The following is a 72,089-nucleotide window of genomic DNA, read 5'->3' on the forward strand; positions in this document are numbered from 1 at the left end:
TAATAATGGGGGAATACACTAGTATTATAGGGACCTAACATGCCCCTCTTCTTCAAAAAAGTGTTTTCCACAACACTTGAGTAGTTCTAGATGCCTCTGTATAAAATTTGCATCCTCCCATGTGGAATCTTTAGCGGGTAAGTTCTTCCACTTGATAAGATATTCTGAAATTGATCGAATTTGTAGCTTTAGATTTCTTATTTTTGTGACTGCTTCAGGTTCCAATATGATTTTTCCTTCCTCGTCAAGTTCTGGAAATATTGTTTGAACTGGGAGCTTATCACCTATAACCTTCTTTAAGCATGAAACATGGAAAACTAGGTGCAATCAGGAAGATGTAGGAAGCTCCAATTTGTATGCCATAGTACCAATCTTTTGCAACACTTTGTACGGACCATAATACTTCAGTGATAATTTAGTTTCCTTCTTAGCTTACTTAAGGGACATTTTTTTGTATGGTTGTAGTCGTAGCAATACCAAGTCACCTACATCAAAGCTTATTTCATTTCAATATTGATTTGCCTGTTGTTCATTCTATTTTGCACCAAAGTGAGGTTATCCTTTAAGATTTGAAGAACTTGTTGTTGATGCTCAATGTGATATTCCACTGCTTGAACCTTAGAATTTTCTCTTAAAGATGATGTGGAGGAGGGTGGATGATATCCATAAAGTGTCATAAATGGGGTCATTTTTGCTACAATATGGAAGGAAGTTGTACACCACCATTTAGCCAAAGGCAATCACTTGACCCATTATGTTTGTTTATCAGTTACAAAGAAAGGAACATATCCTTCCAAAAATTTGTTCACTATCTTAGATTTCCCATTAGATTGAGGATGATAAGATGAGCTATGAGCTAACTAATTACCCAAACAAGAAAATAATATCATCCAAAAATTTCCATTTAAAATAGGATCTCTGTCATTTACAATAATTTTTAGGTTTCCATGTAGATTTTGTATTGTTTGCATAAATGTAGTAGCAACTGTACTGACTTCAAATGGATGAGATCATGCACAAAAGTGTGCATACTTGGTAAGTCTATCAACTACCACCATGATGACACTCTTTCCTTTAGACTTGGGTAGACCTGTGATAAAATCCATTAAGGTCTTAATTGTTTCAACTTTATTTTGTTGGCAAACTAAACATTCCCCCACAAACTTTTGAATATCAGATTTAAGGCCATCCCAAAATAATTCCTTCTTAACCATGTGGTAAGTTTTTTAAAATCTTGAGTGCCCTCCTAACGGAGAGGTGTGCAATTCAAGAAAAATCTTTTGTTTGAGTTGGGAATTTTTACAGAGTTATAAGTGATCTTTGTACCATAACGGATCATTTTTACAACTAAATGTATTAGAGGTATTAGGATTCTACTTCAACTTTTGAATGAGTTCTCACACTTCTTCGTCATTCTTCCATTCATCCCTTGCTTCATTTATCCAATCTAGTTGGATAATAGAAATGGCACAAAACAATGCTTCCACATCCTTATCCTTTCTTGAGAGTGCATCTGCAACAATATTTTGCTTCCTTTTTATTAGATCATTTCAAATTCATAACCCAACATATTTGTGACCCATTTTTGTTTCTCTTCTGAAGATAATCTTTTTTCTAAAAAGTATTTTAGACTATCATGATCCGTTTTTACCTTGAAGTGTCTTCCCATTAGGTAAGGTCGACATTTCTTAAGTTCATGTAGTATTGCCAACATTTCCTTCTCGTAAATAGATTTGTGTAAATACTTTCCTTTGATTGGACGACTTTAAAAATAAATAGGGTCTCCCTTCATGTATTAAAATAACACCAATTCCATTTTCTGAAGCATCACATTCCACAATAAAAAAAAATTGTGAATTCTAGAATAGCTAATACCGGTGCTTGGCACATTTCCTCTTTAAGATGTTCAAATGCCATCATTGCTTCTTGAGTCCAAGAAAATGCATATGTCTTCAGTAATATTATTAGAGGTGCTAATATTCTCCCATAATTCTTAAAAAACTTGCAATAATACCCTGTCAACCCAAGAAATCCTCGCAGATGCTTTATGGATGTGGGAATTTTCCATTCCTTAATGGGTTTAATTTTGCTAGGGTATACCTTAACACCTTCATGAGATACAATATGACCTAGATATTCCACCTCCTGTACTCCAAAGAAACATTTGGAGGTTTTTTCATATAATTGTTTCTCTTCCAATAATTTGAGCACCCTATCAACATGGTGAACATGATCCTTCCAAGACTTGTTGTAGATTAGTTTATCATCAAAAAATACTAACACAAATTTTCTAAGGAAGGGTTTGAAAATGGAATTCACCAAACCTTGAAATGTAGAAGGTGCATTGGTAAGGTCAAAAGGCATGACCAAGAATTCATAATGACCCTCATGAGATCTAAATGTTGTTTTCAGAATGTCTTCAGTCTTCATTCTTATTTGATGATATCCTGAATGAAGATCCAAGTGGTCAAGTAAATTTCTCCATGCAATTCATCCAATAATTCGTCAATGACTGGAATGGGAAATTTATCTTTAATAGTGAGCTTGTTTAGCTCCCTATAATCTAGACACATGCGGCATGATCCATCCTTCTTGTGCACCAATACTACTGGAGCAGAGAAAGAACTTTGGCTAGGTTGAATTATACTAGCCTCTAGCATTTCTGCAACCATATGTTCAATTTCACTCTCTTAAGCATAGGGATATCTGTAAGGCATCATGTTTGGAGGAGTGCTTCCTGGAATCAAGTGAATAGCATGGTCATGATCACGAATAGGTGGGAGGCCTTTGGGAGTCTCAAATACCTTGCAATGATTGTCGAAGAACTTTTGGACATCTAAAGAGATAGATGATTTTGATGTGGGAACCTCTAGTGAACATAATTGTGTAATTATGCCCCATTGTTCTTTCTTTAGAAGCTTTGTCATGCCATTAGAGTTGATTATCTTTCCCAATTTCCCTACGATATCCCTTAATTCAACTTCCTTTCCTTCCCAAAAAAAAATTCAAGAAAAGTTCTTGAAAATTAAAAGCTACTATGCCCAAAGATTGTATCCATTGGACTCGTAGTACAACATCAGCACCACCCATTAGAATGGAAAGCATTGGACTATTCAATACATATTCTCCCATAGATAACTTGATATTATGGCACTTTCCAGAGAAATTTATGGTTCCTCCATTTGCAACCATCACTTGACACTCTAGTGCTGGAAATAGAAAGCAATTCAATTCCTTAGCTATCTTACAATGAATAAAATTATGGGTACTACCCGAATCAATCAACACTATTACCTTTTTCTTCTTGATATTTCCTTCTATCTTGAGAGTTTAAGGAGTGTTAATTCCTGCCAATGCATTAAAAGATATGGTCAGATTCATTTCTTTTTTCTCTAGGGTTGGTTCCTAGTGTATATCCTCTTCTTTTGACATTTCTTGTTCCTTTTCTTCCTCCTCTTCATAATATATGTAAAATAATTTCTTCTCAGCACACTTATGACCTTTAGTGTATTTTCTATCACAACTATAAAAAAACCCTTTTTCTCTTTTTTCTTCCAATTGTTGTGGTGTCAACCTTGTAGGTTGTGGAAGGCTAGGGGTAGCAACACTTCCATCTTTATAGTTGTGAGTGGTAGGCTTCCTTGTTGCCATAATTTTGCTTTCAATTTTTCTTGCCAACCTGAATGCCTTTTCCAATTAATCAGGTTCCCAAAGACGAACCTCATGTTGGATGTTATCCTTTAAGGTCCCTATGAAGACATCAATCCTATGCTCCTCTAGAATATCATTTACCCTTATATTCAATTTTTCGAAGTCCTCAATGTGCTCCACCATTGAACCCTTTTGTTTGAGATATATCAATTGACTAAAGAAGGTGTTTCTCTTTGTATCCTCATAATGTGCCATCATTTCCTTCGTAAAAATTGGCCAAGTGATAATTTTTTTACGAGAGAAAAGCCATTGATACCATACAAACTGATTGGGTTCCATTTATAAAGTTTCAATATGTACCTTTTGTATGTTTTGCACATTATGGAGATCGAAATATTGCTCCATTTGTAGTATCCATGTTACGGGATCCTTGCCATCAAACTTACTCATATCAATCTTTGGAACATGGTGGGTCTTCGATCCAATGTTAGAGTATATGAAATCATGATTAACGTTTATTTTGTTCTCATCATGAGTTTCATCTAATACCTTTTTGCCATTAGGAATCATTTCTTGTAGCAGCCTTTTCAAACCTTCCTTGAAACCTTCCATGTCTGCATTTAAACCATTCTTAAAATCTTCCATATTATCTTTCATATCAACCATATTAGCTTCCATGTAATCCATATTATCTTTCATGCCATTCTTCAATCCTTCCATGTCTAATTTAAGTTATTATTCAAACCATCCATCTTATATTCCATTTGATTTTTGGTTACTCTTTGAGAGAGCGAAAATTGTTGCACTTGGTCTCGTAATTTTGATATATCATATTGCATTCCTTCTTCTTCATGCGTCATAGTAGAACTTTTGGGTTGCTTACGAGGTGTTTCCATTTTCTTTCTTTGGGGCATCAATTAATGAGTATTATGCTTCACTATGCCTTTTGAATCACTTCAAATTATTTTTTCAAACAAAACTTGTGCAAATTTCTTAAAAATACACACTTTTTTTTCTTTGTAAGTGATGAATATTGAGTCTATTGTATCTTTGTAATGGTAGATCTCCAAGGTCTTAAATTTCATCTTGTGGTATCCCTCTGAGCCCTCTTTCCAACCCCATAATTCTAATTGAGATTGGATTCTCCAAAAAAGTGTTATGCCTAATATCCCATAATGACCTAATTATAGACTAGTTCAGTAGGGCTAACTTGTACAAAGTTCCACGTGTCATTGTTTTGACCTTTGGACCTAAAAGCAACCTCCAACAAGCTAAAGTACATCCTATTTCTGTCACTTTTTACGAAATTCGAATCTGACTCTCAGAGAGAAAGTTATGACAATTTTTTCGAGGTCACCCGTTTGAGATGGAATTCGGGAGCCTGCAAAAACCCTAACTTCCTTGGATCATATCTCCAAAAATATAACGAGACAATATTTGAAATTTAGACACGACGTTTATCAATATTTCTTCTCAAATGGGTTTCTTTTAGCTTCTAAAGATTCGTAGAAAAAAAGTTATAGCGACAATTCCACAAGGACCTCTTTAAAGCAGTGAAACCCTAGAATCCAAAGCTCTAATACCAAATGTTATGCAACCAGCGCACAAAAACATAGAAAAGATAGATCAATGACTTAAAAATCAGCCTCTTCAAGGAGGAAACCTCCTTTGCATTACACAAATGAAAAAACCTCCTTTCTATATATAGGAGTCTAGGGGGTCACAATATAATCAGAGCTGACAAAAAAATAATAATGTAAGGGAACAACAATAGCAATAGTGGCCTTCTATGGGGCATTATAATAAAAGTATAGGGACAACAGGGGCACAACAATAACAATAAGGGCTATAATGACAACAATAATGGGGGAATACACTAGTGATCTATGAATCCAAAGCTTCACCTACTGCTCCTCTTAAGGTCTTCTTGCTTGCATTCTTGTGTGGAAACTTTGTGGCATAATGCCAAAATTCAAGACGATGAAAGCATTTAATTTTTGAAAAATCTTTCTTCTTGCCCCATTGTCTGGATTCTGGTTTGGATTGTGATTTCTTCCCTTTTCCCTTCTTTACCTTTCCATCTAATGTAATTTTTTCTTCACCATTTCCCTTATATGAAGTACCATCTCTGGTATTCTGCCTTATTTCCTCCTATACCAAATTGGACCATAAGTGCTCCCAATTTGGTAGTTTCTCCCTCCCATTCACTGAATCTTGATAGTTTTTCTAGCTCTTAGGAAGACCCAAAAGGGCTAGGCTTACCAAGTCTTCTTCAGGGACATTAACACCAACCCCCCCAAGTTCATCACAACACTATGTGAACCTGCCTAGATATTGTGAAATTGTGTCATTCTTCTGCGTCTTGATACTTCGAAGTGTATCCTTGAGTGCAAGCTTCCTGTGGTCACTATTATTCTTGAACAATTCTACCATTTCTTTACAATCGTGAATGAAGTTTACTTTACATGGAGATTTGAGACAATATGATCTTGTACTCCCTCCAATATGATTCTACTCACTTTTTCTACACCTTTCTTCCACTGAGAAAGGTCCTAGGCATCATATTCTTATGGTTTTGAAACATATGACTCGATGTATTCTAGCAATCCATTGCCATCCAATAATGCCTCCATGTTATCCTTTCATGCAACAAAATTAGAGGTTCCTTCCAAGGCATACTCTAGCCTTAGTCCTTTGAAATCCATATTCTTAGTTCTAAGAAAAACCTGCAACACTGATCTCCAAATTCGAACCTCTGAGAAACAACTTATAATTTCTTCTCTATTATGAAACTAGCTCTTATACCTTGTAGAAATTATGTTTCAGATTTGCAAATGATCATGATTTTTTAACGAAAATCACAATACACAAACCTACTCTACTATTCTACAGACATTTTTTCACAATTTAGAACAAAAAATTCAAACACCTGTGAAAAAATAATGCACATGCAACAAGTATTTTTATTTGGGGAAAGTAATCTGCTAAAAACCCCGATGCCTCTTGCATTAATCAAATTAAGTAGAGATGTATTACAATTGCTTTTCTCAACTAAGCTCATCCTGCAAGTGCACAACTTATCTCTCTGCTCACTGAAGGCCTCTGACCCAGACTTAGTCAATTTCCGCCTTGGCTTGAGCTCATATTTCCTTGTGTTGTTCCTTGAGTAATTATGCCCCTATTATTTAGGAAATTCTTCCAATTGACCCTTCGCTAGTTCTTACAACATTAGAACTAGTTTAGTTGAAAACAACCTTAGATAAATGACCTTAATTGCTACAAATTAGAAATCACACATGCTAAACTGAACTTGAACTCCTCCAACTCAAATTTACTAAGTAAACTAGGTGACACAAACCATGTCACTCAATTTAATCAAGGCAAAATCAAATTCAGAATTTATTTCTTCATTTTTCAACATCATGTGGAGGAATTTGAGTACTTAGGCTTGATCATTACAGGCACCAACAAACATAGAAAATTTGTAGTTGACTCAGATAGTGCCTTGAAGAAGAAACCCAACAATGATGGATTTTCACAATTCCTTTCCACCTTCATATTTATTGCCTACAAGATTGTTAACATTGTTTCTCCCCCCATAGTCTCGCCACGATAGAGAGAACTCCTACAACTCAAAAATGATAATGTAACAAACAAGGTTTGTTATAGTAAGTTAAACACTCCAAAAGACTTGGAATATGAAGATATCCATTGAAGATACAATAATATATATTAAATGTATGACTAAGAATGATAACCAATATTTTTAACAGCAATCTAATAGACATAAATTGATCCCACTTCCATGTTACCTATTGTACCTCCATTGTCACTTTTCTTCCATTTTCCACACATCCATCTAGCATTCTTGGAAGATATTGATGAACTGCCCTGGACAAACTACCCCTGAAAGTAAGGATAATGAAGATTGTCGGGGATTGGAATAATGTGGTTTGGGTCGACCTTAATTAGTTTGCATTTTTATCCATCATCAAATAACGCAGTCACATTATCAACCACTTCATCGACTCTTCCCACCCAAGGTCCACGAATGACATAATCACTGGGCACAAATGCCCTTATTCACTGAAGATCTTTACTGGAAACGTTTCTTATAGTCTTAACTGATGTGGGTGTGAACAAATCTACTGCAACATCCACGTTAACCACTACGCCTCTCTATCCAGATGAATTTGAAGTTGTTGCCACAATACCATCATGGAACAACGCCCTATCAATCACCTCAAGCTCACTAGCTTTCTCCTTACTCTCCGAAAAATTCATCCAAAAAATATGTGCAGAGTCTTTTGAAATAGACTTGTATTTATCCTCATCCTCATCTTCACTATCATCCTCATCTGAATCTAAATCATCTGCAACTTTTATTACAATCCCAATTAAACCTTTGTGTTGTATAGATTGGACTATGTCTTCTGTGAGCACACCTACATCAAATTGCTTTGTTTAACTTTCCAGAAAAGTCTCGCTGAATCACATATAGATTTTTCTTCCAAACAATCTATGTTTAGTGATGCATCGTTACCATGAGTTATCTATGGATTTGGATGCATGGTTTTCTTCATTACGGTATCTATCCTCCATTCGAATTCTTGTTAGAAAATTGTTGAAACAGAAGAGGTGGAACCACATCACATGATACTGACTATTTAAGGCTCCCTCCACCTTCTTTATCAACTTAAGAAAACCCCCATGAATAACAACCCATCCTTGCTCAAATTCAATAGCTTCAACATTGTTCATCTTCGCTTCTTTGCCTTCAAGCCTTAATTTGGTGGGAATTTCTATTGTAGCTATATTACGATGTATTTATGTTATACGGAATTTATACCTATGAATAAGTATATCTTCCCTAAGTGGGTAGTTACACTTAGAACAATTGAAGTAAATATATTTAACCTTTTCCTACAATAAATAGATAAGATAAAAGAACCTGCTTGTGATCCTTTGCTTCCTTTGATCTCCTTTGAGTTTCTCCCATCGCTCCCGCTTAAACTGAATTCGCTAAATTGCTTCCTGCCAACATAACCAAAGGACGACAACAATCAAAACATATGATTTATTTATTGTAAACAAAAGGAATCGACAACATTTGAACATACATTCATCATAGATATAGGCAAACGTATTGGAAAAGGAACAAACAACTTTATTGATTGATAGAAGGAGAAGTTACACCCAATGTGGTTTGATATCGTGTCACTCATCCACCTTAGTCAAAGCCCTCATTACACCAATAGCAACATCAATCCAACAACATAACATTACTTTGACAATAATTTCAAGTCTCTAAACCAAAAACATTTCTCTATAATATCCAAGCTCTTTGGATTTATGATGGGAAGCCACTTTATAGATGAATGCAAGTGGTTTTGTCATTAATATGGAATTGAATGGTTTTCCATAATTGGATTATTAGTTTCCATGTTCAAAGGGATGAGATGCTAGAGGATTAGATGATCCAAGGCTATCTTAATCCGAGCTCATCTTGATAGGATAGGAGCTGGGTTCCTTCTAGAAGGCTCTAGAAAGGAGGAATATACTCAGGATCCTATGAACATTTCTAGGATTCTCACCTAGCGCAGGCTTGAGTAGGTTTAGGTGCTCTGCAATGCAACCTTGAATGGGGCTACCTGCTCTGCAGAGCACTTACCCCTGACCAAGGGTGCGCTGGTGACCCAAGGAAGCACTTCAGCAGGGTTTGAAGTCAGGAAACTCTCATGGATGAAAGCACTCAATGAGGTGGCATGTCTAGGGAATGTAGCAATTGAATTAGAGTTTGATAGACCCTGTTTACACTGATTTGATCGTCAGGAGTGATGTTCCCAAATATACCTATAACAATTGCCCCCTAAAGCATGAAGTCAAAAATGATAATGTTGAGTGATATGCTTTATGATGTGATGAGAAGGATCTGAAGCAGACGATGACCTGCATCAATTACAATACATAATATCATGATATCTTTGAATTTTCATGAATTGTTGAGGGAAGGCATACCCATGCTCAACATATAAAATTTTCATTACATGTACATAAATCAAATAGTCATCTACAGATATAGATCCATGATAAGATGACTATCTATGTAAAGCCATCGTACAGATGATTTAGTACTCTCCTGAAATCGCAACCCGGATGGATGAAACTAGATCCGGGGTCCTCTATCTCGTCTAATCGTTTGCTCAAGTACGAGTCTAACCATGTGAAAATGTGATCTGAAGTTGAACATGGGAAGAAACCGTCTAATTACTAGCCAATGATGTAAGCTATTAACAGACGCGAGAGAAACCACCAATAATGATAATGATTCTCAAGGTACTATAGTACATTTTGCATGGTGTGAATATATGTTTTGATGTTGAACACCGGAAGTGAGAAACTTGTCATTGATGTATGCAAGCCTCAATGTACTAGAAGGGTGTTTCTAAGTCAACTTCCTGGATAATGTGATGATGTCGACAAGAAGCGACTTCTCGCAGATAACCATCAAGCAGATAACCCAACCCAAGTAGTCACAGAGATGAAGTGAAAGTGTCATGTTCAAGAGTGACTTGCTACCATAAAGTGATTTATCCCTTTTCCCATTTCCCCAGTCATTGCTGACGAGTACCTCTTTATTTTTTAACAAGCTTGAGGAGGATAACATATGCTTGATGTATAATTCTACAATTCAGGTGAATCCATCGCTATGTGATGTTTTAACGAGTCTAGCAAAGGTGAAACTGGGTCTTGTCATGCTGGAAAAGTTTGTCACTATTTGATGCTTCAACGAGTTTAATGACAATGAGAACTTGGTCCTTTTTATGTTTAGAGAGTTTGAAAAGGGACAAAAAGCAAACTCCTGAATTTCTTTTTTCGTAAATTTGTCTCTCAAGTCTGAAAAAGCGTAAAATAATACAAGAGAGAACCTATTGACCATGTTCTATCAACGTATTCCTTTAAGTAATCTATCTCAGTGTGGAAAAGGGTTAAACTTATACTAAGTAGATGTCATTTCCAATCTGTTTACGAGCTGAAAAGGACAAGCGCTCGGCAATATTTTCATATTTTGAGAGTCTGAAAAGAGTTGAAAGAGGACTCTAGGGGGGGGGTTCCTTTTTCTATGATTAACACAGCTCAAAAAAGAGATAAAAGTATTCTCTGTGGTCAAAAGTACATTTTACGATCATGCACATCAAATTCACTATGTCAGCGATAAACTTGCTCAAAGAACCACCAAACGGATTAAACATACCTGTTTCATTGGTAAAAATAGGTAAAAACTATATTTTATTCATTTAATGAACATGAAATAACCATAAAACAAGAATTTACCAAGTCATTTTACCATTTGAAATTTACCATTCAATTTTGTGGTCTGAACCAGTTTTTTACCTCAAACTTCAGCAACTGATTGCGGGAGATTCTGTGGATCATTCTTCGTGTCGTCGAGACCAGGAAGGAGATCTGCCTCTTCTCTTTCATTTAAGGTCATTCTTTTTCAATTTCAAGCAAAAGTTTTAGAGTTTTGGGGTTCCTAGGGTAAATATATCACGCCCTAGGATCAACGCACCCTTATGCATCAAAAACTACGCTGTAGAGCAATCAAACATAAGGGAAACTACTCTGCATCGCACTATCTACAAATCAGGGGTGCATTAGGCACAATTTAGAAATTTTATTCATCATTTCTACCTAAAATCTCTTCAGTTTTTTGCATGAAATGGATCCTAACTAAGCCTATGGTGTGAATTCAGACTTTGATCTGATTAGAAGCTATCACATGATCCAAATTGGATCCATGAAAAATAATCAAGATGCCATGGCTGTATCAAAACGGGACAGACTTCGAACTTGTGAACAAAGAGCAATCAAGAAGACCTCTGATAGTGGTAGTTTGTAGCTAGCGAGGAACGATGAGGACCTCGGTCAAAGCACGCTAACTGAATCCCATGGAGACCGCGCAGGAGGCAAAACTGGCACTTGGGAAGCCTGGATCGGGAAACAGAGGGCATTTCTGATGCGCAATCATCATTGGGCAAAACCCCTCGAAAAGGAAAGAGCCCCGAAGCGCTCGGTCGCATGGAAGCCAAGAAACCGTGGGGAAAGTGCTAAGGCAAAAGGCGGGACCCGCGCTCCAAAACCGGCGGTATATCGAGGGCACCCTTAGGCGGTAAGCGGATTTGGAGAAAAACGAGCGATTCCATTCAGCGCCCGACGCATGGCAAGTGGATGAGAGAGAAAACCATCGCTCATCATGCACTAATGGTTGAGCAGGTCAACCGCACGAAATGAGCGAATGGCGTAGGATCTGGAGGCTCCAGATCTGACGACAGAGATCGCGCCCAATGGAGAAACTAGATTTGACAGGGGATTAAGCTGTGACACATAAGAGCTTGAGGTCTGATTTGACCGCTTAGTCGGCGGGTGACTTGTTGCATAATATAACCAAAAAAACCGAACCGTTGAGGAAGAGTTGGCAGTTCGCGAGAGGACAAGTGGCCACTCCCTGTGAGCCATTGATGATGACACAGAGACAGGGAACTCCAACCGAGCAGCAGAAGGCAATCCAATGGGGGCGGAAGAGGAATCAAACAGTCGTGAGACAAATTGGCTTTAAGCCATGAACAGACAGAACAAAAGACACCGAGAGGAGAAGAGAGTGAAGACAGAGAAAAGAAGAGACAGTGAAGCAAGAAGCAAAACGACAGAGGGCCAAACTGACCTGCAGTCTAAGGCAGAATCAAGTAGACAGAAAGCTTGAGAGGTTCAAGCAATCCCTGAGAGGATATGTCGGGAATTGAGCACCACATTGGGCTCCTCCTATTAAAGACCAGAGAGGTTAAGACTTGGAAAGGAAAAGAGTCTATGCACTCTAGTGGCTTGGGGAATCCAAGAACCACCCTTCCAATCAATTCTGTTTCAGGAGACTCAGATTGAGCTCCTCATTGTAAATCTCTGCTTTAAAGACACATTAAAAGAAGGCCACCACTGAAAGTTGGACCGAAGACGTAGCCCTGGAGGATAGGGTGAACTCCTTATTAATTGTTGTGTTCTTGTATTTGCTTACAGTGTTTCTCTTGTGTCTGTGTATTTTGCAATCTAATCGATCCGTTGCCTAAAATAACATAGACACACACCAGCACATGAGTCTGTAATACCTTCATTTAATAATTATTTAACTGAGATCACTCAAGAGTGATTTTCAGATCAAGTGGTATCAGAGCTTTAGGCTATCAAGCTTAGACAAGCTTGTGTTGGTTTAGTTGTTGAATGCTCACTAGGTCAAAGCTCAAATTAGGAGAAGCAGAGGTGGTTGAAACTAATCCTAAAATTGGGAGAGTCTATCCTCGAAAGACAATGTCAGAGGAAGGTTCTATGGGGCCAAACCCTCAATTCATAGAAAGTTTCCTAGCCATAAAGTCCATGGTAGAAGAAATGTATAGGGACTTTAGAAAACATAAGGATGAAGATTCATCAAGCTCTAAACAAGACAAAGGAGAAGATGAGTCTCATTTCCATGACCACTCAAAAGGAAAAGGGAAAGAGGAAAGCTTTCTCACACCTCCTAATAGCTCTGAAAACAAAAAGAAAGCATCTTTGATCAAACTAGATGTCAAATTCGATTTACCTATATACGATGGAGAGTTGAATGCAGAAAAGTTGGACAATTGGATTAGACAAATTGGTGTGTATTGCAGAATGCAGAATATCGACTCAGACAAGAGCAATATTCAGTTGGAAAGCCTACGCCTTGGAGGTACTGCCTTGGTTTGGTGGGAAGGCAGAACCCAAGCTGAAATTAAAAGACATGGTAAGACTATCTATGTCTGGAGTGAATTTGTTTCTGCAATCAAAAAGCAGTTGTTGCACAAGATATTGTCACCATGACATTCTACAATCAGTGTGAATCTATCACCACTTACACTTTCCTCCTTTGCAAGTCTTAAAACTCATCTCTTCATGTCAAGCCTTGAAAAATGAGAGAAATCCCTTAAAATTCTCTAAAACTCTGGTTCCGCACTTTCTCTTAGCATTACCTGCGGTCCCGCACCCACTAGTCACGTCCCCTGCGTGCCTGACCACTCTATTTCTGTGTAATGGGTGCGGACCCCTGTAAAGTCAAAAATGCGCAAGTACATTCTTAAAAAGTCACTTTGGGTTATTTCTGGAAGCTTCTAGAGGGAACCTTGAGGTGGCAAGTTCGCTCCTTTAAGGTGCATGCATCCCATACCTAAAGGAGTTAACCCCTTGATGTGAGGAGCCTATCCCTTTGAAGGAGGACTCTATCCCTTCATAGGTGGACATGTAACTTCCTTCCTTTGCACTATAAAATGAGGCATTGGGCTGGTTACTAAAGAGGTTGAAAGCTGAATATTTTTTAGGGTAAATGCTGTTGGAATTTAGTCTTCCTAATTAAGCTTGAGAGGAGAGATTACATACCTTTTTGATCTCATTAGGAAGAGTGTGAGGCTTGTCAAAGTAGAGGAGATCCTTGCTTGGACCCTAGGAGGAGCTTGTACAACATCAAGGCACCAAAGGTTGTAAAGTTCTTCTTTGTTCAAAGTTAATACAATCAAGTTTATTTTTCTCAATAAGCTATCTTTTATGGTTTATTTCATGGATTCCTTGATCACCATGATGAATATGATTTATTATATTGGCTATGTAGGTGTTATTTGATGTGTGCTTGTTTGTGTTTGCAGGTTCTTAAAAGGAAATTCATTCGGACGGTCGAAGCGTGGCTGCCACAAACTAGCGTTGGACTTAAGGTAGGGTCTAAAACACCTCTTGGTTTTTATTTATAAATCGCAATATTTAGAGAAAGGTAGATTTGCTTGTTCTGCTTGTCGCTAGATATCAATTGATACTAGGGAGATCGGTCTTGTTCGTAAGAACAATTTATCCAGCCAACAAATTGGCGACTCCGTTGGGGACTTGAGTTTTGGTTTTTTGCCTTTACTTTTACTTTGACTTGAGAAACTTTTTCTTGTTTCTGGTTTTTTCTTGATGTGTGTGGGTTGGCTAGGTTTTAGATTCTGAATTGTTTTTTGTTTTTTCACGTTTTTGAAAGAGGACCGCACATTCTATTTGTAACACAGTGCGGACATCCCCGCATTGTTACTTTACTACACAGAGCAGTACTGCATCTGGTTATACCGGAAGCCTGCAGACCCTGTCAAATTTTTGAAAAAACCTAAAATCTTTTCATCCAGTTAAGCTTAGGATTTGTTTACGTTTTTTAGCCTCTGCCCAGATCTACATGTGTCTTGTCAGAAAATTCTTGTAAGTGAATTCCATTGGCATTTTGGTTTTAGGTGATTTTCTAGAAGTTTTGCGTGCCTGGTTTGATTTTCGCTTGGTCTTTGTAGTAACTCAGAGATTAGAAGCCTAAGAAACCTCAAATTACCCTGGTCTTTTTGGTCTTCTTGATGAGTCTGACTGATTTGTGAAATCTGCCTTTGGTGAGAAATAGATCTCGTTTTCTCTTTGCAAAGCTTTGAAAGAACTTGTTTGAAAGTTTTGAATTTCATTTTTAAAAAGAAAACATAGCTGGGTGTTTTTTGATTAATTTGTTATTCTGAACGAATTAGTCCTTAGTTTGCTGAATAACTAAGTAAAACGTCCTCAAAAAGAAATTTTTTAAGCTTTTACTTCAATTAGGTTTTAGAAATTTTTATATCTCAAGCATAATTTTTTATAGTTTTGAGTGTTTTCCAGAAATTTTAGAATCTCTTTTGAAAGAAATTGTTTTCTGTAGTTTTTGAGTGTTGAAAAAGAAAGGGATTTTTTTGTGAGCATAATTAGTAGTCTCGTTTTTTAGTTTATTGAAAAAGACAAAAAAAAATTATTTTCATTTATATGTTGAAGAAAAGATTTGATTTTCAAAGAATTGCATTGCCAACTCTTTATTTAGCTAGAAATTCATTGAAGAAAAAGAATTTTTTATCATCTTAGGTGCATTTTTAGTGTTTTGGAGTCGAGTTTTCACACCATAAAGTTTCATCTCCATACCTTTTGACTTAAGAAACAACCTATAAAAATAACGCTTAAAGTAAAATTGATCTAGAAATCTTTTATTTCTAGGGCTCTTATCACCAACATAGCTTAGGCTAGTATCTTGGAGTAGGGAGTAATTAACTCTCCAAGATAGTTAAAACAAACAAGTAGCTATATCTTTCAGTAGGAGATAAATCCCAATTGTTACATCTATGCTCTGGGAAGCTCCTCTTAAAGGAGTCAAGCACGAGATCATATCTGAACCAGTGAGGTAATCAATCCTTCCTCATTGGGAACGATAGCAGATATACATGTATTAAAAATGGCAAACCTCGGATTGACCATTGTCGAGGAGCCCGGGGTCACTTGTTGGTAAAACTTGGATTATGTCAAGGAGCATTCAAGGGGATTGAGCTTTGTTACTCTACCCTTGCGTGTGTATCGGATCGTAGACTGTTCCCCCAAGTATATTTGTTTTTGTTGGTAACCATAGTGACCATAATCTATAGGATTCTTTCCTAAGGTGACGGTGGAGGGAAGATCCCACTGTACCTGGAACAGGCATCGACTAGACTCACTTGGACTCTCTGGGGGGTTCTCTTCACTCGAGACGGTTTTGTGAAGAAACTTGTGCTAGTCTATTTCATTAAGCAGGTTTTCGGGGAACTGTTCCAACCGCCCTTTCTGTATTGAATTCTGCAACGTTGGATTTCATCACCAACTAGTGTTTCTGGTACGGAAAGTTACTGTTTGTGTGTGGTTTGAACTCCTAGATTTTTTAAGCGTGTGATTCAAATTTTTTGTTTCTTTAGAGACTTTAGGTAGTTTTATTGAGATTTTTCTTTGTTTGCATGTGAAGTAATTAAAATATTTAGTCGTGGCTGAATTACCGAGATAATCCTGTAGACTTCGGGGGTAGCCTCCCGAGTATTCACCAAGCCAGCTTGAAGGGCTACGAGCTCTTGTAACTCCTAGTGACAGTAGAGTTGGGTCACCGGAAGAAAGAGAATCTTCTTTAGTTGTTCATCATGATTATCAAGTTCAAGCAACAGAGTATATTTCTGAACCAATTTCATTTTCCGAAGTTACTGGTAGCGTTTCTTCTACTAGTGAATTAGCTGAAGAACCTGAAATTTTTTAGCCTAAAACTGAACCTGTTGCTACTCCATCCTCAGGATTTGCTTCTCCAACTTCCAGTGGTCCTGGTTCACCCAGGGCAGGAAGGATTATTACCCAAAATCTTCCTTCGGGACTTATTTCTATTGAAGAACTTGTTAATCCGGAAGAAGGTATAACTATCCCTGAAAATCAACCAACTTTAGAACTTAGGGAGCGTGAATCAATTTTCTACAGTCCACCTAGGAGGGACGCTTGGTACGTCTCATTGACCAACTTTTTAGAAAATTTGGGTCTTAGTTTTTCACCACCTCGAATTCCTTTTCATCCAACACCTAGAGGTTATTATCCTCCTTTGAATATGTTGAGACAGTCATCCATATTTTCCCAATCACCGGAAACATTTTTATATGGCAGTCCTTCTCTTCCTTCTAGGTATCAGTCACTCACTGGTACTTTTTTAGCAGCATCTCCTCAACCCATTGAACATGGGATATCAACTGGTAATAACGGAACTAAACCGTTGAGCATAGAAGAAATTCTTATGATGTCTGGTACTATTCCAAATCCGCAACCTCAGGGTATTCAGTTACCGCCTGGGGGGAAACCTCAAGGTAGTAAGTTACTGCCTGGGGGGCAACCTCAAGGTAGTAAGTTACTGCCTGGGGGGCAACCTCAAGGATAGTACATTCCTTTGGGACAATAAATTCCTCAAGGTCAACCCCAGACTCAATATATTCCTCAAGGTCAACCCCAGTATCAATATATGCCTCAAGGTCAACCCCAGTTTCAATAGGTGCCTCAAGGTTATCAACCTCAAGGTCAGTACCCAACCCAAGGTTTCCAACCACCTTCAGGTCAATCATTTGTTCAAGGAGCTAGAAATGTACCTTTGAATTATCAGCCCTATGCTCAACCCGATTATGGTCCTCAATATGCTCAACCTTCTATGGGTCCATACCCCAGAATGAACATGGTGTGGGAACCATCTCAGTCTCAACAGAATTTGCAACCTAATGTGCAATTGTCATCTCAATCTGGACAACCTTTGGTTTCTGGTTCAACCCAGCAACCTGTCCAGCCTACTATTCAAACTTCTGCACCTGGTGTAGCTCATCAGTCTGGGCCTAGTTCGCCTCGAACTCCGCCTCAAACGACTGCTGCAACTACTGCAGCTTCTGTGCAATCTACCCCACCTACTTTTGGAGTATCGACAGCTCTGGTTTCTATTGTTCCTGCATCAACTCCTCAAGCATCTTTACCTCAGTCCAGACCCACAATTCAGACTTCGGTTCAGATGCTTGCAGGACAACCTGGTCCAAGTACGGTTGTCACAAGTCAACCGCAATTCACTTATCAACCGTACCAGGGATAGTACCAATTCGGTCCTACTGTGCAAAGCCCAGTTTACCAGTATCAATCGTACCCTGGATATACTTATCAGCAACCTCAACAACCCCAGTACGGTCCGATTAATCCTGGTTTTCCGGGAGGATATAATATCCCAAATGCAATTCCAATTCCAAGTTATCCTAGATATCCTCCTCCTGGGGCTGGTCTTATGACCCAGGGTTTTCGTGACCCTAATCGTCAATTATTGTTTATAGCAACTTTGGACTTGCCTGATTTGTCGCGCCTTATGAACGATCCGATTAATTATCTTCCGTTTTGGCCGCCAATGCCGAATAAGCTACCTAGTGATATCCCGAAGTTTGAAGGTAAATCAGGAGAGGACCCGTCAAACCATGTGATGACTTATCACCTCTGGTGTGCTTCTAATTCCATTATAGATGATTCAATTCGTTTACGTCTTTTTCAACGCACTCTGGTTGGTCTTGCGGCCAAGTGGTACATTGAGTTACCGCGAGCCTCTTTTTATAATTTTAGTCAGTTAGCCACTTCGTTCTTAACTCATTTTCAGTTGCCTTTCAAATATGAAAATGGCACGGAATTATTAACTTCATTAAAACAGTCAACGTCCACATATATTTCAGATCATATTCATGAATGGCGGCGTCGACGACGTTTAGTGAAAGTTTTTATTCCGGATCAAATCTTAGCAGAATGGTTTGTTAAATCATTGTTACCTAAAATCACTGAGGATGTAGCTAAGGCAGGAGTTGTTACTGAAGAGCAAGTAATTGCTCAAGCTCAGTACCTTGACCTCGTTTATATGCAGTCAGGTACTTTACACAAGAAAATCCTCGACCTTCCGAAACAAAATCAAATAACTGCAGCTCCTTCGGGGTCTCATGCCACTGATGGTATGATTGGTTCAGTTAATACCAAAAGTAAGAAGAAATCTTCAAAGAATTCTTCTCCTATTATAACTTTACCAGATTCCCCGACAGGAGACTCTTCCGCTGAAATTCCTGTCGATATTCATGTCGTAGAATCATCTATGGCTAAATCAAAATCTGGTGGTAAAAAGAAAGGGAAGAAAAAAAATAAAAAAAATTCGAAAGAGAAATCAAATAAAACTGAATCTACTAACGAGAAACGTAAACCTCGCTATCCTTGTCTCATTTGTGACGAAGAGCATTTTACAAGACACTGCCCACATCGCGCTAAGGTTGCAAAAATCGTCAAAGGTTCTCAAACGCCTGTTGTCTTGAAGGATCCTTTTCCTAGTCAAGATATTAAGATGATCGGTTCTTCCTCAAATGCCTCAGAAGAACCCATAATGATGATGTCCCATGTTAGGATTGCGACACGATCGCAAGATTATGGAGGTAAAAGTCCTGTTGGTGGTAAGGAAGCAGAATCTTCTAATTCAAACCCATCAACTTCAACTCCTGGTTCTGATTCGCTACAGATCAAGAAACCTAACCTAGACTTAGTAATCAAACCGCCTGCTAAAGGTATACTTCGAAATTCAGCTTTCAATCTGCATGCGAGACCTGCTCAAAACTATAACATTGTTGAAGACTAAGATATTTCCCCTTCAGCAATGTCGGCTTTGGAGGTGCTGCAATCATGTCCAGCACAACGTAAATTGCTATTGTCAGCTATAGGAGTTGTTGATATTCAGGACTCGTTATAATCTTCGATTTAGAAAATAGTACACGTCGCCTACCTCATCAAATGGCTTTCCAGATTCCAATGTTAGTCAAAAACTGACCTTTTGCTTTAGGACTGTAATTGATGAGGGAGCTTCTACATGTATTATGTCAATCCAGTGTTGGAGATTGCTTGGTTCTCCTACTCTCAATCAATCCCCGACGATTCTAAAGGCTTTCGATGGCCATGGGTTCCATCCTTTTGGAATTCTACAGGATTTACCTATAGGGGTTGAAGGCAAAACTGTTAATCTAGATGTGGAGGTGGTTGATGCCCCTCTAGATTACAACCTTCTCTTGGGTCGCAGCTGGTCTTACGCTATGACCATTTTTGTTTCATCGGTATTTCGGCTTATAAAGTTTCCTCATAATGGAAATATCGTAACTATAGACCAGCTAACTTACTTTTCATCCGACCCAACCTCTTCTGAAAATATCCAGCATGTCGGTAAAACAACTATCCCTTATAAGGATGTTGGGGTAGGATTAGTTAAAAAATTTTGTTTACTAGGAACTTTTTCTTTTCATCCTCCTAACGTATCGCCTTCTACTGCAACCATTCATATGATTTCATCAAACACTATTGTTTTGGATGATCCTTGGATCGTACCTTCCGAATCTGAGGTGGATTCATTTGGTGATGCGATGCCTTTGAGTCCCTATGAAATTGCATATCAAGCTGTACAGTCGTTTTCCAATCCTTCTTCAACCGAAATTGATTTAATGAATGTGGTCCATGGAGAATCACTTTCAATATCAACCTCAGATTCAACAACTTTTTCTGAGCTTGTTCATACGGATGAGCAGATTCGTGAAATTTTGTCTGTTGATGATTTACCATGGGAAGATCTTCATCATCGATCTTCGTTTTTACCTGAGCTTGATCATTTTGAAAATGATTTTTCATCTATTTTTACTACTGATTATGTCAAAGAACCACAGAATCCATTGCAACATCCTGATTCTGAGTTAAATTTGGGAAATATTTCTCGAACAGTTCCTATTGACATTTCAGTTAAACCTAGAATTGTTGAAAACATTCATATAGGTGCTTCCTGTACGGAAAATGAACTCCAAACTTATAAAGCCCTATTTCAAGAATTCCATGACGTGTTTGCCTAGTCATACAAAGAAATGCCAGGAATCGATCCAACGATTGTTGTTCATGAAATCAAAACTGACATGGATGCTAAACCTGTCTGCAATGTTTGCGTCAGATACATTCGCGACAAGCTGCTTCTATTAAAGCAGAAGTTGAAAAATTACTTAAACCAGGTTTCATTTATACTATTCCCTTAACGAATTGGGTATCAAATATTGTTCCTGTTAATAAAAAGCAAGGAACGATAAGAATATGTATCAATTATAGGGATATTAATCGAGCTTGTCCTAAAGACAATTATCCAACCCCCTATATCGATCAAATCATTGATGATTGTGCCGGAAGTGAAATTTTCTCCTTTATGGATGGTTTTTCCGGTTACAATCAAATTAACATTCTCCCTGCTGATCAACCAAAAATGGCTTTCATTTGCCCATGGGGGACATTTTCTTATTGCAAATTACCTTTTGGATTAAAGAACGCCGGAGCAACTTTTCAAAGAGCTATGTCTTATGCGTTTCATGACATCAAGCACATTGTGCAACCTTATCTCGATGATTTACCTGCCCATTCATTACGTAGAGCCGATCATCTCACTCATTTACGAGCAATCTTTATGAGATGTAGGCATTATCAAATTAGGTTGAATCCACACAAATGTGTTTTCTGTATAGAAACGGGTCGTTTACTGGGATTCGTTGTTTCAAAAGTCGGCATTCGTGTCGATCCCTCGAAGGTTGAAGCTATTTTCAAATTTCCTCCTCCTTCAACTCTACGCCAACTCCAAAGTTTGCAAGGGAAAGCAAACTTTTTATGTCGATTCATTCCTAACTATGCCGAGATAACAAAGGGTTTTACCAAGTTTTTGAAACAAAATACTCCATTCTTTTGGGATGAGATAGCTGAAAAATATTTTGATGCACTTAAACACGCGTTGACCCATGCATCGTTATTGCATCCTCCCAACTACAACCAGGATTACTTCTTGTACCTCGCCGCTTCTCATTCCACCATCAGGATGGTTTTAGTTCAGGAAGATGAATTCAATAGTGAACATGTGATTTACTATCTTAGTCGAACTTTGAATCCGACTGAGCTTAAATATTTTCATGTGGAGAAATTGGCCTTGGTAGCTGTTCAAGCTGTCCAAAGATTTCGTCATTACATCTTACTACACAAAACTACCGTAATTTCTGACTGTAACCCTATGATCTATATTTTTACCAAAAAATTGCTAGGGGGAAAGTATTCCAAATGGATTGTTATCCTGCAGGAATTTGACTTAGAATTTGAAAAATCCAAGTCAAAGAAATATTTGGTATTTGCGGAACTGATGTGTGACTTCCCGCGTGCTGATACTGAAATTGTGGCGGAAGAGCCCATTGCGGACGAATCCTTGTTTCTTATCAGTACTCTTGATCCATGGTATGGAGATATTATTGTTTATCTCCAAACCCAATCTTTTCGGCTTGAAAGTTCACGATCTCAGCGATGGAAAATAAGATTCCAATCCCAACAATACAAAATTATTGGAGATACACTCTATCGTCGTGGGGTAGATTATGTTTTCCGGCGTTGTTTAACTCATGAAGAAGCTGAAAAGGTTCTAAATGACTGTCACTCTAGAGCATGTGGCGGTCATATGTCTGGGTATGCCACAGCCCAAAAGATATTGCACGCTGGTTATTTCTAGCCGTCTTTATTCAAATATTGTATATATGCGATCCAAAAATGCCACAATTTTCAATTTTTTTATCGAAAGATGCATGCTCCACCTGCTCCTCTCCACCCTATAATTGCCATCAGTCCTTTTGCAAAATGGGGTATCGATTTTATTACATGTAACCCTCACTCGGTGGGGGGGCATGCGTATATCATCCTTGCGGTAGATTATTTTACTAAGTGGGCCGAGGCGATGCCTACATTTTCGGCAGACGGCAAAACTGCTGTAATTTTTGTTTTCAATCATATAATTACTAGATTCGGTGTTCCACAAGAGATTATTACTGATCATGGGATTCATTTTCGAAACATCATGATGACTGAACTAACAGATCAACTTGGCCTGCGTCACAATAGTTCTACTCCATATTACCCACAGACTAATGGTCTGGTTGAAGCTATCAACAAATTTCTAGTCATCATGATCTGACGAATCATTGGTATTCATAGGTCGAATTGGCATAACATGTTATTTTCAGCGCTTTGGGCGTATCGAACCTCAGTAAAAACATCAACTGGTTTCACTCCTTTTCAACTGGTTTACGGTTTGGAAGCTGTGTTACCCATTGAATGCGAAATTTCGTCGTTGCAAATAGCCATAGAGTTACTCCCAGCCACTTCCGAAGAGGAGAAATGTTTGTTGTACTTAGCTCAACTAGATGAGAATCGACGTGATGCTGCATTAGCAATCGAAACTCATGCCAAACGAATTAAAGCTCAATACGATCGAAATGTTACACCTCGTAATTTTTCGGAAGGAGACCTAGTCTTACTATACGATCAAGCAAACGATAAGCTAGGCGTTAGAAAATTTGTACCTATGTGGCATGGTCCTTATGTTGTTAAGCAAAAGCTGGCGAAAGGGGCCTATGAATTGGTAGATTTTGACGGTGTCTCTTTGGGTAAACCCAGAAATGGTCTTTATCTGAAGAGATATTATGCTTAAATCTGGGTGTGGAGATTTTAGTTAGATTATATTCTTTCTAGCTAGTGTGTTTTAGATTAGAAAAGTGTGCTTAGTTTAGAGAGTTTTTTATCATTATTCCTGCTTATCTTGATTTTACTCTTGATATTGCAGATGTTGACGTCTCTTCAAACATACATTGGTTTCGCTAATGGTGCTTGTCGTAATACACGGAACATTTCTTCTGCAGCTTGGGTTATCTATTCACCCTCTGATGAGTTAGTATCTATGCATGGGGTAAACCTCGGTCAAACAACGAACAACATTGCAGAGTATAGTGCAGTGATTGAGTTATGATCTGAATCCATTTCATTTGGGATTCGGAGTTTTATTGTTAGGTTAGTTCTGAACTCATTGTATTGCAGCTTAATAGAGTTTATGCCATTAGAAATCCAGTGTTATTAAGATTATTTTTTAGAGTTCGTCTCTTAGAACGTGAATTTGACTACATTGAATATCAGCATATTCCAAGATATTTAAATACATTAGCAGATGCAATTGCTTCTCGAATGTTAAATAGACATTTGCAATAATCAAACAGTAAATTTAAAAACATTCCATAACACGTTTTACAAGATAGCCAGTAATAGTGATATATCATAGCGTAGAAGTGTCTCAAATATACATCATCTTCAATCATAGGTTGAAAAACACCTTATGATCGGCAAAAATGTCATATCAAGTCTACAAAAGTGATCATCCTATCACTAGTGATGATCATGATAAGAAACCACTGCTCGGGCCACCCTACAAAGGAACCTCTTGAAGGTCCTGGGACCCCAATCACATAGCGATGTAACCTAAGTGGAATATCATCTATGCTAGTCTCTGGAATATCTGTTGTCAAACGCTCTAGATGATTTTCCAATTCGATCAGGGTCTCTGTAGATTCGTCCCGTGGGGCCAGTATCGCTGCAGCTGGGTGTCTCCTCTCATAGGGCCAGAGAGTAGCTGGTCACCGTGGACCCACATCTGCATTTGAAACTTTTTATTATCAGTTTTGGACGATTTCAAAAAAAAAAACTTAGAAAATGTTGAGAATGATTTTACCTGAGTCATCCCACTGCTCTCCTGGTGGAAGAGTCATGTCTGGATCACCACGATAATCCATCCCAGCATAAGGAAAATCCTGAATCGCGAAAAGTTGGTTCTCCAACCAACGAAAATACTCAGGAGGAAATCGAACAACCTCTGAACCCTCCTCAGGATGACAGGCCATAACTGAAACCCAACGCATCAGCTTGGGCTCTCAGGGAGGTCCAGCTCCAATGGAAAGATGCTGTGGGACCAACATCGGAACCCTCTCTAGACCAAAGCTCACAACTAAGAAACCATATCCAAAGTTTTTTAGTTGTCCGTTCTTTGCTCTAGTCAGTTGGCTTTTACATTCGCCAACACAGCTTCGCACCAGTTGAAGATGGTGCCTCGATAACAGTCTACTGCCATTCGCATTTGGGATCTGGTGGCTACATGCAGTGTTGCGCTTCCGCATGACAGTAAATGCAATCACTTTGAGTTCAGGACGGGAGATAGTTTTGATATCAATCCCTTTGTCCTTCGTTTGGTCATTACAAAACTCTAGTCGGAGACTATCAACAGACTGGCCACCTGGCCTAGTCCTGAATAGAGATAATCGTTCACCTCTCTTGGGCAAACCAGTCAAGAAGTAAATGTCCTCTAGCTCCATTTCGAGCTGGTGGCCACCAATAATGAAACACTGGTCCTGTATATTCCATCTATCCACCAGCCACTGCAAAAAGTCTACTTGGGCCCTCATGCCAGGTATGGCCCAGAATTTAAATAGGTATGGATAATGATTAATTGCGGCAAGGTCCACATCTTCGTGCTCCTGTTCCCGCCAAATGAGCATTGTGTATATCCTACATTGTAAAAAAGGTGAATTAGAACATTTTAGTTCAAAAAATTTTGGGCGGAAATGAAAAATTGAAGTTTTAAAACCCCTTTCACAGGGTCCGCACCCTCTAGTTAGGGACAGTGCGTAGGTCCGCACTCTGTCCAAGCAGAAGGTGTGGGCCCCTGGCTCTTTCCTTTGTGGGAAAAATTCGGGGTCCGCAAGTTTCGCATGTGGCACCTGCCACTACAACAAAACCAGTGATTTGCGCCAGATTTAGCGCCAGATTTGAGTGCATTTTTTTTGTAATTGTGATGAGCAACCTGGCGCTAAATCTGGCTCTATTGTACAATTTTTAAAGCGCCCTTTTTTGCACCTGATTTTGCATCCTTTTTCACGCTAGATTTTGCATCATTTTTTACACCAAACTATGCATCATTTTTTGCGTCAAATTTTGAACCAAGATTTGCATCTTATTTTATGACAGGTTTTGCTTCTAGTTTTGTGTCATTTTTTGCATCTATTTTTTATTCTCTTTTGCTTCCTATTTTGTGTCATTCTTTGCTTCCATTTTTGCACCATCATTTGCATCAAGTTTACACTGTATTTTGAATCCAATTTAACGTCTTTTTATGCATCCATTTTGTGTCAGTTTTTGCATCTAGTCTTACGCCAGGTTTTGTGTCTAGTCTTACACTAGTTTTTTATTCTATTTTTGCACCGGCTTTGGTGCCTATCTTTGCACCATGTGTTGAATTTGATTTAGCACCAAATTTTGCATCCATTTTTGTGCCCATTTTTGCATCTTTTTTTGGACCATTTTTTACATCCACATTTACGTTTGATTTGTCTCCATTTTTCCCATCTCATTTTGCACCATATTTTGCGTTATTTGTTTCATCCAATTTTGCATCATTTTTAACACCATCTCTTGCATCTAATGTTACATCATTTTGAGCATCCAAATTTGCATTTATATTTGCATCTTATGTTGAGTCATGTGTTGTGTCCACCTTTGCATCTTATTTTGTGTCTAATGGTACATTCAATTTAGAGCCATTTTTTACGTCTACTTTTGTATTTGTTTTTGCACCAAGTTTTGCATCCAATTTTAAGCTATTTTATGCCCCTTTTTGCACCATTTTTTTGTGTCTACTTGTGTCCAATGTTGCACCATTATTTACACCGACTTTTTCATCCAATTTTGCATTTTTTTGGTGTCTAGTTTTACATTGTTTTCACCATCCAAATTTGCATCTTTTTTTGCTTCATTTTGTGTCCACATTTGCATATAATTTTGTGTCTGAGTTCGAGCCTAAATTTGCATGTGATTAGGAATCATTTTTTACATCCAATATGGCATCCTTGGTTTCACCTTTTTTCAGCCCCATTTTGCATCTTGTTTTATGTCTTTTCTTACATCTTTTTTTTTTCCTTTTTTGCACCCAAGTTTGCATCCCAAATTTACACCATTATTTGCATCATCATTTGGCATATTAATTTGTAACGTTTTTTGCTTCTTTTTAATGCTCAACTTTGCATCTTATTTTACATCTAGTTGTTGTCTTTTTTTGCATCTAATTTGGTGCCCATTTATGTGTCCTTGTTTTTGCCCAATTTGATATCCTTTTGTATGCCATGTTTTGTTCCCTTCTTTGTGTCAACTATTGCACAATTTTTCACTTCTAATTTAAAACACTTTGTATGTCAATTGTTTGCATTTTGTATTAATTCCTAGTTTAACATCCAATTTTACTTTCAATTTTGCATCCATGGTTACATCCGCATTTGACTTCTTATATAAAGTATATTTTTCTTTACATATATGACCCCCTTTATAGATTCATAGTGAAATATATGATAGTTTCTAAATATCATTAAAGAAGATATCACAATTCAAAATCATTTGTAAAGAAATTTAAGAGAAATTGACAACATCCATCCAAAAAAATAACAATGTGTCATTAACAATTTTCAAAACATGTATAAAATAGCAACATAATACTAATAAAATCAGTATTATTTTTAATCAAAACAAGTAAAATTCAAATATGATTAACAAATCAAAATATTTCATGAATATCGTTATTCTACGATGAATTAACAACATACATAAATCAAACTCATCGTATGATTACAAAATCAAAATGTCTCATTGATATAGGGTAAATTCACAACACCCATCTAAACATAACAATGTCATTCTACACAATAATTTCTTCATAAAAAACAATGCATGTGCATGCCTAGCTACCACCACCAAGATCATCCTCATGATCATCTTGACCATCCTCATTACTCTGATCCACATCATCACCAACACCGCAACTATCATCATCATCTCCTCCTTCACCACCATCATCCTCATCCTCATCCTCATCATCTCCTGATATATGTTGAACATAATTTGGATCATCGTCTTGGCAATCATTACCTATAGCATTCTGACAAAAAAAATCAATATTACATGTTAGTATTAATTACATAACACAACGCATGTTTTTGTTATACAATGTTAACCATAAAATGAGGTAAGATATAATATCTAATAGTACTAAAAAAGAAAAAGAAAATATGGTTTAAAAGTATATTGGAAATCCAACTAAGATTACATACCATAGAGTCCATCCAAACAACAAATTCAACCCATCTCTTTTGCTGCAGCACCTCCTTTTCCAAATGATTTGGAGGTCTTCCATATTTTAGTTCCTATCAATCAGTAAATAGGGAGAAATTAGATAACAATGACTTTCTTCTAGTACAAAATTTATTAAAAAAATATCACATGTTTAATATACTTACAAAGGTTGTTATCAGTGCTTTTAAACCTTTCTGGCCACTACGATGAGTGACTTTTGTCTTGGTTAACCTCGCCTTGGATGCCTTGTCCTTAAACATAAACCAATTCAATTTATTTTCACACAAATACATGTCTAAGATACTTATAAGTATTAATACATTCTAAATAATGTTTAATGAAAAATTCAATACCTGAATGCTCTCATTGTTGGCTTTTCTTTGTGCATCCAACTTCTCATATGATTTTACAAGTTCTTTCCATACTTTAAAAGGTATGTCAATAGGTCTTTGTTTCAGTCTTTGATCTTGAGGTATTTTTTTAATTTTTCTTGTTTCGTTAAAAATTTTGGTTAAAAAAAACCGAACAAGTAATTCACATCAATGGCATGGGGACTCTATGGATATGTGTAAAAAAATGGCTATAAAGAAAACATCCAAAAAACATATGAGCTCTCCCTTTGATGGTCACTTGGGTCATATGGCTGGAAAGGAACAACTCCATTTTCGAAAATCAAGGACAATCCTTTCTCAAAGTCCTTCCTAATATTTGCTCCAAATGTCTTAAAATGAAAAACAAAATTCAAACGTCATCCTCAAACATCTCCCTTAAATATAACGTTGGACCATAAATTCTTCACTTTTATTGTTATCGGCTCTGGAATGATTTTTCTATATGCAATTATATAATGAAATATGTGTGCACTAATGAAAAAACATTGAGTTTCATTTTTCATAATCACAAACAATGAAAAAAGAATCACACGTAACTAGCATCATTTTCGAAATTTTATATTTATTAAAAATCTTTAACATGTTTTCCTCCCATATCTCATAAAAAGGTGTGAAATTTTTTATATACTCTCCAATAAGCCTAAGGATCACATACCTTTTAAAACTTTGCATTACCATTATATGTTTCTCCTTTAAGATATATAATATGTTTCTTCTTTAGCATATATATTATGTTTCGCATTTCTTAATATTTGAAAAAATACTAAAGTTGAAAACAATGGTCATTGTCTCAATCATATTCCTGGTGATCTTGTTCAGCATAAAACAATTTGGTACAAGCAAAGTAGGCATGACATTTTCTCTGGCACTCATGATATGGTTTTTCTCTATTGGTTCTATTTTACTTTACAATATTATTTAACATGACATGACAATTTTAAGGGCATTCAATCCTGTTTATATCTATTACTTGTTCAAGAGGAACACTATCAAAGCATGGATGTCCCTAGGAGGTTGCGTGTTATGCATAATAGGAGCTGAAGCTATGTTTGCTGATTTGGGTCACTTCTCAGTAAGATCCATCCAGATAGCCTTCACATGTGTAGTATTCCCATGCCTACTATTGGCTTACATGGATCAAGTTGCATATCTTATGAAGCATCCCTCTGTGGTGGAGAACGTATTCTCTGCTTCAATTCCAGATGGTTTTATCTGGCCAATCTTCGTGATAGCTAGTGTTGTTGCCATGATTGCAAGCCAGGAAATGATCTCAACACAAATTTCATCTATTAAAATGTCCATGGCCCTAGGATGCTTTCCCAGATTGAAAATAATTCACACATCGCGACGGTTCATGGGTCAGATCTACATTCTTGTCATCAACTGGGTTCTAATGATAATGTGTGTCTTGGTATGTGATTGTTTTAAGAGCACGGTCGAGATATCAAATGCATATGGCATTGCAAAGGTAGAGATGATTATGGTGACTACAAGCCTAGTGACTCTTGTCATGGTTCTTATATGGGCAAAAAATACATTCCTTGCGATTGGATTTCCTGTTCTATTTGGATCAACTGAGCTAATTTATTTTTCTGCAGTTTTGATGAAAGTGGGGGAAAATGGTTGGATAAATGGTTTTTGCCACCTGCTTCCTTCTTGTGATGTACATTTGGAACTATGGAAGTGTTCTGAATTATCAGGAGTTGTATATCTTATTGGTCACGGAGATGTCAAGGCTAGAAAGGATTCATGGTTTCCTAAGAAACTGGTTATAATCTACTTCTATGCTTTCATGAGGGCAAACTGCAAGGCAGGCCCTGCAAGCCTCAATGTACCTCACACCAATCTCTTGCAAGTTAGCATGACGTATACTATCTAACTTGAAGGTTTCCATGAATCAAACCTGCTGAATGTTTTTCAAGGACCCAGTCACAACATCAATATGGTGATGGATAACAAAGATTTCCTTGAAGGTGGCAGAGATGAAGTGAATTTTAATGTGAAGTTAATAATCATAAGTTTTTTTGTCGACCAAGATCTTCATTACTTAGTCCTTGATTTTGTTTGATAGAGAATAATAGCCATTCCTACGATTAATCACTGATATTTATGAACAAAGACACCATTCTTTTTTCAATGAAGATGATAGGTGGTATTTTATATGCATGGTTAAGCCTAAGATAAGCCATGTTTTCTACATAAGAAAGTTGTATTAAGTTATATCCATGAAAATGAAAGGAAGATGACATTGCATGTTTCCTTGTATAGCTAACCATCGCTCAATAACATTGGATGCTTCTCCACCTCATTCATTACATCATTGCTTAAGAACCTTGGATGCTTCTCCATTTTTTTTGACATCATGTATTGATTATGTTGTTGTTGGAGGTTTTACACTAAGTTTTTCAACATCGAGCTTACTAGGGCTTGCACCACCGGGGTTATTAGTAAGAATCTCATGAGGTTTGCATAGCCATGATTATTAGAATCAAAATAGTAGGATTTGCACTAAAAAACAGTTCATAGAGCTTTCCTGCTGGGGAGAAAATCACAAGTTCAACTTCTGCAGTGCAGAGCACCGAGAGCTCGTAAGCTTTCTTCAGCAATCCACCTACGTTTGGAAAATGTAGCCTGCCTGTTGGCGATGTTCTCAATCCTCTTCCTCTGCATCTTTCCCCTCACTATTCTTGTATGTCCTCTTTCATTTTTCCCTCCAAACAAACCCTCTCAAATTGAGAAAGCAGAACAACTCGCTCGATGAGAATCCGAATCCAATTATCGCTTCTAACAATAACCCAATACGATACCAGAAGTGATTACACAAAACCTCATTGACTCTTCATTTGTTTGGAAAAGAGCCAAGCATATACTTCTGACGAAGGTTTCCGTCTCAAGTCTGGCTCGCAGGACGTCGCTTAGTCAATTGCGAGAAAAGTTTTCCACCTGCCTGTCACATACGGTTTGTCACACTATATATTAAAATCAGGGACAATCCTTTCTCGGAGTGGACAATCCATTTGAATGCATTGATCAATGCTTTGTGCAACGCGGGTAGAGTGGACCATGCAAGGAACTATCTAATGGAGATGAAAAATTTTAAATCTTGATATAGTTTGCTATAGGACATTCATTGGAGGCCTATGCAAGTTGGGTATGGTGGATGAGGCAGTGAATCAACTGGCGATAATGATTAGAAAGGGTCTCTCACCCACATATGCTCTGTACTATTCACTCATCAAAGCTTGCTGCAAATCAAAGAAAGTTCAAGTCGCTGCCCACATACTGAACAAAATGCTTAGGGAACGTGTTGTTCCAAGTCATGCAAGTTTTATCTATGGCATGCATCATCTTGGGAAGGTAGGAAAAAAAATTGAGGCATAAAAAGTTCTTGAAGAAGTGATAGATTGTAAATCCTCTGTACATGTTAAAGTATACACAGAAGTAATGTCTGCTCTATTTCAGACCAGTGAAGTGGAAAAATCATTACAATTAGAAGGCAAAATAATTAGAAGAGGTTGTGAAACTAACTTTTTGACTCTGTAAAACAGTGTTTCTCTAAGGGAAAAATTGATGAGGTATCCAAGATTTTAGAAGGCATAAACCAAAGATATCCGGTACAAGGTATTACATTATGAAAAAATTGAAATGGTCAGATTTATTGTTTTTCCAAGGAGACCACTCTTGCTTGAAGGAATGGAGAGGGCTCTGCTCGTAAGAAAGTACTGAACCAAGACCATTGTCAAAAAATGTTGAACCAATAGTATTGTTAAAAAGCAATGTTGCTTAGTTGCATGAAAATTTGATTGTCCAAAATTTAATTTTGGACTCTTTGCTGGCAAAATTTCATATAAAGGTATGCCCTTTTGCCTTATAACATGATGATTTTAATGAAAATGGAGGAAGGGAATCAACTTCAGAGAATCAAATGAAGTTAAAAAATATTAGATTATCAATTATAATCCATAGGAAGGGAGGAGAATAAAGGGTATGGTTGTGCTTAGCCTGAAACGTTTGCCTCTCATTTGAGAACTTTTCAAAAACTCAACTTTATTTCTGAATCTATAAACACAACTCTAAGTTTACATCTCAATTTACAGGTAAAGATTCGGTTTAAAGCAAATCTAAAAATAAGAATAAGCAAATCCAGAACTAAGAATTTGAAGCATTATTATTGTGGCAGAGCAAGGCAACTAAAATTTGAGTGTGTGGGAACAAAGTGGGATCTAGAACATGGAAAACTCACCAAAAAAAACAGCAAATATTGTGGAAAGCGGAAAAGAGGAAAAAGAGCATCATTCCTTTGTTAATTCTCATACATAATACAAATTAGATGCATGGTGTGAAGGAAAATGAAATTTACAAATTAGATGCATATGACCATAACATGGGATGTCCCCCAACTTTAAATTTTGCATCATGTAGACATCAGGTAGCAAGCCAAGGAGCATCTCGAGCTGTTCAGGACATTTCTGTACCTTCCCCCCCCCCGACAAATCCTGAATCCTGGATATAGGAGTTGCAAATAAAGTATGGAGCTTCTTGAAAAAAAATGTTAGCAATGGGTACTAATGCTAGTTTTAACTTTAACCTGCTTGCAATGAATACTCGGCAAATCCAAGTGTATCTTGAGACAATAGAACAGGATGGTTTTCCTGCTGTTGATACAAATGGCTATTGCTGTTAAGCCTAATTTTAACTATGATATGTTGCCAGAAGACATGTCCCCAAAATTTGGACAAATCCCTCAGACCATAGGATGTGTTCCTCAATCCCAGGTATGCATCCTCCTACAACATGGCATAGAGCAAAATATGCTTAACAGAAGTAGTCATTCACATCAATAGCAGGAAAACCATCCTGATGTGTTTCCAACAAAACATTATCTTGTGATACCCTACACACCACCATATTGGGTAAAAATGTAAAACTAGCATGTGTACCCCCAATGCCAACATTTTTTTCAAGAAGTTCCAAACCATAGCAGACAAGACTCTAGATACTAAAATGACAAGAAAAGTTTACAAAACTTTGAGAATTGTCAAGCCTGTTTCAAACTCTCAGATATCTAGTGGGCTATGCCTGTCCATGAATGCACGTGAGAGACCAATAATATACAAGAAGGCAATGAAACAATCACAAAAGCACCTACACTCAAAATTCCATTCTAGAAAGAAGGAAAAGACTCACTAAGGATACCAAGGGGTGCAAAATTCTAGATGTGAGGAATAGCAGTTACTGAGGAATACGGTTCATCTATTCTTACTGTTACAGATAATGCATTTACCAGATTGACTCAAGGTCTATTTCCTAGTGTCATGGAACATTGTGTTTTGATGATGGCTTTTGGTCTTGTTCCCATGGAACTGTAGTTGCATCTGGCTTAATCAATATGAAAGGGCTGCCATGTGCGCGATTAGGAAGAAGTTTCCTTTCTTTCTCCTCTAGGTTATGTTTCAAAATTATAACCATCAGCTATCGGCATGTTGAAGGGATCACACACCTTTCAAGCAGAGCCCATTTTTCTGCAGGATTGTCCATAGGCATTGTTGCAGGTAACACCCCTTCATACAGAAGCCAGTTTTCCACAGAGGAATGGTGGTTGTTCAGTGACTCAGGGACTCTCTGTGCAGTCACAAGTAGTATCAGCATTATAACATATCCTTTCAGAATTCAAGTATATCTTCTCACTGGAAAGCAAAACAACCTCACTTCAGAAACAACAAACAGTGTAGTTTAGGGTGAAATTTGTGATCTATGATCTTCCTGATATATGCCATTCCCTTTCTAATCTTGATGACATTTTACAGGTCTGTATGAGCAGAAAGAGTTCTCTCAGTGCTTAATTATTTTGAATTTGTATGGCTTCTCATATTGGTCCCCATGTGAGTATCAGTTAATACTGCTGTCAAATTGTATAAAACAGATAGACAGGAGGACTGAACACAGAAGGTCTACATAAACCAGTTTTGCAGTGCTTCCTTTTGCTATTCATAAACAACTTGCACTGTGGGAATGTACTACCTGCAAGGTTGCGTTGTTTGTTTCATGAAAGGCTGGCCACTAAATGGCATTGAGAGCCCAGTTGTTTACTTTCCAAGTTAGTCATTCCTATTAGATTTACTTTGGCTAAATATCGTAAGTTAACACCCCATCTTTTGTGTCATATGAAGTTGAAGTTGAATCTTTAGAGTAACAATATTCTCCAAGCTTGTTTCTTTTGTTCAGCAAAATAGATTTCTAAGTTTATTGTTCTTTGTGTCACTGGCCCATAGTAAGGTTGCTTATTTAAATAATTTATTCAAATTATCATTTCTGTTATTAAACAAAAAATATTGTATAGCCCAGAATTGGGCCCACTGGAGTTCATTCCCCTGTTAGGTCAACATAAAACCTTTGTTGCATAGATCAATGGGCCATGCAACATTGGGCATATCATTTTTTAAATTTCAACTACAGAGTCTCATAATCAACTAGAAGAAAAATCAAGTCTATCTTTCAATTGCTTGAACCAGGACTATATCACGGATATTGCAGCAATAAAAGAAATAATTCCAATCTATAGAAAGGTAGCATAGTAATAACATACTTGAGTTTTCAGGGTGCTTCAAACAATCTCGTCCTAAAGATAGGATTCCAGGTTGTTTGTAGATTTTAATTGGTGAGGTTGGCTCTAATTTTGGAACTTTGTTGGCTCTGCTGCAGGTATCATTTTGCCCCAAATCTTCGCCAAGCCTTTTTCATGGACTCACTAAAGGACTCTCATTTTCTGCATCCTTCATATGAGTAAACCTTCGACCCAGCACTGGTTTTCAATACAAACTTTCAAAGAGAGAAACTGGCAGTTTGGAGCAGGTTACAAGACCTCCTTCTATAATGAACAGAGATGAGCCCGGAATGTGGCAAAAGTTCTCCCCTTTAGCCGGTGCTAAAGAAAACAAAGAGCTTCTCTCTGAAATCTCTAACGGCGTGCTTGGATGGCCTAATCTGACCAAAACTACAAAAATGTACCATGATTTTTCCTCTACGTTGTTATATTGTGAAGGATAGTGTTTCCCTCAATTACTAACCGTTCCAATAGCCCTTGCTTCCTGATCCATTAGTTTTGACTTCTCCATACACTAAAGAGCATTAACGATTCTATTCCATTACACAAAGATGAGTTGGAAGGGAAAACCCTTCGGAGCACAGTATTTCATGTTGAGGTATCAAATTCTTGGTTCCATGGAAATAGAAACCGCATGAAGATATCTACGAACCACTTGAACATCAAAAATGTTCAGTCTCAAAACTCTGAAGTAAATTTGTAAAGAATGTAGCATTAGCTTTCTTGGCTTAGTGAAATCCCTAATTTTATATCCTATTTGCCTGTCTTAAAAATCTGACGAAAACCTGTAAAGATTGTGCCATTGTGTACGCTTAGCCTCTAAAATCCCTAGCTTTCTATATTCTTCTGTGTAATTTGAATAGAACACCATCAAATACCAGAATTATCAATTCCCATTCTCCAAAACTTTTAAATGTGCGGAACTGAGACAGAAATCATTCAATCAAACCACTCGAAATGCATCTGAATGCTGATCCATTAACTTAAAGAACTTCTTCCCAAACTCTGCCATTTTTTAAACAAAATTTTGAGCACAACCTTGTCTAGTCCATTTATAGAGAGCGTTAGTTTATGAAATCTTGCCTGTAAGCCAAAATAGAGTCAAAATTTTCCATTGAAAGCTCAGAATAACTGAACCAGAAATAACCCTTGTGAAATTTGCTGCTTAAAACATTGTTTTGAGCACGGCCTCTTTCTTCAGATTTATTTTAGATAATACGGTAGCTTATTTAATGAAATATTTCCAGAAAGTTGAAATATGGCAAATTTTTCCAATCAAGAACTCTAAATAATTTCATTAGGACAAGGCGTAGAGGATTCATGACGGCGACAAGAAAATAATGGCGCTTTGCAATTTTAGCACTCTCTTGCAGAAAAATACCTTTTCTGAAATCGTTTTGACCACGAAGAAACGCAGATGAACTGTTGGAAGTCGTGCAGAGAGAGATCTGGTGGCTCGTGGATCGATTCTGGGGCAATGTTTATGCGATTGCAAACCATGATTGTTCATATGCGAGCTACTGAGCTCGTTGAGAGGGATACGCGCAATGGCGCCAAACTACCAAGAGGATCTGAATTTAAAGGCGGGATAGAATATCTACCGTCCGATCATGTCATCGACGCCCATATATTTGTGTTTCAGTAAAACGGATTTTCAAAGAATTTGAAATATTATACATTTTATAGAATTTGAAATATTATACATTCTATTATTTAAGCTAAATAATAGTTTTACTTTGGAAAAATAATTGGGCACATCAAATAAAATATTGATGCGACGGACATAGAACTCCGAAACAATAATGCACCCTTCTCTAGCTGATGTGTCAATGCTTTCTTTGAAGTGGAACTTAAAGAATTAAGTAATTATATATTATTAAATTGGGATTTTATATAAATTAATTGATTATTTATTAATGTTAATTTCATTTTATAATTTTATAGTAATTTTTAATAGATTTTTGTTAAAGATAATTATTTGAGCTATTATTGTATCAAGATTTTTGTTGTGTCTTTTATTATTATATTTTAATCCACTTTAAACATGCTCAAAATATGTTTTCATCTTCATTTGTGGATATTATCTACTTGCATATTCAAAAAGTTTTGATTTAGTTTTTGCCTTGAAAAATGATTATTGTGATTGTAATGTTGAGAAATTATTCTATAAACAGTGTTAAGTGTTATTTAGAATAAATGAGAAATTCTTTTTGAATATATAAGACTAATCTTTGAGAGAATAGATATATATTCCCTAATTATCACATAAACAAGGGGTTAATCTTGCATTTAGTGCTTTATCTCTGTAGAGTTTCGCTAAAAAAAGGGAATACCTCCTCCTGCGTGACTTCGATTGTCCCTCCCCTCTTACAGGATTACAAAGCATTAAGAATTGAATCTTCTTTATTTTAAAGATGTAGTCTTGTCGAATATACCAAAAACATAGTAGGATTCTTTCATTATTGAGAAAATAAAGCACATGTGCAAGGGAAGTATTCATCTATGGATGGTTAACAAGTTCATTAATAACTACAAGCAAACGCTTCAAACTATGTATTTAATGATCTCTAGTCATCATCTAAAGAGTTCAAGAATCAAATAAATTCCAACCTAAGTTCTAAGTATATGGTAAACCTCTACTCTAAAGGTTCTATTATTGTAAAATTTCACAACTATGGAAGTTGTGGCAAGGTCTCAAAGGAGGGACTTTCTTTTTGGGGCAAAACTAACCTTTTTTCAAAAGATAGTTTCTATAATTGAATCCATCTTCAATATCCATTTCTTCAACCCCACTATGGATTTGAATATTGAATCCCCCCTACTTATTTTGGGATGAGATGATCTTTCAAAAGCCAACATAAATATATTGGGGACTTACAACAATATACAAACTAAGCAAGGAAGGGTATCCACATGTGTTAGAATTTGAATTGAAGTTGACTTGAGCAAAGGTATAACAATGCATATTTAATTAAATATTGGTGATTTTAACAACCACGTCCATTAGATTAAAATAATGATACTTTATGTGTATCTATATGCAAAGACAAAATACTTGAAAGGCACCTTCCCAACAACAAAGGTCATTATAAGAAAAATGGAAAAATAACAAGTTGATGGGTGGTATGATTGAATGAAGAATCAAAGGGCAAGAAAGAAGAGACATCCAAGTTTAGTCCTAATAAAAGATTTTATGGCCCCTTCCAAGGAGTGCGTTATTAAGAGGGACACAAACATGATCATGGAGTCTGTGCTAAAGTCTTATGGGAGAAATAGGAAGCATGTGAATGAGATATTATGGATTTCAAAAGAGAAATCATGTTATTCAATCCAATAGAAGCAAGGGGATTGGTGCTACTTGAGACTCCATAAGCTCTAAATCAATTGGTGAAAGCAAGAAGTCTAAAAGATAAATGTAAAGAAAGGAATATCCATCTATGTACAAATCTACAATAAATAAATTCAAAATTATACAGTGTTTCCATATAGACAATGTTATGTCCCTATAACACTAGTGATTCCCCCATTACTAGTGTCATTGCGGCCCTTACTGTTATTGTTGTGCCCTTATTGTCCCCATATTGTTATTATTGTGCCCCATAGAAGCCCACTATTGTTATTTTTGTGCCCTTATATTATTATTGTTATGTTGACTTTGATTATATTGTGACCCCTTAGACTCCTATATATAGAAATGAGGCTTTGTCATTTGTATCATCTAATAATTGTTCTTTTGTGTAATGTAAAGGAGGTTTCCCCTCGAAGAGGCTGATTTCTAAGTTGTTGATCTATCTTTTCTATCTTTTTGTGAGTTGGTTTCATAACAGACAACCTAGGTTCGAACCCTAAAAAGTGTAGGGTCTTTGTGAGTGTTTGTGAGGGAATGTGTTTGACATCAGATAATTGGATTCCCTTCATCATCAAAGAGACATGTGTCCCAAAATTCAATTTGGTTTAAGTGGATGTTAATATGATACATTGTATATTTTCTGAGGGTAGTAGCACAATTGGAAAAAAACATGTTGGCAAGCCCTTGTGTATCCAAGTGATCGAAAGTTCAATCCCCCAGACATATCTCACCAATTGAACTTAAAAAAAATATGATACATTGTATATTGCAAAGCCATTAAGTTAAGTAATGACCTTGGCTAACCCAAATATTTAATTAGAATTTAAGCTCAAACACAACATTAGAAATGAAACCTTCACTCTAGATCTAAGGATATAGGGGTCAACATTGGATATTGGATACAAGACAAGGTGATCAAATGTATCTCTTGGACTAGCATTTTTTACAAAGGAATACAAATTTTAATGCTTATATTAACATGTATGTATAATATAATAATGAAATAGTCACTCTTTAGTTCATGGATAAAAGTGTTGGTGTGGAAGGAAATCTCGAGGGATGTGTCACTATAGTCATAAAAATTACATTTATTGTGGCACATGGAGAACTTATTAATTGGGTGTAGCTTTAAAAATGGATAGGAGTGTTATCCTCCCCACCTAACTGCAATTCCTACAAATGACATATTTAGTGATTAATGAGTATATTGTTGTAATAATTTTGAACCATGTGTTAAGAAATCCCTATGCAATCCAATTTAACTTAGGTACCATCCTCAAAATGAGGAGAAGTCATTTGTGGGTTTCCTTAGAATGTGTATTTCAAGGAAGAATGTGTACTTTGTCGATATGTTGAAAGGTTTTATGGTCTTTGTGTTTTAGTGTACCATGTCATGTTTGGCATTGAGCGTTGGGTGTGTTGGAAGCCAACTCTTGTTAAACTCAAATACACTTGTCCTAAGGAGGGAGTTGGGGTTTTAAGGTTCTCTGGTTGTAAAAGCTTTCAAAGTCAATGTTTTTCATCCTCTTCTTGCATATTGCAGCCTCAAGGCCATTCGATGAGTTGGTGGTCATGCTTAAGGTTTTCATCCTATTCTTGCATTGTGCTTAAGGTTGATTGGTACCTTGTTCCATGAATTATGATCAACTTTGGGTCCTCTTTCAGTAGACACCTCCTAGCCACAGTATTAAAGGCAACATATTGGTTTCCTTTACTAATTTTAGCTTGTAATAAATTTAGATGTAATGGTTGTCACACGCGTTCATATACAACTACCTCATAACAAAGCTAACACAAGCACTTCTACCCATGCCTACATCACATCACAGAGGAGGAATCAATCAATATTATTCAATATCCCGCATTTGAGTATCCCTCCTTTGAGGATTCAATCCAACATTTATGGAGATCAGGTCATCCATTTACAATAACTAGCTTTGCCATATAGCATGTTCATATTCCTATTGTCATGGCCGAAAGTACCATCGACATATATCTTATGCAATACGAATAAATAATTAGAACGCCTCAATGGATGCAATTCATCCTATAATGCATAATGCATATATTAGATAACCCGAACCATAGTCTCTACCGTTTCAAAACAAAATCATTTATCATACATAATCAATAATCCGTCTGCCACAGTTGCATTACACGTTAACATGTGTATCTTAGGGATTATGCACAATTAATCAGAAGCGCAGCATTGGATGCATAGCACAAATAACTTGTACCATAGTTTATACAGTCGAGCCTTAACCACAGTTAACAAATTTGCATAGCGGCTCAAGCACGACTATTCACTATCTTAACAAAAGACAGGTTAACACCAATTCTACATAAGATCCACATACTGTGACTGTAATTAGAATTTCATTTATGTGCATCCATAAAATCATCTCATTAACGCCACATGCAGTGCATTTAAAACTCAAGCAAATTCTCTCATATGCTAAGGAATTTATAACATAGAGGGTAAGAAACCAACATACAGAACAATCCACACAAGTGAGTCAAACTAGATCAAAAGAGAGAACGACACTTGGAAAACAGAGCACCGCTACCCAACCTAGAAATGACTCTTCAGTTCACCACCGAGTCGATGTTCTTGCCATGGATCAACCGCCTCCAATTGATCTATGCAATGGGTATTTAATACCTTCTTTCATGATATGGTTTCCATTAGCAGTGTCTCGCTTTTATGGATCTTTTTATCCATTTGCGTAGGCTTATCTCATAAAAGCTCACCTTTCTCTCCCATGAGGATTTTCCTCATAGAAGATTGCCTTTCTCTCCCGCACAACTTTTATGTTTTTCTCAATGGATATTTATCTCCAATCCATCCAACTTATCTATAAGCTTTACCATGAAAGAATTATCCTTTCCCATTCACCAATGTGATTTGGCAAGAATCTCATCTCTTGGTGTCTCGCTTTTCCAAGTGATTAATTTATTAATAATGTATTTACTTTTTATATTACACATCATACCTAGCTTTTCTCAGCTTAGGTTTGCAAAGTTTGACACACAAGGGAGGGGTGTTACATTTTGGATCCCTCTCTTTCCTTAAGATCCCTCCAACTGCAGCTAGAGTTCTTAGATGATTGTAAGGAGGAAGCCCCTATTGGAAAGGGACAGACAGTTTGAAGGTGTCTATCTTGTTGGTAATTACTATATCGAAAAGTTGTATTTTCATAGTCCAGGGGTTGGGAATACACAATTCCCATCCACTTGAGCTCAATTTTATCTCGCAAAACTTCATTGGGATCTACCTAAACACATATGCAAACATAGGTGAAAATGCCTTTCAAAAGTCTTTCCCTGTCTACTTTGACGAATCTTCCAATAAAATTGCCCACTTTTTCTAAGAGATCTAGATGGTTAAAGTGAATGGGAAAACTGGGAATCTTACCCATACTAGAGTAGTCATCGGCAACATAGTGAGAGGATTGAAGTTGGGAAACCATGGCTTCACTAGAAGACCAACTCATCTCCAAAACCATGGACCTTGGTCAAGGATTTTTTTCTTATCCTCAAGACATTTGAAGATCACCACAAAAAAACATGGGTCTACATCCACCCAAACCGGTGTTCATCCAATCCTATCATAATCGAACAGAAAAACACTACTTTTTCAATAGAAAATGGGGAATAAAAGTATCACCCAAGGATAATGACCATCGCATCAAGCGCTCAATCATAAGGGAGGAGCAATAATTTGACAATCACACGTCCTTGATTTCTGTTGATTTAACTCTGAACACTCACGTAATATTCTCTTGCTTGGCGAATTAAACACCACTGCATGGAATGGACGAGGATTGAGCCGAACCCTGGATGAAACCCACTTCATTCTCATCTAAACACAAAACTATATATACGTCAAAGCTATTACAATAGATTCTGACTGTCAACACCTCGAGGTTCTGTTTATATGTGGCTACCTTTTATGGTTACTATTGAATGTGTGATTGGCAATAGTAATGGCAACTTAGGGCTGCCAAATTTCCTTTGATTCCCTCACTACATCCTAACGCAAATAGTTGTTCAATGCCTTGGTTGTCTTTCAAAACTGGTAGGCAGCGTCTTCTTTGATATTTCTCGATGGTTTTAATTCCACTACAATCACAACTTTCATTTACATAAACTTCGTGTTTTCGCACGAGTGACGATTGTTCCAAGGTGAAATGTCACTTGGATGGTTTCAATGTTGTTGACCCATCATAACTAACTAACGGATATGCCCATTACAATTTTATACCACCCCATTATCAATATCAATTATGCATGGGAACCAACTAAAGCAACTTTTCACATTAATTTTATATGAGCATGAGAACATGTGTTAACAAGCAGCCCATAAAGCCTCATTTTGAATGCCATAGTCACTTAGAAGGAATTCCTCTTGTAGTAGCATCCTCCCTACTAAACTTTGCTAGTGCTAACATTAGAACCACCATTACAACAAGATATCTTTCTAGTGTTGACAACATCATTATAGTAAGATACCTCAAGAGAGACAGAAAATTTAAAAAGTATGATAGTAATACGTATCCAGAAGATGGTATTGAAACTAGTAATTGTTCACGAATCCATAAGATTGTAAGGTCATTCTCATTATCATAATCATTGTCATCATCATCACCATCATCCCTGTCATTGTTATTGCCATCATTACATTATCATCATAATCACCATTCATGCCATCATCATCATCATCATCATTATGGACATTGTTTGCAATTGTTCATAATTGTAGATGTTGTAAGAAATATCATCAACCCAAAAAATGTGATCAGTGCTAGAAAAGGGTTGTTTAGGACACATTGATATACGTAAGAGAAATAACAAATCTATTTTTGACAGATGATCGATGATCATCATCATCACCACCATTATCATCGTCATTGTCATTTTTATCATCCCCATCATCATCATTAATGTAATTTCTATCGACATTGTTGTAATCATGCATCATCATCATTCATGCCATTATTGTTTTTGATGATGACCTAGATGAAAATGATGATCATGACACCAAAGATAATGCTTATGATTATGACAATGACAACATCTAAAATTGGGAAGATTCGCCAACGTCATTAGCATCGTCATCATCATAATCATTGCCATCATCATCATTGTCATTGTAACCACTACCGTCTTTATCATCATAATCACAATTCATGTCATCGCCATCATCTTCATTTTCATCATTGTCAATATTATTGACATTGTCATCAATTTTTCATAATTGTCAATGCCATAAGGAATATCATCAATGCAGAAAATATGATGAGTGTTGGACAAGGGATGCAAAAGCGAACATAGAAATGGGGGCAACAATAGAAGTAAAATTGGATGAAAAGTGGATACAACATAAGTAGATGCACAACAACATGAAAAACCTGACACAAAAGTGGATGCAAAAGTAGATGCAGTTGTCAATGCAAACTTGGATGCAAACATGAAGGCAAAAGTGGAAGCAAACATGGGTCCAATGGTAGGTGTAAAACTTGGCACAAATTGTGGTGAAACAAATGTGGATGCAACAACGGAAACAAAAGTATATGCAAAAATGGATGAAACAAAAGTGGATGCAATAGGGGATGCAAACGTGGAAGCAAATGTGGTTGCGATGGTAGGCGCAAGATATGGTGCAACAAAAGTGGATGTAACAATAGACAAAAAATATGCAAAATAAGATGCAAAAATGGATGTAAAAGTGGAAGCAAACATTGATGCAACAGGAAAAACAAAATTGGATGCAAAAAATGGATATAATGTAAGTAGATGCAAAAGTAGATACAAAACGAGATGCAAAACCCAATGCATAAACCTGACATAAAAGTGGATGCAAAAATAGATGCAATATTTGATGCAAAAGAGGATGTGAACATGGATGCAAAATTGGAAGCAAACGTGGATACAACAGTGAGTGCAAAACATGGTGCAAATTGTGGCATAACAAAAGTGGATGTAATGATAGATGCAAAAAAAGAATCAAAGTATGATGCAAATGAAGATGTAAAAAGGGATGCAAAAAGTGAAATTGGGTGCAACAGTGGATGCAAAATTGTGTGCAAAAGTGGATGCAATAGAAGTCGATGCAAAAGTAGATGCAAAACGAGACACAAAACCTAATGCAAATCTCGGTCCAAAATTGGATACAAAAAGGGATGCAAAAATAGATGTAGTAGTTGATGCAAACCTAGACGCAAATGAGGATGCAAACGTGGATGCAAAATTATAATCAAAAGTGGGTGCAAAAGGAGGTGCCAAACTAGGCGCTAATTGTGGCACAAAAATATTAGATGCAATAGTGGGTACAATAATAGATGCAAAAGAGGATGTAAATACGGATGCCAAACAAGAGGGAAAAGTGGATGCAACAAAAGTAGATGCAAAATTTTATGCAAAACTAGACACAAAACACGATGTAAAACTTGGCGCAAAAGGGATGCACAAATGGATGAAAAAATGGATGCAAAAATTGATTTAAAAAAGGATGCAAAAGTTGATGCAAGTGTAGGTGCAAAAAGTGGATGCAAATGAGGATGCAAAAGTATGTCAAACAAAATTAGGTGCCAAACTTGATGCAAAACCTGGAACAAAACCTGGTGTAAAGGATGACACAAAACTTGGCATAAAATTTGGTGCAAAACGTGGTGCAAAACCTATTGCAATACCTGGTGCTAAACTTGGTGTAAGATTTGGTGCAAAACTTGATGCAAATTTTGTGTCACGTTTTGCACCATATTTGATAAATGGATGCAAATAGCACCAAAAATGGGCTCTAGATGCAAAAAAAGAAGTAAAAAGGGACGCTAATCGCTGGTTTTGTTGTAGTGTGCGGACCCCTGCAAGCGGTCTTTTAAACTAATTTTTCTTTAAAAAATCAAAATGAAAGCCTAAAAACAAAATTCAAACGGTTGAAATGCAAGAGTGAAGTAATGTGGACTACCTGGAGGTGACGGTTTTTGATTTCAACGAACGGATTTTCCGCAATCTTCACAGGAAGTTTCTTACCCAAAAGCTCTCTTTTCTCACTCTAAAGTCAAACGGTAAAAATGAATTTACAAAAGCCCTTTTTATAAGCTTTTTTGAATAAATCAATTTTTAATTTGTTTATTTTTCATTTTAAAAAGGTAATTTTTTGATGCATTTTTATTTATTTTAAACAGGTATGAGTAATGTTTGAGTTTTTGTGCAGAATATTGGATTTTTCAGGCAAAATTGATCATTTTCAACAAAAAACATTAGAGTCCTCTTTAAGCTCTTTTCTGACTCGTAAAATATGAAAAGATTGCTGAGTTTTTCTTTTTAAGCTCGTTAAAATGAAATTAAAAAGACGGTCCACTTACAGCTCTTTTCTGACTGTATAAACATGAAAATATTGTCGAGCTTTTGTCGTTTCAAGTTCGATATTGGTTATAAAACGACGTGTCATTGATTGCTTTTTTACTTTTTCTGATCAGAGACACTAATTATTGAAAGTACTCCTTGATCGTAATGGTCAAGCGGTTCTCTCAAGTATTATTTTATACTTTTTCGGGCTTGGGAGACACAAATTTACGAAAAATGACAACCATGGAGTTTTCTTAAGTTTTTCTTCTGACTCCCTAAAATTGAAAAACGCCGAGTTTCTCCTATACTGGACTCGTTAAAATTTAACAGTAAAGGACCTGTTCAATTTCAAACAGGAATGAACCACTCCTTCTTAGGGTTCGAATTTTAAACTAAGTTGGACTCATCCGAAGGATGAGCTTATAACCAAGCAAATGTTATCCTCCTCAAGCTTGTCAAAAATAAAGAGGTACTTGCCAGAAATGGTGGGGGAAAAGAGAGAAAAATGAACATGTTTGTTATACTTTATGTCTCAGAAAAGCATCTAACCACTCTTGAACATGACATTTTTTGTTCACCTGGGTTGGGAAATCCTTTGCCTAACAGTTAATCAAACCATATTGAAAGTCTTCAGCTAGTTTTTGGGTATTAGCTTTGGGTCAATTGTCACCAAACCATCTGCAGTGTCGTTATGTGTTCAAGAGGTCAGTGCAAATAAACCATTCATCTGCAAAATATCTGTCATCCATCTTGACCATCCCTGAGTTAGTCCTTGCAAATATATTTCTTCAAACTTGATCTATGATTTCGTGTTGTGGGCTTGCCTATGACGGATCACTTTCTATCGACTTCAACTCATTATCTAGAAAGATGATCTAGAAATCATCAGTACCTTGGAATCTGCATGCCTCAATGGCAGGTTTCTCGCCTTCGACGATAGGTTGCATCATTGACCTTCGATCAAAGGATTCTATGACATGTTCGACATCAGCTCATCTATTCACATTTCATGGATTGTACTGAGTACTTTGAGAGCCATTGACATTACTGGTGGTTTCTCTCACACTTGTTAACAGTTCACATCATTGACTGGTAATCAAGTGTTTTCTACCATGTTCGAATTCGACACATTCATTCACATGGATAGAATCGTACTAGTTCAGGAAGCAAAAATCAAGACCCTGGATCTAGTTTCCACCATCCAGGTTGCGAGGAATTTTTCTATTCATTATACATTGGATTATTCATAAACAGATGGTCATTCCCACACTGTGTCTACATATGTCTATACTTGTGATGTATTACAAAATCATTCCTATATCAGAGCATTTTAGTTAGTTCTCTAGTCATTTTTTATCTAAGTATGGGAATTCCTACTTCAGCGATGATATGTTCACATATATATATATTTTGTATTGAATGTTTTTACAGGTTCCAACTAGGCCGTCCACAGGATGATCTTTGAAATGATAAAGTACTTCACTCTTCTTAGATGACAAATACTATTCTCATCTATTACAGACTTCGTACTTTAGGGGACAATCTGTTGCACAAAATATTGTCACCATGACATTCTGCAATCAGTGTGAGTCTATCACCACTTACACTTTCCTCCTTTGCAAGTCTTAAACCTCAGCTCTTCATGTCAAGCCTTGAAAAATGAGAGAAAGCCCTTAAAAATCTCTAAAACTCTGGTTCCGCACTTTCTCTTAGCATTACCTGCGATCTTGCATCCACTGGTCATGTCCCCTGCGTGCCTGACCGCTCTGTTTCTGTGTAATGGGTGCAGACCCCTGTAAAGTGAAAAAGGCACAAGTACATTCTTAAAATGTCACTTTGGGTTATTTTTGGAAGCTTCTAGAGGGAATCTTGAGGTGGCAAGTTTGCTCCTTTAAGGTGCATGCATCCCATACCTAAAGGAGCTAACCCCTTGATGTGAGGAGCTTATCCCTTTGAAGGAGGACTCTATCCCTTCATAGGTGGACCTGTAACTTCCTTCCTCTACACTATAAAATGAGGCATTGGGTTGGTTACTAAAGAGGTTGAAAGCTGAATATTTTTTAGGGTAAATGTTGTTGGAATTTAGTCTTTCTAATTAAGCTTGAGAGGAGAGATTACATACCTTTTTGATCTCATTAGGAAGAGTGTGAGGCTTGTCAAAGTAGAGGAGATTCTTGCTTGGACCCTGGGAGGAGCTTGTACAACATCAAGGCACCAAAGGTTGTAAAGTTCTTCTTTGTTCAAAGTTAATACAATCAAGTTTATTTTTCTCAATAAGTTGTCTTTTATGGTTTATTTCATGGATTCCTTGATCACCATGATGAATATGATTTATTATATTGGCTATGCAGGTGTTATTTGATGTGTGCTTGTTTTTGTTTGCAGGTTCTTAAAAGGAAACTCATTCGGACGGTCGAAGCGTGGCTGCCACAAACTAGCATTGGACTTAAGGTAGGGTCTAAAACACCTCTTGGTTTTATTTATAAATCGCAATATTTAGAGAAAGGTAGATTTGCTTGTTCTGCTTATCGCTAGATATCAGTTGATACTAGGGAGATCGATCTTGTACGCAAGAACGATTTATCCGGCCGACAGCAGTTCTATACATTAGCCTACATGCAGCAAGCCATGATGAGTTGGCAAACTCTTCGACAGTTGAAAGGGAAAAGTGTGCAAGGGTGCACCCAAGAATTTAGAAAGAGAGCATTGATTCTAGGGATCTCATTAGACAGTTGAAGTACATTGGTGGTCTACACAGCTACATGAGGCATACCATCCTCATGTTTAATCCCACTAGTATAGATGAAGTATCTGTACAAGCTACTCATCTAGAAGCTAGAGGAAAGAATGGAAGTCCATAAGTTGGGGGACCATCCCAACCCACTGCAAGCGAAAGCAAGGAGAAAAGAAAGAATAAATAGAAAGTGAGGAAGGCTAACACTGCACAGAAGAGCAAAGCTTCATGCACTCACTGTAAAAATGATAGGCATGATGATGAGCATTGTTGGATTCTGCATCCAAATTTGAGACCTAAGAAGTTTGAGGGCAAGAAGAAGAAGACTGTTGCAGCTATTCAGAAAGATTTGGGGTCAGACTCGAGAGATGAAACAACCATTTCAGCGACAGGTATAAAAGGTAATAATTCTGAAGCATCTACTAGTAATTATGCACAATCTATTATTAATGAAGAGAGTGAGAGGAAAAGACATGAGTTTTTTCATATTCGAGTTATTTCCAAACATCAAAAGGTTGATACTTTGTTTGATAGTGGCTCACAAGTAAATTTAAGTTTTGAAGAAATTGTAAAGAAATTAGGATTAGCAACTACACCTCACAAGAAACCATACCCATTAGGATGGTTGAATGATAAAGCACAACTACAAGCAACTAGACAATGCAAACTCAAGTTTTCTTTTGGGTCAGCATTTGTAGATGAGGTTGAGTTAGACATAATTCCTTTGGATATATGTGGAATTGTTTTAGGAAGTCCTTACTTGTATGATAAAAAATCTATTTTCTATAGAGCTGAGAACAAGTATCTACTTGTTAAAGATGGAATTGAATACTTTGTAAGAGCTCATAAGCTCAAGAATAATTATACTCTCATAAACTCAGGGCAGATGAAAAAAATGATAAATTCATACAAACAATTTTTACTGATGGTTGTAAAGGAAAAGAAACCTGAAAAAACCAATGTATTTGAGGGTTGTAATGCTAAACAGCAAGCTGATTTAGAAAAGTTTGTTTCAGAGTATGATATCTTGTTTCAAGAACCTAAAGGTCTCCCACCCAAAAAGGAAATAGTACATGATATTATTTTGCAGCAAGATGCTCCATTGCCTAACATTGGAATGTACAGGTTGTCTGCTTTAGAGAATGATGAAATCAAGAAGCAGGTGCAGGAGTTGCTCGAGAAAGGGTTCATCAGGCCTAGCACATCACCATGTGGGTCACCAATCATTTTGGTCAGAAAGAAAGATGGCTCGTGGAGAATGTGCATTGATTACCGAGCACTGAGTCAGATAACAATTAAAAATAGTTATCCCCTTCCTCGCATATGTTATCACTGAAAATTCCAATGCCAAAATTTCAAAACCGCTCACATTAGTTTGATGCGCATAAATCCTTTTTAGCAGTTTCGCAGCGCTACCTATTTAGGTGGTTTCGTAGCGTGCTACGAAATTGGGGATTTGTTCGAGTTTTCAGTGGAGGTCAAAATCCTAGCATGCCTATTGAACATAGTTCTGCTTCCCTCCAGAAATGTAGAGGAGCAGCTACTGATCTATATACCATTTACTCAAGTTATCAAATTACATTCTTTGGTAATTAAAGGTCTTACCGAGGAAGTCCAAAGACAGTGAAACTATTTGCAAATAAAGAGCACCTGAGCAACTGAAAATTTACACATTGATTTGTGAGTCAAACTTGAAGCCACTGTATTTAGTGGCACTGTTGCAGCTTTTGAAAGGGGAGCAGACCATTGTTTTCACATCTTCTGTTGTTTCTACCCATAGGTTATGTACCTTATTGAACTGTTTCGAAGGGCTGGTCTTAAGGATAATTGAGTATTCAAGCCTACAACATCAATATTCACGAAGTAAAGCGTTGGATGCATTTAGAGCAGGAGATGTTGAAGTGCTAGTTGCTTCTGATGCAATGACCCGTGGGATGGATGTGGAAGGTGTGATGAACGTATGTCTTTGCATATGAAGGCATGTCATAGTTGACTCACTGACAAAATTCTCAATGAAAAAAAGTAAGAGATCAAAAATCTTCATCAAGTTCAAGCGAGGCAACTCCTAAATTAAGCAAGGAATTTAGCCCTAGGGCTAAGGAAACATCATCACAGCTGCATAAAGATGATAGAACAGTTTCGCAGTGCGCTGCGAAACCCCTGTAGCAGCCTGTTTCAGTATAAACAACTTTGCTTTCTGTGTTTACTAGTCAACTTCCAGGAGGTCTCTAAAGCAACTGAAAGCCTATTTTGGGAAATGGAAAGAGGTTTTTATTCCTAACAGACTGAACTAGAAAAACCTCCTTCAGTTTCCTCAAATCCATTACGAGCTAAGAGAAATTAATGACCAAAGTTGCGCTACGAAACTGCTGTAGGTGCAGTTTTTAATTTCCTGTTTTACACATCTTTTTCAAGGATCGATTCTGGGCAGCTGGAGTAGTTTTTCAAAAAACAAAAAGAGGTTTTTGTTAAGCACGGATTGGTTCACAAGAACCTCCTTCAGTTTTTCCAAATATGTTTTCTGTGAGAAATTATGAACTCTGTCCCAAGACATATTTTTCAGCCAGAACAGCAGTTTCGTAGCAGCTGAATGCAAGTGGAAATGTTGAAAAGGGGTGTGGTGTGGATATTGGTGTTGTAAGTAATCATCCATCTGACATTGGACAAAGTGGCAAAGATGAAATACACAAGTGGTAGTACAAGGAAAGACTGCATGGTGGAAACTTATTAGACATGGTTTCAAATGAAGAGGAAACATACTTCTCAAAGGGTTGGAGCTTTCTCAAATGTTGTCAATGAACTTGTTTATAAGGTTCTGATATTAAAAGTTGGGCAAAGGATCAAAGATGTATCTAGAATGGCAATCTGGACGTCAGCTGAAGAAGACAATGCTTTTTCTTTACCAAGTTTTAGTGCCTACCCTCAGCTATATGTTACCAGCATTGGTGAATATCTTCTTACTTTACCTCAACAACTAGAGCTTCTTGTATTGGATGTTGGGACAACAGGATTGAATACCAATGCGGACACAAACACTGATGAAGCTAAATTTTTGCAACTGAGTGGATGTTCAAGGTTGCAGAAGGTGTCACAGCCCTGCATAAAGCTAATATGAATGAGTTTTTTCCTTCCTACCAAACTTACAACATTAACAAGCTTGGAGGGAATCCTTTACATTCTGTGGTAAATGCTCGTGCTTCTGCAGCAGCTGCAGCAATATAACAGTTGGAAGAATGTTTTAACAGCAAAGTGCTCAAATAGTGAAGTTTTGGTTTGAGACTGTGTTTTTTAAATTACACAGCAGTTTCGTAGCGCGCTACGAAACTGCTGTAGGTGCTGTTTTTGAACGAAAACAAACAGTTTGATGGGAGGATCAGATATTGGCCAATGGAAACACCTAAGGAACATAAGGGAGACCATAAAAGACTCTCTTAGCTATTCAGAGAATGACAGGTGTGCATTTTGGAAAAGGTGAAATATTTTGTTTTTTGCTAAAGCTTCGTTAAAGGTACTTTATGACCGAATTGTTAGGGTTCTGGTTAAGGTTACCGGAGATTTTGGTTTGTACACCTGTTCAGTCCACAAGGTTTCCAGCTCATTGGGGAATATGGTGATATTCGTTGTTTTTGAAGAATTAAAGAGCTGGGAACATGTTCTTTAAGTAGTGAAGAATGATGGGAGACAAGGACCGTGAAAACAGGGCACTTATCTTGATTGATTAATGAGCCATCTACGCAGCTAGTATCCAAAGCCAGCTTGTTCAGTGTATTCTCCTCCAAGATATCTCGACCAAAACAGAAAGAAGACATGTGTCAAGAGTCAGGAAGGAATCATGCTACGAGGAGGACAGATTTTGAGTTTTGAATAAATTAGGACCCTTTGTAATTACAGTTCAGCAATTATGTAATTAATGAATTAGTTACACATTAGATAGGGATAGTTAATAGCAGCCTTCGATGCTCCCCTCATGCTGGAGGAGGAAGCTCGAGGTGGTTAAGCATGTATTCCTATATATGGATCAGACTTGGATGTAATTGGGGTTGGATGTTTTGAGAAAAGACAAAACTATTTTGGTTTATGTATAACAAATTTCAGTAATGCAAAGGACTGTTGTTTCTTCTCAGGATTCACAATAGATCTAATGGTTCAAATGTATGATGGTTTATTCTCTTTAGTGTTCTTTTACAGTTTTGTTACTGCATAATCACTCAGAACTCATGTGTCATGCTCTGACTTCCTGTATGCCTTGACAAACTGTGTTTTACGTAAGTTATGTTTGAACATTAGATGTAAAGTGCCCTGATTTCTATGAAAGGATAGTGTTTCTTGTTTGCTGAGATGTGTGAGACTCCATAAGCCCAATGGGAATCACTTTGATATTTGTCCAGCCAGCTTATTTTTCATGTGTTTTAAGAGTTAGCCATCTTTCCTTGTTATTAGTCAATATCCATAGTCTGTGAGAGAGCCCTCTCTGACTAAGTAGGCTAAGCCTTAGTCTAAAGCTTGGTTTGAAACAGTTACACAGAGTCTTGCTGATTGGTAGCCTTCAGTACCTGATTTTGTGATAACAGCATAGATGATCTTTTAGATCAATTGAAGGAAGTTGTTTATTTCTCCAAGCTAGACTTGCACAATGGATACCATCAGGTCATAGTTGCAGAACAAGATGCATGGAAGACTTCTTTCAAAACAAAGCAGGGATTGTATGAGTGGCTGGTTATGCCTTTTGGATTAACTAATGCTCCTGCTACTTTCATGAGATTAATGAATGATGTACTTAGACCCTTTCTTGATGATTTTGTTATTGTGTATTCGGATGGCATTCTGATCTTTAGAAAAACGTGGGAAGAACACTTAAAGCATGTTAAGCAGACATTAGATGTTTTGAAAAAAGAAAAACTTCATGTTAAACTCTCATAATGTGAATTTGGCAAAACATCTCTAAATTATTTGGGTCATATAGTAGGGGGTGGTGAATTGAAGATAGATCCCTCTAAGGTGGCAATCATTGTAAACTGGCCTAAATTCAAATGTGCTACAAAAGTTAGAAGCTTCTTAGGAGTAGCTATTGGAGGAAGTTCATTTCTAAATTTTCCTCAATTGCAGCTCCCTTACATGGTTTAACCGGATTGAACAAAGTGTTTTAGTGGGGAGGCAAACAACAGAAAGCCTTCGACATCTTGAAAGAAAATATTAGTACAACACCTATACTAGCACTGCCTGATCTTCAAATACCATTTGAGATCCAAACAGATGTCAGTGACTATGCCATGGGAGCAGTGTTGACACAACACAGTAAACCCATATGTTATCATTCTGAGACTTTTAATCCTGCAGTAGTTAACTATCCTACATATGATAAAGAATTGTATGCATTAGTACAGAGTGTGAAAAAATGGAAACGTTACTTAATGGGAAAAGAGACAGTAATACATATTGATCATCAGCCACTTCAATATCTACACTCCCAAACTAAGTTGCAGCAATCAAGACACTATAGATGGACGGGTTTCTACAATAGTTTCATTTAGTCATCAGATATAAAAAGGGCATACAAAATAAATTTGCAGATATGTTATCTAGACCCATTATAAATGCATCTACTATACTTAAGCATAATTCTATGCTACATGAAAGCTACATTGAACAATATGCTCAAGATATAGACTTTAAATATGTATATGCAACTTTAAGTCAAGGCAAACGAGTAGAAGAATTGGATTATCATGTAAAGGGCTGACTCTTATACCATTGTGGGAAGTTATGCATTACACAAAATGAGAGAGTAAAGATGATTAGAGAAGTAAAACATTTGCACAGCTACAAAGATTTTGTTATTGGCAAAAAATGAATGAGACAATTTCTAGATATGTAAGAGAGTGTACTATGTGTGCTAAAAGCAAGCCCAACAATAGAAAACTAGGCTTGTACACTCCATTACCAGTTCCTTCTCACCCTTGGGAAAGTGTTTCCATGGATTTTGTTGGGGGACTGCCTAAATCTAGGAAAGGTCATGATTATCTATATGTTGTTGTGGATAGGTTCAACAAAATGTGTATTTTGATACCTTGTAATAAACATATTACAGTTGAACAAACTACAAAATTGCTCTTTGAGCATGTATGGGATCATTTTGGACTACCCACTTCCATTGTATATGATCGAGACACCCGATTTGTGGGGAAGTTTTGGTTGAGTCTGTGGGAACTGATGGACACCAAACTAAAGAAAAGCACAAATTTTCATCCACAAACTGATGGCCAGACAGAAGTAGTTAACAGGACAGTGATCCAGTTACTCAGAGGATATTGCAGCAAACATCCTAAGCTTTGGGATGAACATTTGTGTTATGTGCAACATGCTTACAATAGAGCAAAACATTCTTCTACACAGAGATCTCATTTTGAGACTTGTTATGGTTTCACACCAAGGTCTCCTTTGGATTTTGTCTTTGGTAAAGATACCACAGTTGATGGACACAATGATGTGGACAGGGCAATTAGGTTCATTGAACAAATCCAAGAGATCCTCCAGGAAGTGCAGGAACAACTGGAAAATAGCCAAGCCAAATACAAGGCAAGGCATGATAAGCATCGGATGGAGCATAGTTTCAAAGTTGGTGACCAAGTCTAGCTGTATATCAGCAAGGACAGGATGCAAGGTGAAGGTAAAAAGCTAAAGCCTATCAGGTATGGACCTTTTAAAATACTTGAGAAGATTGGTGAAAATGATTTTTTCTTTGATCTACCAGCTTACATGCACATCTACTCAGTCGTGAATGCAGACTTCTTGAGATTGTTTGAACCCTCACTAATTGAGGATCCCGAAGAGCAGAGTCAATTGCCTTCTATTGATGACCTGCTACCTGAATACCTTAATGAATTACAGGAGGACACAGTTCTAGACAGGAAGGTGAGGACGACACGCAGAGGAGATGTTGAGTACCTAAAAATTGGGCTCAAGGGTTCAAAGTCGAGCAGTGCAAAGTGGATAGAGATTGGACAAGTGAGACAATTGTACCCTCACTTAGTCGATCCTTGAAAACCAACTTTTGGTGGTCCAAAAACTTTTTCAATGGGAAGGCCATGATCCGAATTAGATCCATGAAAAATAATCATATGCCATGATTGTATCAAAACGGGACGGACTTCAAACTTGTCAACAAAGAGCGATCAAGAAGAACTCTGACAGTGGTAGTTTGCAGCCAGCAAGGAACGATGAGGACCTTGGTCAAAGCGCGCTGACCGAGGCCCATGGAGACTGTGCAGGAGGCAAAACTGGCACTTGGGAAGCCTAGATTAGGAAATAGAGGGCATTTTTTATCTTAGCACTAATCACGCATCGCAATGCAAAACCCCTCAAAAAGGAAAGAGCCCCGAAGTGCTCAATCGCATGGAAGCCAGGAAACTGTGGGGAAAGCTCTAAGGTGAAAGGCAGGACCCGCGCTCCAAAACCGGCAGTATATCGGGGGCACCCTTGGGCAGTAAGCGGATTTGGAGAAAAAAGAAGCGATTCTATTTAGCGCCTGATGCGTGGTAGGCGGATGAGAGAGAAAACCACCGCTCATCGCATGCTAACGGTCGAGCAGGTCAACCGCGCGAAATGAGCGAATGGCGTAGGATCTGGAGGCTCTAGATCTAACGGTGAAGATCGTGCCCGATGGAGAAACCGGATTTGACAGGGGATTAAGCCGCGACACATAAGAGTTTGAGGTCCGATTTGACCGCTGAGTTGGCGGGTGAGTCATTGCATAACATAACCAAAAAAACCGAACCGTTGAGGAAGAGCTGGTAGTTTGCGAGAGGACAAGTGGCCACTCCCTATGAGCCGTTGACAATGACGCGGAGAAATGGAACTCCAAGCGAGTAGCAGCAGGCAATCCAACGGGGGCGGAAGAGGAATCGAACAGTCGTGAGACAAATTGGCTTTAAGCCATGAACAGACAAAACAGAAGACACCGAGAGGAGAAGAGAGTGAAGACAGAGAAAAGAAGAGACAGTGAAGCAAGAAGCAGAACGACAGAGGGTCGATCTGGCCTGCACCCTAAGGCAGCATTGAGCAGACAAAAAGCTTGAGAGGTTCAAGCAATCCCTGAGAGGATCTGTTGGGAATTGAGCAGAACAATGGGCTCCTCCCATTAAAGACAAGAGAGGTCAAGACTTGGAAAGGAAAAGAGTATGTGCACTCTAGTGGCTTGGGGAAGCCAAGAACCACCCTGCCAAGCAATTCTATTTTAAGAGACTCATATTGAGCTCCTCATTGTAAATCTCAGCTTTAAAGACACAATAAAAGAAGGCCACCATTGAAAGTTGGACCAGAGATGTAGCCCTGGAGGATAGGGTGAACTCCTTATTAATTGTTGTGTTCTTGTATTTTCTTAATGTGTTTCTCTTACTGTTTTCCATTTTCCATTGTCTGTGTATTTTTCAATCTGATCGATCTGTTTCCTAAAAGAACATAGACACACACCAGCACATGATTCTGTAATACCTTTGTTCAATAATTCTTTAACTGAGATCACTCAAGAGTGATTTTCGGATCATCACATGGCGTGAAAGAGAACATGAAGAATAAGATATGGTTGCCCTAAATGATCCTGGTATTGTTGAGGCCCTCAGAGATTGTGGGTTACTCAAATATTTTAGGTTATCCAGGATGAGGCAACAGTTAAAAATATTGCAGTTCTTGGTTCATTCATGGGATCTAGTGGAACAGGCTTTCTACATAGGGGAAAAAGTGCTCCCTATATTGATCGATGATATTTACTTTCTCACAGGATTGTGGAGACGTGGTGCCCCCATTTCTCTTCTAGGTTCTACCTATGGGGGTGAATCAGTGAGGGGCTACATTCAAAAATTCTACCAGCCAGGTACACAACCTAGCAAAGATGGAAAGATAAACATCAGGGATGTTTGTGATATGCCCTTGCGAACAATCCTCTTTACTATTGAAAATTTGGCGAGTAGCATGACACTTCATGTCACAAATAGATCATACATGCAGTATGCGCTCAAGTGTCTCGAGCCAACTATGTTCAACTAGTGTGAGGCAGTATTCTCTTTGATGAAAGAGCAACTGACTAAAGTAAAAAGTGGTAAGATGAAAAATTTTAGCTATGGATTGATCTTGATCGCTTTTACTTTGGAGAGAATTCCATTGATGCAACCTCAGCATGTGACACTGAGTTTAGCTGGTCCTAGAGATCCACGGATGCAAAGATGGGTAGAGTTGATGGCTAGACATGCTGGTCAGTCATCAATCTCATTTTCTACCGCATTCTTTAGTTGGCTCCATCGACAACATATTGTCATAGAGGAGCATCCATATGCAGGGATGGATTTCTGTAGAGATCCAGATTTGAGATTACCAGTGGGTGCTCAATGGGGTGCTATAGGTAAACTGTTTTGACCATGTACTTTTTATTTTTTTGAGTTTTTACATGTTTTTGTGTTTTTTTATGTTTCCAAGACTAAACTAAAAATGTTATCATGTATACAGATGTTGGCACTTTTCTACCAATGGGTCATCAATAGGAGGCGAGTGAACCAACGGGGATAAATGTCGGAAGAGCAGTTCTCCAGGATTTAGATCTGATCGAGACACTGGCAGAGTTGCAACATCATATAGAGGGGTTAACCCTCGGTATACCGGATGTTCGGATTGAGGAGTTATCGATGAGACTACAACGCCATACTATTGGTGTACCTAGCCGTTGGATGAGGCTATTGTGCATGATAGCTCAGGCAGTGACATGTTATCATGAGCATCATTCGATCTACTTAGGATGATTTACTGCTTGAATTTTGAGCTTTTGAAGCAAGATGACCAGCATGTATTGGACACAAATTGTTGTAAAAACTTTGAACATCTATCTATTTTAATTTCAATTTTTTTGTATGGTTATGTGTAATCCTATTCAACTGTTGATGTGACTTTAAAATTTACTCTTTACATATGTCATAAATGTATGTTTCACACGTAATTTGATAAAGAATCAGCCAATGTGTTAAAGTTCCTGGAAATGTGTTGATATTAAATGTAATCAAAATTTCTTTCCAAGAGATGAACTCTAAGGAATATACGATGAATAGTTGGATTTCGAACGGTATAAAAATTCGTAAGTTGTAGTACGACAAGTTGTGAGTCTAGCCTAATGATGATTCGGTGAATGCCAAGTGAAATGGCATCAGAGGGGAGTTCGATCAATGCACTATACTCAGCAATATTGTTCGTATAATGATCGATACAAGTCCCTTGAAAACTCACTGACTCACCACTTGGAGTGAATATGGCCCACGCTATAGAGGATAGGTTTTGTGTACTACAACTAGCACCATTGCCATAACCAATAAATGGTTCCAAAGATTCTGACATCTGCAACAAATGTAAAGCGGATTACTAACCAAATAAAAACTCTAAAATTCACACTATGACACACACGCAATCAAAGAATATATACAGTGTTTTTACCACGCACAATCAAGCATGGTAACGTTTAAGATACAACCTGTTTCGGGGCTGCAACAATGGAATTCCACCATAATCAACCAACTCGTAACCGCCTTTTTCCAAAACACACTTGACAATGTAGGGGCCCATCCATAGTGGTTCAAATTTTCCTATTCCTAATTTATCAGCTTCCTGATCATAACGCAAGACAAGGTCTCCTTCTGAGAATATGCGAGGCTTGATATTATGGTCATATTGCGCCTTAATTCATTTCTTATGTGATTCATTGGTCAATGTGGCTTCACGATGTGTTTCATCTAAATGGATGAGTTCTAAGAAATGTGCTTCCTCATAAAAAGTGTCAGGTAATAATTCAATTGCAAGTTTTAGTGATGAAATCTCACATTGTATTGTCAAGATTGCCTCAAGACCATACACCAATTGAAAAGGCATGAATCCAATTGTGCTTTTTACCAAGGTTCGGTAAGCCCACAAAGCTGAGTACACAATCAAATTCCAATTTCGTTTGTGAACTCCTATCATTTGTTGAAGCATTCACTTAAGGACTTTGTTGATGGCTTCAACTTTTTCATTAGCCTATGGATAATAAGGAGTAGAACTATCATGTGAGATTCCTAAATTGGCAATTAATTCAGCCATCATGTGATTGTGAAAATGTGAACCATGATTTATACTATAGCTTGTGGTACACCAAACCGTGCAACCACATGGTTGAAGAAAAAAAGTGAAGTTGTCTCACCATTGTTGTTTAATGTAGGCATCGTCTTGTCCCATTTCATAAAATAGTCAACGATAACAATAATATACCCATGCCCCTCGGCCAAGTGAGGCTTACATGTCATGAAATCAATGCCTCATTTTGCAAATTGTCCAACTACGACGAAAAGATGCAATGGTGCAGGTGGTAATCGATTTTTACGGTCAAAAATTTGGCATGCATGACAACTTCTGACAGTAGTAATGTAATCGTTAAATATGGTAGGCCAAAAGTAACCAGCACGGAGAATTTTCTGTGCGGTAGCATAACCAAATAAATGTCCACCACAAGCACCAGAATGGAAATCATTTAGAACTTTCTTGACTTCCTCATGTGTGAGGCACCTATGAAAAATCGTATCAATACCACGATGGTAAAGGGTGTCACCAATGATCAGATAATCTTTGGCTTGATATTGAATACGTCGTTGTTGCAAGCGAGAGGTATCGGACCGGAAATTTTGGGTTTGGAGATAGATCAATATATCTCCATACCAAGGGTCAGATGACGAGATCAGAAACAGAGACTCATTCGAAATTGATGGTTTCGTTGTTGAGTCGATGACGTTAGAGGGAAGGTCACAAAGAAGCTCGGCAAAAACTAGATATTTCTTTGACTTGGATTTGATGAATTCCAAATCAAATTCCTGCAAAATGACGATCCATTTTGAATATTCCCCCCCAACAATTGACGTGGCAAGATGTATTTCATAGGGTTGATATCCGAAATGACAGTTGTCTTTTGGAGCTGGATATAATGGTGAAATCTCTGTACAGCTTGAACGAAAGTCAATGCTAGATTATCCACTTAATAATACTTAACTTCTGTATCATTGAGATTACGACTCAAATAATAGATCAGATGTTCAATCCCATCTTCTTCTTGGACTAAAACCATAGCAATGGTTGTATCTGTAGTGACAAGATACAGGAAATAGTCGTTTTGATAATTAGAGGAATACATTAATGATGCTCGAATCAGGGTATCTTTGAGAGCATCAAAGGAAGATTGTGCAACCTGGTCCCAATGGAAGGGAATTCCCTTTTTCAAAAAACGGGTAAATCCTCTAGCCATTTCGGAATAGTTGGGAATGAATCTCCTTATAAAGTTAGCCTTCCCTTGGAATCTCTATAACTTAAGTAAATTGGAAGGTGGAGGCAGATCAAGAATTGCCTTAACCTTCAAGGGGTTGAGTCGAATTCCTTCTTTAGACACTATGAAACCAAGAAAACGACCAAAACCAACACCAAAAACACATTTATGTGGATTGAGTCTAATTTTGTAGTGTCAGCACCATAAAAATATGGCTCTCAAATGTTGCAGGTGATCAACGCATTTCCATGAATGAGCAGGTAAGTCATCCAGATAGGGTTGAACGATGTGTTTGATGTCGTGGAAGGCATAATTCATTACCCTCTGAAAAGTTTTCCTAGTGTTTTTCAAACCAAAATGGAGTTTCCTATATACAAATGTGCCCCAGGTACAAATAAAGGCAGTGTTAGATTGGTTTTTTGGGCAGATATTGATCTGATGATAGCTGGAAAAGCCATCCATAAATGAAAATATTTCACATCTGGCACATTCATCAATTATCTGGTCGATAAAGGGAGTGGGATAGTTGTCTTTTGGACAAGCATGATTAACATCCCTATAATCAACACACAATCTTATTGTTCCTTGTCTCTTCATGACAGGAACAATATTGGAAACTCAATCGGTAAGAGGAACGGGGTATATGAAACCAACATGCAAAAGTTTTTCAACTTCTTCTTTTATGGTAGCAACCTTCTTCGAATGAACAAGATGGAGGTGATGTCATACCGGCTTGACATCAGGATGCATTTTAATCTTGTGTTCAACTATACTAGAATCAATACCTGGCATTTCTTCATATGACCAAGCAAATATATCATGGAATTCACGAAAAAGAGCACGGTAAGTTTCAAGTCCCGATGGAGAACAAGATTTGCCAACATGGATGTTTTCTATAATTCCAGGTTTGGTTGAAATATTGATAGAAATGGTTTCTTCGATATTCAATAAGTTTCGTTCGTAATCGACTGTGTCTATAAATATATAATTTGAAAGGAAATCAATGGTTGAAGGGTGATTTAGTTCATTTGGAGTATCTTTTATGTGATCTGGAAGATGGGATCGATGATGGTAATCTTCCCATGGTTCTTCTTTTGTCATCATTGATTGGATGATTCCTTCATCAATAAAAAATGTATGTGAAAAAGGATCAGAGGAAGTACCATATTCTAACGAACGATCAACCCATACAATCGGTGATAATGGATTTGGATTTGTTGCGCAAGCCAAAAAGATTGATTGCTATGCGAGCTCAATTACGCTTAGCAGCATGGTTTCATTACGCATATCAACTTAGGAATTAATGGAAATCTTCCATGAGTCAGATGAAGTGGAATATATCATGTTACAGGTCTCAAATTTTGCAACTTCCACCGTTTGTGATGGTGACGGTAGTGAAAAGGTGCCCATTAGGGAAGATTCTTTGAAGAGACCTACTCCAATGTTCTGAAGAGATTGCGGAGGTTCGTGAACTAACGAAATGCTTCCAGTTGCCTGTGAACTAGAGGCGAAGAAGGTGAGTTGATCAATTACTATGATTCTGCCTTTATGAGGGAAAGTGATCATACGAAAGTATGTCAAAACCACAGTAGCCATAGCGTAAATCCATGATCTTCCTAGTAAAATATTATAGTCAAGGGGTCCATCAACGAACTCAACTTCAACAATTACAGTTTTTCCCCCTAGTTCTATTTGCAGTTTACTTAAAATTCCACAAGATGTATAAGTGTGACTGTCAAAAGCTTTTAACATCGTAGGTGATCATGACAAAGGCAGTGAGCCAAGTGTTTTCCAGCAATTCATTGACATGATACAAGTAGATTTACCTTTGTCAACAATGGTTCAGTGAATAAGGCGATTCAAAGCATTTACTTGGATCAAGAATGCTAACTGTGCTAGTAATTGTGGCGTATAACCCGCATGGTTAAAAACTATGATATTGGAATCCGTTGGATCAATTCCACCAATTGCTGACAATAAAGCATGCTTTTGGGAGGGACAATTTTGAAGCACCTCAAGCGTCGACATAGCAAAAGGTGACTGAGCTAAATCTTCTATCATGTTATAATTTTGCATTGCTCGAGCTCGAGGGTTGAATGTAGATTTATGAACAACTCAGGTGATTTTATTGTTAACTCTAGAGCAATGGGTTGTGGAATGGAATCAGATGAAGTCAAAGTCAAAGTATTGGGTTGATCTATAGCATGGTTATTCAAAGATGATGATGGATTATTGTAATCTTTACTTCATTTAGTCACTAAAACATTAGTCTTAGGCTTAGTGGCGGATATCATAAGCACTTGTGAAGTGGAGGCATGATCTTTAGCAACGAAATGAGTCTCTGGGTTTGGAAAAGGGTCTGTCAACACAACGGATGTACTAGAAGTCTTAAGAGTTTTTGAAACTTCAGAGCAGTGAGGACAGTCTCACGTAAGTGTTCCTCATTACAAATTAAACATGGGTAACAAGGTTTCCTAGCCAGAGAAGAGGAATCAAAAGATTTCTCTTGAGGGGGATAATTTTGTTTCTTTTTGGTTTTCCCCTTTTTCTTGCTTCGAGGTTGCTTTTCATTTTTACCTTTGTCAGATGACACAACATTTATTTCAGAATCAAGTGTATTAAAGGTTTGATTTGAAATAGAAAGTGTTTGACTCTATGGTCTACTTGTTGTTTGAGTGCTTTAAGAACCTATCACACCGTCACCGGCATGGGAGTCCTTACTGGATGGAGGTGGTGGAACAGTAAAAGATGGTCTAGGTGCATTTGGAATCTTATCATACAGCATGCCAGACTGGGTGTAAATCAAGTCTAAGTATTGGGCACGAGCAACTACTTGCTCTTCAGTAACAACTCCTTCTTTAGCTACATCCTCGGTGATAGATGGAAACAAGGATTTAATAAACCACTCGACTATAACCTGATCATGAACAAAAATTTTAACCATTCGGCGAAAATGACGCCACTCATGAATATGATCAAAAATGTGAGTAGCAGTGGTCTGTTTAAAGTTGGTCAACAGTTTTGTTCCAGTTTCATATTTGATGAGTAGTTGGGAATGGGTTAAAAATGTAGTGGCTAAGGCTATGAAGTTGTCAAATGAAGCTCATGGTAATTCAATAGACCACTTTGCAGTTGGACCAGTGAGCATTCGCTGGAAAATATGTAGTCTTATTGAAACATCATTTAGGGAGTTGGATGAACACCATAAATGAAAAGTCATAACGTGATTGGACGGATCTTCTCCAGGGTTTTCATTGAACTTAGGAATATCATAAGGAAATTTGTGTGGAATCACTGGCAACCAAGCTGAATAAAGAATGGGATCATTGGTAAGCCAATTTAAATCCAGTAATTCAAGTGTTACGACAAAAGGCAACTATCAATTTAGGTCGGGTTGAGTGTAACCAGGGTAAGATGGAATTCCCTAGGCAATAGGCATTTGCATACCAGCATAAGGAATCTATTTTTGGTAACCTTGATAGGGTTAGGTTTGTTGAGCACATCCAGTATAAGGTTGTTGTTGGGAACCAGGATAAATTTGTTGTTGACCAAAACCAACATCAGCTTATTGACTAGAACCTGGGTAATCTTGTTTTTGACCAAACCCAGCATAGGCTTGTTGACCAAGTCCATGATAAGTTTGGTACTGTTGGAATTTTTTTTTTTGGTATTGTGGTTGCCATGGTTGTTAATACAACGGTTGTTTCCCAACAGTTTAAGTTTGACCAGGTTGTGGATAAATTGGACCAGTATAAGTCTGGGTCATCTCAATTAATGGTAAACTGGCCTGAGGTTGTTGGATTTTAGACACAAACGGTTGTTGTAAAATGGCCTGAGAAGACCGAGTCTGTAGACCTGAAACTTGAGGGTAAGAGGTTGAAGGATCAGCGTGCGAAGGCTAAGATATAATCAACTGAGCTTGCAACTGTGGTAAAGTCGTAACATCAGGCGTAGTAGGTATGGATGAAATTTGTTGTATTGGTTGTGATGAATACACAAGCCTTGGTTGAACATGCATTGTAGGCTGCCATTGACAAACAACCATTCCAGAATAAGTTGGACCTAAAGATGACGGTATATTGCCATATGGTGACCCTCTAGAGTATGGAGAATAAGTAGATTAGGCATATTGTTCTCCGTATGGAGGTAATCTAGTGTTAAGTGGATACATTGGATAGTAACGAGATGGACCAGCTTGATATTGACTTTATGGATCAAACTGTTCAGTATCTGTAAGTGAAGAACCAGGTAAAATTCTTGTGGACGACATGGGTGAAGACCATGGACTGGAAGAAACATCGGAGTGAGTTCCATATAATGATTGGTAACCCAATGGGTCAGACAAACCACCATACAAATGTGACTCAAGTGTTGTGTTAAACATCGAAGAAGTAGTGACAGTAGATGTTTTCATAGCTATAACAAACGATACAGTCTGGGATGTTGTTTCAGCCATAGTCAAATGACCCAATAAATTTCCTAATCAATCTATGGGAGTTTGAAAGTAAACATGATCAAGAGGAGTAGTATAAGTTAAACAAGGAAAAGAAGGATAAAGATAAAGCCCTGGTCCAAAACGAGTTGGAGTTCTAGGTGAAGTTTCTTCTTCAAATTCCTCTTCAATAGAAATCAAACCGGGAGGAAGGATTTCACCGTCAGGTCCATAATAAATTTCCGATGTTTGATTCTTTGGTAAAGGAGAATAGTTACAGATGTCTGAGCATAAACTGGTCGATCATTTTCTGGTACGAGAACAACTTCTGGTTATTCAACTTTGGGATCCAAGTGTTCTCATAAAAGAACAAAAAGTTCAAGATGAATTTCTTGAACAAATTCTGGTTGAGGATCAACTTCTTGTTGGACAACTTCAGTTACCATTTCACTAAGTTCACTTTCAGTGTCCTCAAGTAATTGTAAAGGGTCCACTTTAGCAGCAAATAAACCAGTAATAGTAGGAGTAATTGGAATCGCGGTATGTACTAGTATAGGTGACTCTGGTAAATCATATTAAGAACAAAAATTTTGTGATGTACTGGACTCAGTTAAACAAGACCACTTTCGCTGACTAGGTGTAGCTTCAGGCAATAAAGGCGGTTTACTCGTTGTCCTATGCGAACGACGGGGTAAAGGTTGATTTTTTTCCACGATTGTTGCTTGATTTTATTATATATATAAAAACAAAAAAAAACAAAAAACAAAAAAAAAAAAGAGGGTAATCTAGGCAAAAGAATTACCAAGTAACTGTGAACTGAAATATACTGCCTCGGAGGAGACAAGAACTTAACATACATGTATGTAATCTCCCCGAATGTTGTTTTCGGTGTATCACAGTATACAAGGCAGCTGAATTGGTTACCTATGGATGGATAGCAACCTAATGTAGTCCTCCAAAATATACCCGAAAGTAAATGGAGGCCCAATCCGTGCTAGCGCTGTCTAATGTGAAACCACACAGTGAGAGGATTCCCTTATACTTTTTGTACTATAACATCGCCCGATATACTCAAAAGTACATGGACGAGCTACGATATACTTAAGTATGTGGAATGAGGTATCGCACTCGGAATGTATCGCAAACCGTTGGCGGCAGCTGCTATGTTTAATGACGCCAGAACACGTCTCTAGCCTATATCTCTAAATGTTATGCATTATATTACAATGCTACATTAGGTTAATTGAGATAAATTTTAGTTGATCTTGTTTAAAAGTTTGCCTTTCGGGTTCACAACGTGATGTTTCTGAAACTCCTAGAATGCAACTAACATGGGAAACATTCTTTTCATTTGATTTAAACAATGAAACCGTAACTAAAAGGAATAGAGCAGTCAGAATCTCTAAACAAAGAGCATAGATCACATCTAATGCAACTTTCCCTATACCATTCCTACAAGCACACACAAACTTCTAAATGCATTATGCATGTTTTTCTTTTCATTCCTTTAATGTTTAGATGAACATAAAGAAACTAAATGCACAAACGATCAATTAATGCTTTTCACAAGAAACGAAGACTTTACGACAGTTTATTTTCCAAAGAAATTAAGACCTTATGACAATTCTTTTTCAGAAATGTAAAGACTAATCAATGTAAGCTAACTTTTGGATTGATTTGACAATGATAAAGAAAACATAAAGAAACATTGAACAAACAAAGCCAAAGTGGGCATGGAAAAGAAATGCTAATTTGGACTTCAAGGACAGAGAAACATTGACCATTCAGTAAACAAGATGTGAAACAGTTTGGAAAAAATCAAGAAAAAAGATTTGGAAAAAATCAAGAAAAAAGATGGGTTTTTGGCTTGACAGGGACTAGAGCAACCCTGAGTAGGAGACAATGCATTGCAGAGCATTGTCTCTAGGCTAAGGCTGCTTTGCAGCACACTGTGTCAAGAACAACAGTGCGTTGATGCCAGAGAGCACTATCAACACACAAATAAGCACACATTTTGACCAAACAAGCTTCAAAATGACTGAATATAGGTAAATGAACTCAAGAAAAGTTTATTGTTGTTGCTAAGAGAAGGGATAACTACCAGGAATGATGGTCATTCCTCAGTATGGTCGCCAATTTGTTATATGGAATTTATACCTACGGATAAGTATATCTTCCCTAAGTGGGTAGTTACACTTAGAACAACTAAAGTAAAGATATTTAACCTTTTCCTACAATAAACAGATAAGATAAAAGAACATACTTATGATCCTTCGCTTCCTTTGATCTCCTTTGAGTTTCTCCCGTCACTCCCACTCAAACTGAATTCGCTCAATTGGTACCTGCCAACATAAACAGAAAATGACAACAATCAAAGCATATGATCTATTTATTGTAAACAAATGGAATCGACGACATTTGAACATACATTCATCATAGATATAGACAAAAGTATTGAAAAGTAACAAACAACTTTATTGATTGATAGAAGCAAAAGTTACACCCAATGTGGTTCGATCTCGTGTCACTCATCCAACTTAGTCCAAGCCCTCATCACACCAATAGCAACATCAATCCAGCAGCATAACATTATTTTGGCAATGATTTGAAGTCTCTAAACCAACAGTATTTCTCTATAATATCCAAGCTCTTTGGCTGTATGATGGGAGGCCAATTTATAGATGAATGAAAGTGGTTTTATCATTAATATGGCATTGAATGGTTTTCCATAATTGGATTATTAGCTTCTATGGTTAAAGGGATGAGAGGATAGAGAATTAGATGATCCAAGGCTATCCTAAGTCGAGCTCATCTTGATAGGATAGGAGCTGGGTTCCTTCTAGAAGGCTCTAGAAAGGAGGAATATACTCAAGATCCAATGAACATTTCAAGGATTCTCACCCAATGCAGGCTTGAGTGGGCTTAGGTGCTCTGCAACGCAGGCTTGAATGGGGCTACCTTCTCTGCAAAGCACTTACCCCTGACTAGGGGTGCGCTGGTGACCCAAGGAAGCACTTCAGCAGGGTTTGAAGTCAGGAAACTCTCATGGATGAAAGCACTCAATGAGGTGGCATGTCTAGGGCATGTAGCAACTGAATTAGAGTTTGATAGACCCTATTTACACTGATTTGATCATTGGGAGTGATGTGCCCAAATAGACCTGAAATAATTTCTACCAAATTAGAAAGGGGGATGATTGGAGTTGATTGCTGATATTTAGAAAATTTTCTCGAAATTTTTAATATGCTTTTATTCTTTATAGTCTTTGTTTGAAAAATATTTGAAGACATATGTTTTTTATTGGAATTTGGGCACATATTTAGTTTCGGATGAAGATTGATTTGTAATTGTTTTCTTTTTATTCATTCTCATTTATAGCTTCTACATCTTTAGGTGATGCATTTTTATTAGTTTCATCCTCCTCTTCTATATGTTAGCTTGTTTCATTCAGGGGATATATAGGATCTTTCACACTATCAAAATTCTTAAAATGATAGTTCTCCGAATTTGCAGCCATCCTAAAATATTTTGATTTCTTCTTCCCCATAAACACCAATTCACAGGACTCATCCATATTAAAATCATCATTCACAGGTTGTGAATCCAAAATAGTGGACTTTGCTTCCACTTTTTGAGTAGCAACTAAATGATCACATTTTCTCTCCCATTCTGAGGATTTCTTGTCACATCTTTCCTCGATGGTATAATGGTCTTGGATATTGGCTATACAGTATACATATTCATCTTTAATATCATCTTCATTCTCATCACAGTCTGAAATTGACATACTTCTTCCTGATCTTCTGCAAAATGTAGTGATTCATCATGAATATTTTTTGTCGATTCATTTTTATCATCTTCTTCAACAGTTTTATCTATGTCACCTTGATGAGTTCCTAATCGAACATGTTCAAAATTTTCCATGTTAGAACATTCTTCATTGTCAGTTTTCTTCGTGTCAATTTATTCTTCCTTTAGACATGTTGAATATTTTGCAAATGAATTTTTTAATTGCTGAAACGATTCTCGAAATTCATTTAACTACTCAATGAATTCAGGACTTAAAATTAATGGCATATTGTGCAGTGGATAATGTCCAAAGCCTCACATGGCTCTGATACCACTGTAATTCCTCTACCATAGTACATCATCCCCGACCTATGTTCCCCGTAGCTGTGTCAAATCCCCTACAACTCCACTATGAATAGTCAGTCTCATTCCGCCAATCAACAATCAACAAATTTGGCCGCCCTCGAGATCTTCATATTCCAAGTCTTTTGGATTGTTTAACCCGCTATAATGAACCGTTTTCATAACAGATACCAGGTTAGGTGATTGGGTCCTATTTGAAATTAGAGTATATGGGTCCTAAGTACTAACCAAATCCACTTTGTCACTGCAAAAAATGGCTATGTGTTCAAACTTCCAACAGCTGTATGTCCCTTTAATGTGAACTCCATACAATCTTTCCAGCAAGTTGAAAATATGCTAAAGGAATTCAATTTTGAATTACGAGAGGTTTGGCACTATGATCCTCTTGGTATCATATCTAGGAGGAGGAAAAAAATTAATGCCTCTACTTATGAACATGAGTCTAAACCTAAGCTAGAATGGAAAGATAATTTGGACTCTTAGCATATTAATATAGAGATGGAGGTCAAGACAACAAGCACAAAGGAGAAAACCCAAAAAAGAATCATTGATGAGGTAGGAGATATAGTGATGGAGGAAGCATCGTCAACTCAGAAAGCTAAACTTTAGGAGCACACTGAGGAGGAAATTGAGGTCAAATCGACCCAAGAAAATCTGGACCAACTAGGTTAGCAAGTGTTATTGGAAGATCCATAACAAGCTACCACCTCTAGTTCAACTGAGGTAGTGTCCTTGGCTCCTTGGGAAGTACGTCAGAAAGAGGCCCTAAGTGGGAGGAAGGGAAACTGACAAAGGAGAGGAACAAGAAATTCAGAGATGAAATGTCATCATAGTTGGCCTCCCATTCAGTACCATATCAGACCAAGCTCTTGGCTACCATGGACCTAGAGAGAAATCATATGAATTTTTCCATATACCACCCTTTAATGCAGTCCATTCCATCTGGACCACAATTCAGGACAGTGGATTTATCCTTAGACATGGCTAGTGTCCCTTTGCAAGACAAGATCAATTTGCATAGGCAGGTGGGAGAGATGATCTATAGTGAGTTGAGCAAGGGAGCCTTGACTATTAGCAAGGTTGAAAATTTGTTAGAGAAAGTTGCCACCAAAATAAAACAAGAAAAGGCCAATTCAAGAGCCCTCCATCTACAAAATGAGAGCTACAAGGAGCTGAATGTCAAACTTGGGGTAGACCCAAATGACAAAGTCATTGTGGAGGCTATTATAAAGAGCTCACAATATGAAATCCAATCATTAAGGAAAAAGATCAAGATGCCTGCTACAGAGCATGTGCAAACAAAGGAGTTGGCCCAGGTGGAGAATGAAAAAGAAATTATGGCCAAAGAACTAATAGAGATAAATAATGAGGTAGTGGCCCTCAAGCAGCAGGTTGCAGATCTTCAACAAAGAATTGACTCTCATATCTTCACTATGATTGTACAAGACAATCCACAAAATCCCACTAAGCAGTTGACCAAGGCTCTCACTAATTTACATCTATCAGAGAGTGAGCTTAAGAAGATATAGATATACTTGGACAACACCAAGTACATGCTTGGAAACAAGGAGAAACATCTCCAGTCCACCCAAGAAAGTGTGGAGAAAACTAACAATAACTATCAAGTGGCACAAGATGAGATTAAAGGACTAAAGAATAGATTGAAAGGCAACATGTCTCTCATTGAAGCTAGGAAGCTAATTTGGTATGAAATTATTTTTGAAATGAAGAAGATATGGGAATACATGAGCTTAGTTGCAGAACAAAAGGTTGCAGTCAAGGATATCGAATTCTTCATCCTGTCACCTAAAAATGAAGATGTTAGACATGTCAGGACCACATAAAAGTTTATCAGATACCTCAAAGAGAAATCATCCAATGACTTGAGAGCCATAGATATCATAGATAATACAGGAGAAAGCATTGAGATTACTAAAGGGATCTAGAAATAAGCAGTGAGGGCTAAGGTTGAGGAATGTTTGAATGATCTAGCCAAAGTGGTAGCTGCATTCAATTTGAATTTTGATTAGAGAACCAAGGCAAGGTTACCTAGTTGTTGGGACTTCCAAGGTAACCTGCTTCCATGGGAGCAGTGTGAGAAGCTATTAGTGGAGGATAAGAGTAAGGTAGACTCTTCTCATGAAAATACTGCCACTCTCAAGGGAATGACTATAATCAACAATCTTCAGAGGGATTTCTAGCTACTTTGGTTGGTGAATACCTTGTTTGTTGCCAAGCCCAATTACACAAAGCTTACAAATATAAAGATATCATACAATACTTTCTTTAATTTTCCTACACCAGAACCAGTACTATGGCAAAGATGTGATCATTTTGTTAACCCACCTCGAGTCTGAACAGTGGAGCTTGGGTCCACCTCAAGAGATCAAGCGAGCCAACAATGAAGATTTTTTATTATTTGTGAATCATGGCATATCACTGTCATTTTGTAATATTGTAAATGTTTTATTTTCAATAATGAATCAAAATTTGCTATGTAATCATTAGGAGATCCATCCTAGTGGCACGCTCACACAACTAAGTAACTTAGACAATTGTAGCCCTTCAAGATATTTTGGTAGTTGTTCTTGTTTTGACTCTCCATATAAAAGGTAATAATAACTCATTAGTAAGGGTTCAATTTTCTATTCCA

At 37.4% G+C, this 72,089-nt stretch overlaps 1 protein-coding gene across 1 annotated transcript; it reads right to left on the minus strand.

The window, feature by feature from the left end:
- Positions 1 to 27,575: 27,575 nt before the first annotated feature.
- Positions 27,576 to 36,644, minus strand: LOC149162479 (uncharacterized). The gene is made up of 4 exons (XM_089435709.1): positions 36,482 to 36,644; positions 28,269 to 28,355; positions 28,083 to 28,175; positions 27,576 to 27,910 (listed from the first exon to the last, which is right to left on the minus strand). The coding sequence occupies exons 1-4, from the start codon at positions 36,608 to 36,610 to the stop codon at positions 27,713 to 27,715; spliced, it is 507 nt and encodes a 168-aa protein (XP_089291835.1). The 5' UTR covers positions 36,611 to 36,644; the 3' UTR covers positions 27,576 to 27,712.
- Between the last annotated feature and the right edge of the window lie 35,445 nt (positions 36,645 to 72,089).

Source organism: Pinus tabuliformis, chromosome 5_2 (genome assembly GCF_031772625.1).
Source record: "Pinus tabuliformis cultivar Carrire ecotype Pingquan chromosome 5_2, CPIR1, whole genome shotgun sequence".
Lineage (NCBI taxonomy): Eukaryota > Viridiplantae > Streptophyta > Pinopsida > Pinales > Pinaceae > Pinus > Pinus tabuliformis.

Coding starts and splice junctions, on each gene's coding strand:
- LOC149162479 (XM_089435709.1), bottom strand. CDS start 36,610: ATGAACAATCATGGTTTGCAATCGCATAAACATTGCCCCAGAATCGAT. Junction 28,356..36,481: donor TCAAAACGATTTCAGAAAAG/GTATTTTTCTGC, acceptor TTTATGTTTAAG/GACAAGGCATCCAAGGCGAG. Junction 28,176..28,268: donor AAGCACTGATAACAACCTTT/GTAAGTATATTA, acceptor ACTGATTGATAG/GAACTAAAATATGGAAGACC.